A 71,835-nucleotide genomic window follows, 5' to 3' on the forward strand; every position below is an offset into this window, starting at 1 on the left:
TTGCATAATTCAGCTAACAAGATGCTAGGTTAGCTATGAAAAGCTGCTAAACTAGACTAAAAATAAATCTAGAAAAGGAAAAATGCACTGATATGTGTCCGCACAAGTTCCAAAGACAATTTTAGTGACTTTTCAACGATCTCCTGAAGTTTTATAATTTATTTAGTATTTTTGTGTCTACTGCATATTAATAAGCAGTAGACACTATGCCATCCAGTTTACCCAGATATACATCATATCCTATTTGACTAGAGAAAAATATAGTTAAATGACATACGATATAACTGACATAAAGTTCATCCCAGGTAAGGGTTGTAAAACTTCGGATTACTTTCGGATATCACGTGCACAGCTAGGCGCGCATGGCGAGGATAGCCGATGTTATCCGAAGACCCGCGTACTGGCTGGTCAACTTGGTTGCTCTGTTTGCGACTGCTTACGACTTTTTATCGACTGGGAAATGTTTGACCAACGTATCGAATCATGATTTGGTAGGATTCAGTGATTTCTACAAGGTAGACCTCCCCTTGAAGTCCCCCGAAAAAATAACTATCGCCCTAGGCAATCTCTCGTAGCTTTTTCTAAAAATTTTGCATCCCCCACAATTCTCTAAAAAAAATTTCAACCCCCCCCCCCCCCCCCCCACATTTTACTGGTAAAACATTTTGCGACCCCCCCCCCCCCCGCCCCCTACCCCCAAAATTTCAAAATGACTTTTACTTACCAAAATACGAATCGATCGATCTAAAGGAGATGAAGCAAAGACTTGATGTCATTGCATGATAAGAAATTATTATCTCTGAAATTATTATCTCTGAAATTATTATCTCTGAAATTATTATCTCTGAAATTATTATCTCTGAAATTATTATCTCTGAAATTATTATCTCTGAAATTATTATCTCTGAAATTATTATCTCTGAAATTATTATCTCTGAAATTATTATCTCTGAAATTATTATCTCTGAAATTATTATCTCTGAAATTATTATCTCTGAAATTATTATCTCTGAAATTATTATCTCTGAAATTGTTAATTCTGAAGTCTGAAGTCCCATCTCGGCTTTCGTAGGAAAAATTAGTGTTTTTAGTGTTCACAAGCTACTATCTTGGTTATGGACTGTATGAACTTCGTCTATTTTGCACTTCTATATGACAGAACAAAGTATGTCGTATTCGGAGAAAATTATCTCCCAAAAAATATAGTCAAAATATATTTTTTAATACTTAACTAACAGTTCTAAGGCACAAAAATAATCGTTCAAAGCTTGGTTACGAAAGACCTTTTGGTTTTTCTTGGAGCGAATTTTGAAGTTCATTAATTTCACCCTTTCGTGTACCGTTAAATTCTTAAATTCGTCTTTCACTTCCAAAAAAATTAAAAGTGATTTTCCCCCAATAATAAATAGTACCAGTGTACTAAGCGAATAGTAGGCTTTCTTCACGCAAAGTTTAGGGTAGGGCGATTTTTGGGATCATTTCCAGCTTTTTTCGATCCTTACGCTGCCTGCCTTCTTAACCTTGGGGGGTGGGGGTTAGGGGGGAGAGGAAGGAGTGTGTATTAGGGGTGGTTCAACGTGTTTTGCCAATTCTATCAGTATTTTACGCCTCCCTCTGGAAAAAGGTAAGAACCAAACCTTTAATGTATTATTTAATCTAACGTAGTCTATTGTGATTGGATCCCGATATAACATTGTCTAGTACTATATTGTTTTCGATAGTCTAGCGGGCGACATTCGGAACTTTCTCTCGTTAGTTCTACAACTTGTGATCACGAAGGAGAAAACAAAAGAAGTTAATCTCACGGTAAGTCTTTCTTTTACGAAATTCGCTAGTTCCTCTAAACTGTCCGGCCGGGAAGAGTTGAATCATTCAGTTGGATCTTCTAGTTTTGTTAATCATTACTCATCTTATAGTCTTATGTAACATATAATTATTTTAACGGATGAGTAACTTTTTTTAATTTGACCAATTTGTCATTGTTCTCTCTCCAAGAACTAACAAGCTTACCTAGGTGAAAAATAATAGTATTATTAGTTTAAAATAATTTTGGAGTTCAAATAAAGCAAAAAGAAAGATAAAAATAATAAGATAACTATTTACAAATAATTAATCATGAGTGATTTCCATCATGGGAAAGACAAATAAGATAGAAAAGATACGTTTGCGAGTGAGGACGACTCCATATATCCAGTTATATAGAATATAACTTTGTTTTATCATTGCTGAAACTAATTTACCTTTTCGCGAATTTTTCTTAACTTGTAGCGATTGCTTGACCTAACGCTAAGAAATTGGGGGGAAATCGTTCATAAATTCCAGTATAGGCTAAAATAGCAGCAGCAAGGCTATAATGCTCTTAAAGAAAGGCTGTTTCTCTTCTCGTTGCGTAAAATTTTCGTTTTAGGACTAAAATGGTTGGTTGTCTCTAGAGAAGCAGTTTCTTTCTCCTATTTGTATGTTCATGTTTATTCCAAGGAACGCCTGCTCTTTCATCTAGTCACCGCTACCTGCTCAAGCTGGAAATCGCAATCGGTGCTGTTTAAAAGACGTTTTGATATTAAAGCCCATAGATTTAGTATTTGAACACTAAAATCTAAAATAGTCGATTCTCCCTAAAGAAGCATTAATTCTTTCTTCTATTTCAGTGCTGCTCTTGTAAAAAAAGGACAATTGTTTAATGTTCATACATACCGTATTTACTTGTTTAAACGCTGCCCCCGACCAAAAAATTTAAATAAGAACCAAACCTTTAATATATTATTCAATCTAACGTAGTCTATTGTGAATGGATCCCGAGATAACATTGTCTGGTAAATTGTTTTCGATAGTCTAGCGGGCGATCAAACGCCACTCTCAAATAAGCGCCGCACCCAAGACCAAAAAATTTAAATATGAACGAAAACCTTAAGATATTATTTAAACTCACGTAGTCTATTGTGATTGGACACCGATGTAACATTGTCTAGTAAATTGTTTTCGATAGTCTAACGGGCGATCAAACGCCACTCTCAAATAAGCGCCGCACGCAAGACCAAAAAAATTTAAATATGAACGAAAACCTTAAGATATTATTTAACCTCACGTAGCCTACTGTGATTGTGAATCTTATATATTATATGATTATTTTAACGGATGAGTATCTTTTTTTTTAATTTGACCAATTTCTCATTTTTCTCTCTCCAAGAACTAACAAGCTCACCTAAGGCAAAAATAAAAGTATTATTAGTTTAAAATAATTTTGGAGTTTAAATGAAGCAAAAAGGAAGAGAATAGTAATACTATAAATAGTTACAAATGATTAATGTAATTCCCTTGAAAGAAATTTTGCCAATAACTTTGTCCTGAAACTTTGCATGGACAATAATTATGTTATAGAAATTTAAAAACTGTAATAAAAAGATTGGGTCATAATTCTCGTTTTGTCGCTAGATGCTCTCCAAATATGTCACTTTATGGGTTTTATAGTAAAATGCAGTAGCAACTGGTAGTCGTAATCAAGAACCTTTATTCGCCGTTAAAGTACTTTCATATAACAAAACGCACTTATAACTCGAAGTTTACTATATAATCTATGCTATTAAATACATCAAAGTCATTGGATGACTATGATCATTTCTTGAACTATTAGTGAAAAATGCAGGTATGTGCGCCTCTACGAACGTCCAAAAATTGCACATGTCAACTATTTCCATCAAAATATTTCAAAATCTATCCAATAAACTTTTATTCATATTCTGATATATAGTCAGGAGCATTGCATTTATCAAAAATCGTTTTTGATTTATCTTAAAAAACCATCTCAAAATAGTCGAAAACTGACACTTTTCCGAGTGGAGACTGGGGCGAGTCAGATAAAAATCGGAATTCTCTATTAAAAAAAGAGAAAAAAATGAAAATCGGTTTGGAACATGTTTTTTATTTGGTTTCCAAAATGAAAATGCCTAAACTTTGTTAGTTCCATGCGTTTAGTTGCATGCGCAAAAAAAATGCGCAGTGCAAAACAAGTGAATTACCTTAATCATGGGTGATTTCCATCATGGGAAAGACAAATAAGATAGAAAAGATACGTTTGCGAGTGAGGACGACTCCATGTATCCAGTTATATAGAATATAACTTTGTTTTATCATTGCTGAAACTAATTTACCTTTTCGCAGAAAAAAAAAATTTTTTTTAAATCTTACAGCGCTCGCTTGACCCTTCGCCGCGTGCTATAAGAAATTGGGGGGAAATTGCTCATAAATTCCAGTATAGGCCGAAATAGCAGCAACAAGGCTATATTGCTCTTAAAGAAATGATGTTTCGGCTGTTTTGCTTCTCGTTGCGTAAAGTTTTCGTTTTAGTACTGAAATGTTTGAAAGTCCCTAGAGAAGCATTTTCTTTCTCCTATTTGTGTTCATATTTCTTTCAAATAACGCTTGCTGCCAAAAAAATTAAATATATTATTTAATCTCACGTAGTCTATTGTGATTGGATCCCTATATAACATTGTCTAGTATATTGTTTTGGATAGTCTAACGGGCGATCAAACGCCACTCTCAAATAAGCGCCGCTCCCTAGACCAAAAAATTTAAATAAGAACAAAGCCTTAAGATATTATCTAAACTCACGTAGTCTATTGTGATTGGATCCCGATATAACATTGTCTAGTATATTGTTTTCGATAGTCTAACGGGCGATCAAACGCCCCTCTCAGATAAGCGCCGCACCCAAGACCAAAAAATTTAAATATATTATTGAATCTAACGTAGTCTATTGTGATTGGATCCCGATATAACATTGCCTAGTACTATATCGCTTTCGATAGTCTAGCGGACGACATTCAGAACTATCTCTCGTTAGTTCTACAACTTGTGATCACGAAGGAGAAAACAAAAGAAGTCAATCGCACGGTAAGTCTTTCTTTTACGAAAATCGCTACTTCCTCTACACTGTCCGGCCAGGAAGAGTTGAATCATTGAGTTGGATCTTCTAGTTTTGTTAATCATTAATCATCTCATAGTCTTATGTAACATATAATTGTATTAACGGATGAGTATCTTTTTTTTAATTTGACCAATTTGTCATTATTCTCTCTCCAAGAACTAACAAGCTCACCTAAGGAAAAAATAAAAGTATTATTAGTTTAAAATAAGTTTGGAGTGAAAAATTAAGCAAAAAGAAAGAGAATAGTAATAAGATAAATAGTTACAAATGATTAGTCATGAGTGATTTCCATCATGGGAAAGACAGATAAGATAAAAAAGATAAGTTTACGAGTGAGGACGACTTCATGTATCCTGTTATTTTAGATTATAACTTTGTTTTATTATTGCTGAAACTAATTCACCTCTTAGCAAAAAACAAACATTTTTTAGAATCTTGTAACGCTCGCTTGACCTAGCGCCGCGTGCTAAGAAATTGGTGGGAAATTGATCATAAATTCCAGTATAGGCCAAAATAGAAACAACAAGGCTATATTTCTCTTAAAGAAATGATGTCTCGGCTTTTTTACTTCTCGTTGCGTAAAATTTTTGGTTTTAGGACTAAAATGGTTGATTGTCTCTAGAGAAGCATTTTCTTTCTCCTATTTGTGCTTTATTTCTTTGAAAGAACGCCTGCTCTTTCATCTAGCCGCCGCCACCAAGAACACGACATCTTATACTCTTTTTGTTATGTTTGTTTTTATTTCAAAGTTATAGTATATACTAGAACTTGGAAATGACGGGGGTTTCAAACTACTGCACGTGGTACCAATTAGAAACCCTGATTGGTTGATGAGCTCATGAATAAAGTCCTTTTTTTTTTCTTTTTTCTTTTTTTTTCACGAGGGTAGCACTTAATAGCCAGTGGCTAACAAACCTGTGGCCCTAATTCCGTGATCGAATTGGAATTTAGGAGTTGATTTTTGGGAGGGAGGAAAACCAGAGAACAACCCGGCGGGACTCGAACTCGGGTCGCATTGATAAGAGGCGAGCGCTCACACCGCTACGCCACCCGTGCTTCCCGATAATAATTAGTGAGTATAAGGAACTATGAAATTAATAAGGCCATTAAACATGGGCGAAAAAAAGATACGTCTGAGGCAAATTGCAAATTTGGTTGCCTATAGAAGATTTATATCACACCTCTGTTTCACTACATTTTGATTTCTCGAGTCGCTTGTTTCTTTTGTAAATAGTTGGTCAAACAATACTTTATTATTTTTTATTATCATTATTAATATTATTTATTATTATTAATAAGTTTTTTAATGAATTTATAGAAAGCTAAAATATTTACACATTCATACAGGCACATCTAGTTTAGCAAGTCCTGGTAGAGTACAAACACTATAAGTGTGCAACATAAATACCACTAAATACTGCTAAATTATGCTAATCCATTGTTTTCTATTGTTTAATTAGCACTATTTACTACTAAATAGTGCAAGTGTTGCACAATTTTAGTGTTTGTACTCTATAACATAACAGTAAATTTACAGTAACATAAATATAATAGAAGTATTAGACATGGACTTGACATATAGTTATTACTTTTTTTTAATTTCTTATTGTTATTATTGTATATATATTATTTTATTATTACTATAATTATTATTTATTATTATTATTATTTATTATTATTATTATTTATTATTATTATTAATATTAATTAATAATAATAATAAATAACTTTATTGACAATAATAATTAACTAATAATTCATTATAATATGAGACGTGATAAGAATATTGCTATAATTATAAAACAAAAAAGAAAAGATTATGAATATAAAATAACAAATCTATATAATATATACTTATTTATCTATGAAAACATATTTGTAAAATAAATTAATAGCTCAAAACACGAGTCCAGCTCTTCACACTGATATAATACTATATTAAAACTATACAATTATTATTAAAATCTAAATATTTCTAAATTTCCGCTACATTGGCGTTAAGATTAAAGTCATTCAAGAATTCATTGTCCATAAAAAAAGGGGTTCTTGTCCCCCTGACACACATGTGTACTGACTTGATTATTTCAAAAGATAATCGAGTTCTAATCCATGTTATAGTACTTGCATATGTGTCCCCTGTCTTCTTGGTTATTAATATTAATATTTCTATTTTATTATTATTATTATTGATATTAATATTTCTATCTTCTTCTTCTTATTATTATTATTATTAATTTTTCTATTTTATTTTTATTTTATGGTTATTTATTATTACATATAATAGATTTTCACCAACGCTCGCTCTGATTGGTTGAAAAGCTATGTTCATAACAGTAAAGAAACATAGATATATATATATATATTTTTTTTTTACCAATTAGGTCATTCGCTCAATACTGAGCATTTTAGACCACGCTAAATAATTATTAAAATGATTAAATAATTAACATATTAATAAATAGAATAAATAATAATAAATAGTAATTGTCCAACAAGTTAATAAATATCTGCAACTGCATTCTTAAATGCTGCAAGTGAGGTTGCTAGTGCTGCTTCCTTTGGGAGTTGGTTCCATTCTGAAAGTGTTCTTGGGTAGAATGAGTACTTGTAATAATCCTTTGTGGCCATAGGCTGAGTATACACGTACTCCTTGTTGAAACGGGTAGAATAGGAATGACCAAGTGGCTTAATTCTAACATCATCTTGACAAACCAGCTTATTTCGTATCTTGTAAATCATAGATAGTCGTGCTATCCTTCGTCTGCTTTCTAGCGTCTTCCACTTCAGTACTGAAAGCATTTCAGTTACACTGTCCTTACGATCAAAGCGTTTCAGGACCCAGCGTGCAGCTCTCCTCTGAACCATTTCAACCATGCGAATATTTTTTACTGTATGCGGGTCCCAGACAGATGAGCAATATTCCAAAATAGGACGTACTAAAGCCTTGTATGCTGTTTCCTTGGTACTGGATGGACAATGTCTTAAGTTACGCTTAAGAAAGCCAAGTGTTTTATTGGCTTTTTTGAGATATTTCTGGTGTGTTCGTTCCAACGAAGATCCTCCGCCAGATGAACACCAAGATACTTAGCAGAACTTACAGAATCCAAGGCTTTCCCTCTAAGTTTATAATCAAATACGTCTGGATTCAGCCTTCTCGTAACTCTTATAACGTTACACTTTGAGGTATTAAACTCTATTTTCCAATCTGATTCCCATCTTTCCAAGTTTAGGAGATCTCGTTGTAACTGAATACAATCATCCTTGGACTTGATAACTAAATAAATCACGGTGTCGTCTGCAAAGAGGCGCACTTTAGACTTCACATACAGAGGAAGGTCATTAATAAAGGCCAAAAATAAGGTAGGACCGAGTACAGAGCCCTGTGGGACTCCCGACTCTACTGGAACTTGAGTTGACATCGTGCCTTCAAGGACCACACGTTGCTTTCTGTCTAACAAAAAGCTTTTTATCCACGTTAGAGTAACAGTGTCGACTCCATAATTTAAAAGTTTATAGAGCAGTTCCTGATGTGGCACTTTATCGAATGCCTTTGAGAAATCCATTACTATTACATCAGTTTGTCCACCATTTTGCATTTCTTTGGCCAAATCATCAATAAATGCTATCAAATGAGTTTCGCATGAGTGCCCCTCACGGAATCCGTGTTGTAAATTAGATAATATCTGTTGTTGTTCAAAGTGTTTTCTTATGTTAGATACTATTATATGTTCCATGATTTTACAGAAAATACAGGTTAACGATACAGGCCTGTAATTCTCAGCCATCTGTCGTGACCCTTTTTTAAAAATTGGCGTAACATTTGCTGACTTCCAATCCAATGGGATAACACCAGATTCTATTGAGGCCTTGAAGATTCTATATAAAATTGGAGCAATCGATGAACTCAGCTCTTTTAGAACTCGGGGATGTAAATTATCTGGTCCAGGAGCCTTGTGTGGGTTAAGCTTGGTTAGCAGTTGTCTAATCCCATTTTCAGTAAAATCTATAGGTGGCATAACCGAGTGGCTGACATGTAACCGGTGATGCTTTACGGCTGCATCAGCTGTATATTTGAGCTTCATAGGAGCAGCCTCTGAAAATGCATTCTTAAAGTGCGAATTCAGTATTTCTGCTTTGTCTCTTGGGTCACTTATTTTAGAATCTCCTGACTGAAGTACTGGGATACCCCTCTTGTCGGTACGTGAATGCTTAATGAAAGACCAGAAACGTTTGCCTAGTACAGGTTGGCTTACTCCATTATCATCAGCAAAGATACTGTTTACGTAAGACCAGTAGGATTGGCGAATCCTCTTTTGCACTTCAAGTCTAAGTGCCTTATGATGGCTGATGTCTCTGGATTTGTGTGTCTTGTTCTTGATTTTGAAGTATCGATCACGTTTTCGTATGAGCCTCTTCAAATCTGAGTCCACCCATGGCAAACTGTTCTTTTTCTTTGCTAACTTGGATGGGATAAATTTATTAATGCCTGTATTAATCTCCTGAACAAACGACTTCCAAAGTGTTTCAACATCAACATCAGCTTTAGAATCATTCACTAACAACTTAACGTTGGCATTGTTAAAGTTCTCCATATGTGTTCTAAGTCCATCCCAATCAGCTTTATTGAACAAGTAGATCTTCCTTGGCATCTGTTTATTGACAATTGGAGAGATATTACCCTCAACAAGAACAGCATCATGATCTGCTAGACCAGGTAGGATTTCAACATTCTGAATCAGAAGAATATTACAGAAGAATAAATCCAATGTGTTACTTTGTCTTGTTGGTTGTGTGACAAGTTGTGTGAGGCTATGATCATCCATCATGTCAATAAATTGCTCGTGCAAAGATAGAAAATTGTAATTTGGTATCATTGTACCTCTTAACCAATCAAAACCTGGAAAGTTAAAGTCACCAGCTAGCCAGAGATGACAACTTTTATGGCTTATCTTGTTTAAAGATTCATTCAAGCAGATTAAGCTTTCTTCATTGCTGACATGTGGGCGGTAATATGAACAAATATATAGATCTTTACAACCTGCAAGGCAGGGTTTAACCCATACCATTTCACAGTCAGTTTCCAGGTCACTTTGGCGCTCTGATAGAATACAGTCAGAAATAGCAATAAAAACTCCTCCTCCGACTGATGTATTCCTATCACGTCGATAGATGATATAATTGGATGGAAAAATTTCGGTGTCCTTAATGTCTGGTCGTAACCAAGATTCGGTTCCAACTACAATATCTGGTTTGATATTGTCAAGCATAACATGGAGTTGTTCCTTCTTATTTACGACAGATTGGCAATTAATGTTTAGTAAGCGCAGATTCTTTTTAACTGGTTTGCAGGTTGATTTAGCACATATTTTCGGTTTACTTGGCTTTGGCTGTCTGCAGTGAATTGGAGTAGAAGTACTTTGTGGTCTTTGGAATAAAGTATCTGTTATAATAGTTGGTGAGACCGGTGACAATGGATTGTACAAATTACTAACTGACACTTCAAAAGAGCTCAGAAACGAACCAGAAAAATTTGGTAAACCACATTTACAGCATATCCAAGTGCATGAACTGTTTGACAAAGCGTTATACGATTCAATACTAACTGAACAGCAACGAGTGTGGAACCAGATGTCACACGAGTCACACTGTAGACCACGTTGGTTATTTTTGACAGGTTTGTTGCAAATTCCACATGGAAACTTCCAGTTAGGTCCTGGGTTTATGGATACGTCTCCACTTAGTATAAGTAGACTGTATAGGTTGAATACAGGGTTCACTGGAGGCGATGAAATAAGCTTTGACAAGATGGCCGATCGTTTGACATGAACTCGTTGAAAGAAACTCGCTTCAGACACTCCAATTCGGATGAGTGACGCTGAAATAACATATCCAGGAGATGGAAGAACATGATAATTGTCAACATTTCTCTTAGAGAAATAGCAGTAGCGAGTATATAATGTATAAAACAGAATTATAACGAGAACACTGAATTTTGCCGCCATCTTAACCGCCACAGGAATCCCATGACGTCAAAACCATGTTTTCTATACAAAATTAAACATAAAAATGACGTCACAAGAATTTGGTTTTTCAATTGAAAGTATTTTCACATCTTAAACTTACAATATATATTTATTTTTATTAAGATTTATATTTTTCCTCTAAAAAAGGAAGATACGTCGTTTTGAAGCACATTTGATTGGTACTACATTTCGACGAGTAAAGCTTTCTTTCGTTTGTGCTGCGACTATTACAATGACCTTATTTCGCTAAACTAGAAGCTTTTTGCTAGACCTGTAATGGTGTTCGTTAGAGAAGTCAAAAAATAATTTTAAATATTTTTTATAGCCTAACTAACAAGAATGAAAAAATCTATTCTTGGTTTGCAATCAATCCCAAGAGAGCACGATAACAAAAGGGATGTCCGCCACGTTGGAAGATATAACAAAAGAATTGGTTGAAAAATCTTTTGTCAAATTCTTCCAACATGGCGGCTATGACGTCTATTGCAAACGAAGAATTGCAAGAAACTTAAGCTTACTAGCATCGTCAATTTAACGCTCATTATTATTATGAAGAATATTCAATAAAACTTTTAAAAATACGATTAATGATTTGAAATGACTCTATATGTTTCGGCATTCTCATGCTATTTTCAAGAGTAAATGAAAAGTTCGTTACAACTGTAAATATATATAGATTTAACAAATTTACGATGGTTTAGCGTGGTATGTCCTCTTATTTACCACGATATGACGCCAAACGTTGGTCAAAATTAGTTATGGACCCATTCGGCTTACGCCTCGTGAGTCCATAACATTTTGACCAACTTTTGACGTCATATCGTGGTAAATAAGAGGACATACCACGCTAAACCATCGTAAATTTGTTAAATCTATATATATTTACATATATATATTTAAACCATCGTAAATTTGTTTTTTACTACAAAACTCACAAAACTCTAGGAAATAGAATGCACGAAATCTTGCATGATGCCATTTGTTGGTATGGCCTCTTATTTGCGATGTTTTTTAACCAATCAGCGCGCGAGAAAGTTTACAATTGTGGTAAAAAAAATGATTGACAGTTAATTTTACAAACAATGATGAATAATCATTTTGCGACAAGAATTAAAGCCAACATATTTTGTGATAATCGTTTTTCTCTCCCGATATCTCTTCTTACATTTTCGAGTTTGTTATAGTCAAGATTCATTTTAGTACTTCATGCTTTAGTTCTTCATGCTTTCTATACCAGTTGTTTCTGCGACGTTCGTACCTTCCTCGCTTGTCCATCTCACGCTCGTACTCTCGTCTTCATCCCTTACCTCCTCAAGACCTCCTTCTTCCAAACCGGTGTCTTTGTCATTGTTATTCGCACTATTTTGTTCTGGCGTCTTTTTCATCACTTTCTTCTTTATTTCAAGGATCTCATTTTGTGATAATCGTTTTTCTCTCTCGATATCTCTTCTTACATTTGCGAGTTTGTTATAGTCAACATTCATTCTAGTACTTGGGTTCTTTTCTCTCCATTACTGATAAGCCTCCTTGGTGATTAACTGGTGGAATGGATTTAATGATGCCGTATAGTACGCTTCCACGACTCGTTTATAATCCTCTCTAGTCCACTTTGTCCTTATTTTTCTTTGCAATTCTCTGGTTTCTTGATCTGTGTCCAATGGTCCATTGTGAGACGTCTCGTTACGGTTACCATTTGAACATTGTTGAGTGGAGCTCGTTCCAGAAGCTGACTTTTCGTTCTTGACCTGGTTCCTCACCGAGGAACGCTCTCCTTGTTGATCCCCAAAATGAGCGGTTTGTTTTCTTTTCAGTTTTTTTCTTTTCAGGTTGGTTTTTTTTTTTTTTTTTTCTGAATTAATCGGAATTACTGAAACTTTTCAGTACACGCGCACCCCGCGTCGGTTATGTGCTTTAGCTCGCTCTAATTTAAATAAAACCACAACAACGAATAACGGAAAACAAACAAAATACGAAGCAAGATTTTAGGTTTGAAGAGATGATTATTATTGTTATTATTATTATTATTATTATTAATATTGTTATTATTATTATTATCATTATTGTTATTATTATTATTATTATTATTATTATTATTATTATTATTATTATTATTAGTTCATTCAATGCCAAACTGTAACAAGAAAAGCCTTAAAATCATCTAAAAGCAGCGACATACAATATCTTTGGAAGTCGTTCTGTAACAGCTCAGTGATTCAATATGATGTTTTTCAATCAACTAAAGCAGTACTCAAGAACTTTATATCTACACAAGAGGAAAAACTAACACATCATCTGCTATCACAAGGATCATTTTTCACAAACATCATGAAATACTCCCTGTCATCACTTCATTCAATCTGGTCTACCGCTCAAGCTAATCTACCTAAGAACATTTTTAACTTTGCCATTCAATATATCAACAACTCACTACCTACACGCACGAATCTAACAAAATGGGGTTTATCAGCTAGTTGTGAGTGCTCCTATTGCGTTTCTTCAGAATCTCTTTGTCATGTTGTTGATGGATGTCAATACTATCTACCACGTTTCACTTCGAGGCACGATTCCATCTTAAACTTCCTCGCTGCATCACTGCTATCTAAACTCGACAAATCTTCATTATATGCTGACATTGAAGGCTATACCAGCCCCTCGCTCATAACTGGAGATGCCCACCGTCCTGATCTTCTGATAAAAACACTAGACTGTCTTTATATTCTGGAACTAACAGTTGGTTTTGAATCAAATTTGAAAAATTATGTTGATCGAAAATACAAAACGTACAAAAATATTATAAGGAAATTAAGTAGTTATTTAAAATCTGTTAAATTTGTAAATCTCTCGATTAGTTCTGTTGGAGTTTTCTCTGCGGAAAGCTCAACGTTTTTAGAAATGTTCGACCAGCTAGGGTACGAGAACAAACATAAAATGTATATAATAAGAAAAATAATCAACATTGCCATTAGATCCAAATATTTCATTTTTTGTAAACAAAACAAAGACTGGGAAAATCCTGATTTAATGAGTTTTTAGTATCTTCATATCATTTCATTTCTTACTATTATTGTTTTCCTTTTTTTTTTTTTTTTTTTTTTTTCCCTCATTTTATTGTATGTATCCAAGTACATATCTTGAGCTATAAGCCTTTCATTTCATGTAAAACTGAATTTATCTTTAATTCCAGTAGCCGATTGCAAATTACCCAGTTACCAGCGAGATTTGCAATTGTAAAACATAAAGCATCAAAATAAAGTTTTCATTATTATTATTATTATCATCATCATCATCATTATTATTGTTATTATTATTATTATTATTGTTATTTTTATTATTATTATTATTGTTATATAAAACAATTTCATTTTACTATTTTGATTCATTTAGCATTTAGGAATTCAGAAATTAAAAAAAACAAAAAACAAAAAACAAAAAAAAACAAAAACAAAAACAAAAACAAAAACAAAAACAAAAACAAAAACAAAAACAAAAACAAAAACAAAAAAAAAAAAAAAAAAAAAAAAAAAACAAAAACAAAAACAAAAACAAAAACAAAAACAAAAACAAAAACAAAAACAAAACAAAAACAAAAACAAAAACAAAAACAAAAACAAAAACAAAAACAAAAACAAAAACAAAAACAAAAACAAAAACAAAAACAAAAACAAAAAACAAAAACAAAAACAAAAACAAAAACAAAAACAAAAACAAAAACAAAAACAAAAACAAAAACAAAAACAAAAACAAAAACAAAAACAAAAACAAAAACAAAAACAAAAACAAAACAAAACAAAAACAAAAACAAAAACAAAAACAAAAACAAAAACAAAAAACAAAAACAAAAACAAAACAAAACAAAAACAAAAACAAAAACAAAAACAAAAACAAAAACAAAAACAAAAACAAAAACAAAAACAAAAACAAAAACAAAAACAAAAACAAAAACAAAAACAAAAACAAAAACAAAAACAAAAACAAAAACAAAAACAAAAACAAAAACAAAAACAAAAAAAAAAAAAAAAAAAAACAAATAGCAAATAACAACGAAAACAGATGACGTAAGACGATTGATAAACGTGTAATTATCGATCTGCTAACATCTTAGTGAGTGAGTGAGTGAGCGAGTGACACATTGGCATATTCAGACCCCTCACAATAAAACGCCATCTCAAAAGGTCCATTTACTTATCCAATCTATCTCTACTGCCATTAAATTTTCTCTCATTGTTTATGTCAGCTTTAACTCAGTGCAATCATGAATCGTCTAATCATCGTGTTCATTGTCGTTACAATGATATGCGCAGCCACTGCCCTGTCGTCGAAGAAGAGTATCAATGAAGACGAAAAAGGTAGGTCCAGAATATCTTGAGTAATCGTGTATAAAGCGTAGGCTTACAGAAAGCACAGGTTGTGTGTGTTGTTAATGTATCACTTCTCACTGCTGTGCATGGTTGTGGGATTGATCACTGGACCCCGTCAGCATATGAGATAGTTCGTTTAATTGGTTCTCTGCTGTGCCTCCATCTTCATGTGTCTTCTTGTGTTAAGAAATGATACTCTAGGGAATGACACGAAGAAGAAGAAGAAGTGTAGTATATACCCGTGCGGCTAATCCAAAATAGCAGTTGCTTGAGCTAAAATGTGAAAACAAAACCCCACCGTAAAGTCAAACAGAGGTTTCGGTTAGATCTTAGCGTTTTCGCCTATATTGAATTATTTAACCTAAGTTAATTGAACTAAAGCAATGTTTATGGGGAAAACAACTAAATCAGTTACCGAAAATGGTACTCGTAGCTATGTGGATTTGAAAAAATACGCGAAGAATTTCATTAAAGATTGACCTATGCCATCTATACTATGACCTAGGGAAACACGGGTTGTGTAGCGGTGAGAGCGTTCACCTCTCACAGGACCCGCGACCCGGGTTCGATTGCCGGACTCGGTGTCGTATGTGAATTGTATGTGAGTGAGTTGTGTCGAATGTGAGTTTGTTGGTTCTTTACTGTGTTTTGAGGGTTTTTCTCCGGTTTTTCCCTATTCCCCGCTAAAATCAACCTAGCGGAAGAAGAGCCACTCTTTGGAACGACTGCAAATTCCCTATCTATTCATTGACGCATAAATATTATTGACACTATAACAGATGAGAAAAGATCCGTAGCCGTGGCTGGCGCCGTCATTGAAGGTGCAACCTTGACTTTCAACGTCCTGCAGACCGTGCTCAAAGCACTCGGTGATATCAGTCGAAAGATTGCCGTCGGTATCGACAACGAGTCGGGCATGACGTGGACCGCAATGAACACATACTTCCGTTCTGGTACCTCTGATGTCATCCTTCCCCATACAGTTCCACATGGTAAGGCACTGCTCTACAACGGTCAGAAAGATCGTGGTCCAGTTGCGACTGGCGTGGTTGGAGTACTTGCTTATGCCATGAGCGATGGAAACACCCTGGCCGTTTTGTTCAGCATTCCCTTTGACTATAACCTGTACAGCAACTGGTGGAATGTCAAGGTCTATAAAGGACATAGACGAGCAGACCAGAGGATGTACGAGGAACTCTACTACAATTTGTCTCCATTTCGAGGGGACAATGGCTGGCACAACAGGGACCTTGGATATGGGTTGACGAGCCGTGGATTCATGAACAGCTCTGGACAATCCATACTGGAAATTCACGTGACCAAAGCTTGAGATCTTGTTGAAAACAAATCGGTTGAAAAGCTGCCTCGAGAATACTGATGCAAAACTAGCAAATAGACTCTAATTTTACCCTGTAAGAACAAGAAAACTAGATCTTCCCATAACATAAAGACAAATAAAATGAAGCACCAAAAGATATTGTACTTTTATTTGTTGTTAAGTAATCGTAGTAAAGTGCACGCCATATACTTATTTCAATAAAGCTAGTTACCAAAAACCTAGACTGAAGCTGAGATCACGGAGGATCATGGGAAGCCATTCATTTCAAACAAGTAAAGCTTTTTTGATAAACTGCAGCTTGAGCATGCTCAGGAGAGGTGAGACTGTAACTGGTAAACATGTCCATAGATGACTTTCATAACTCAGTTTTTTCAGATAGAGAAAATGAAGCCTTTTTACCAGAAACTATTAATGCTATCTGAGAAAATACTTCACGAAAACTATTTCCAGAAAATTTTGTAGAATTTGACTGCATACCAAAGACGTTATGAAAGAACGAAAATAGAGTTTTCTATGTATATATCACTGGAAGCCTTGGTGGCCTTGTTTTGGTGCATTTTCAAAACTTCAAATGCTCACATCATGTAGTATTTAGTTCAGGTGACCTTCCAAAAATACCATTTGGTAAAGTAGGCATTGCATGCTTGATAGCATCGATTTTTGATAAATGTAATACAGTAGTCCCTTCACAGTTCCCAGCGCCATCTTGAAAGGTAGCTGTGCCTTTGCATCGAAGCAAGACGAACGGTGAGCTTGCGATGATAGAGACCTTTTTTAACACCTTGGAACATTATTCACATGTCTCTATCATTGCAAGCTCACTGTTTGTCTCGCTTCGATGCAGAGGCATGTTTTTCAAGATGGCGCAGTGAACTATGAAGGGGACTATTGAGATATTTTCGTCCTCTAACTCACCAAATCTTCAGTTCAATGCTGTACTCGTCATTAGTAGTCATATTGCTATTTTGAACCTCCAATACCGGTTTTTTGACGATGTTGGGAAAATATAACCCGTATTGGCTGTATTCGGGAAGCTCAAAATCGAAACAGGTTTAGCATCGCGATTTTCCTATTGCGAGGTAATTTTGAGCTGACAATACGAGTTTGTATTGCCGGCTCTCTCCCTATCAAACTTATAGGAGAATCACGATACTATCTGGAAGAGATTGACAATGCATATTAGATATAAGTAGAAATAGAGAGAGAAAGACAGACAGACAGACAGACAGACAAAGAGAGATACGATGGAAATACGATGTCACAAAATGCACACATCTCGAAACATTCCTTTTTAAAATCTGCATATTAATAGCGATCTTCAAAGACTTTGATATACTTGACATCAAACAGTCACGTACTGATATATCACTTTGCCACAAATCAATGGACGACCTCGACGATACGACGGCCAACTTCGGTGGCAAATCGTTTCGTGTGTTTATCTTTCTTTTATTAGTAAAGGTGATCGATGTGCCGTCTTAATTCATCTTTTGTTTTATTTTCTTGTGATGAGCTGTTAATATCTATCATTACTGTAACAAAGCTTTATTTGCCCCCTGGAAGCTCCATAATGTCTTGCGATCCAAGATGGCCGCCGTATCGTCGAAGTAGTTCATTCAGTCCAAGGTCCCTTGGGGAAGGCTGTGCTGCATGGCAAATAAATTTAAAATGCTTTGTATCTTGAAATTGGAAGTATCTTATAAAAGAAAAAAAGTGTTTTTGAAAAGGTTTCGGATATGACATTAGCAATCCAGTCATGTCATTATTGTCCTGTAAATGCCTATTGTATCTTCACATGTAATCAGTGGAGTATAAGTCTAGGAAGAATTTTCTACAAAAACCGATATATTTCTGTTCGGCTTGCTCGGCTCAGCTGCTAGTGAAGCCTCTTGTTAGTTGATAATTTATATCTATGAATCTAATAATTGTATTATATCTCTCCTGCTAAAGTACAAGTCGGATAAAAAGTGGTAATCCTGCAAGATTTCGGATCCACTTATAAAGGCTTTAACAGTAGTCTTTTAGAAGAAATAGAAAACGCACGTGCGTGCTGTGTGGAGTTATAAAGCACGCGATGGTTGGCAAATAACAAGAGAAGTGTTTGGGGAAGCACGACGCGTAGCCGAGTGCTTCTCGACACTTCTCGAGTGTCCTGCCAATCACCAAGTGCCTTATAACTCCATACAGCACAGCACGCAAGTTTTTTCATTTCTTTTACAAAGTAATATCAAATATTGAAATAACCTTTATCTTTAGATAGGAATGCATGACGCAACTGAAAGTGCGCTTGCTTGCGTTGTGCTCTCATAAAGCACCCGTTCCACCCGTTCGATTTATAACAGTTGTTTTATAGCTTTTTTTCTACAGGTATATCGTAGCCTTGTTTATTTTTGCATAGCATATCCTAGAATGTTTTCAGTTTCACTATAAAAAGAACTGGCAAATGAAGAGAACTCCTCGATCGTAATTAGTATTTTAATAGTGACGATGTCAAGTCCTATGAAATACTATAGGATATAATGCTAAATTACAAGTGAAAAGCGGTGATAAATGATAATCGATTAACATTACAGGCGACTTACTTAACAATGAAAAGAGTCCTGTTACTCACGAGTGAGCAAAGCACATAATCCAAGATGGCCGACCTAGCATTCACTGGTCAGCGGTAGCTGAGTCATGGCTGAGCCTAGTGACGGCCAGCGGTAATCTATTCAGGAAAAGCGAGTTTACAGCCGTCATTATAAAGTTAAATAAGTCCGACTGAAGATATTTTGAAACAAGTCTCGACTAGTCACTAGTCTTCATCGGACGAGTTGTTTGAGATGGGCTTGTTTCGAAATATTTCCAGTAAATAAATTATTTTTTTAAATTTGATTTTACAACTGGATGTGTAACTTGCGTAAATTTACAGTCGGCATATTTGTTTCAACTTTATTCTGCTCAAAAGGTGTCGACCAATAAGATCATGCGATCTTTGTAGGTTCATGTGTCGGTAAGATATACTGTTAACTCTGTTTACTTCCTATTCCACGGTAAAATACTTGAATAATTTTTCTTTCTTTTTGGATTTAAAAATGTATCAAGCTATAACTCAATGAAACTCAATGAATTAAAGCGTTTTTTCGAAAAACAAAAGTAAAAACTTTATTCCTAAATCAAAACGCATGATAGATCAATAAACTACACTTAAAAACGAAATTCACGTAGTACATCAAGTTTCTCTTTGAGCACAAACAATATTTTTTTATGGTGCAATTTTTTCTGAACATCTTTGGGAGTTTCGTCGGCATTTAGAGTTCATCGATTTTCATTACCGTGCTTTGTTAATAAACGTCCAGGGGTTCAATTCTTACGTGGAAACGATTCTTAGCAACGTAATGTTTTCGAATTCTGGTTGCGTAAGAAACAAGTTTTGAACACCAGAAACTTTGATACCCATAATCATTTTATGGACTACAGTCTCGTGTTAAATATCTAACCCGAGTTGGCAAATTCAACAACCAGATTATAACATACGAATGTCAAGCATCATGACCTTTGTAATGCTTATGCTGAACGTATGTTGGTGTTTGAGTCTGATAGAAGGTATGTGGAACGTTTATTACTTAAATTTCTTAAATCCTTTTGAGTAAGTTTGAAAATTATGTTCTTCGACAAGCCTTCGAGGGCGAAAGTTTTACGACAACACATTTTACTTTGAAAAATCTGACATTTTCCTCGCAATGCATACTTATCATAATTCTAGTTTACAAGAAAATTTACTGAAAAATTAAGAAGACTGTTGGGTTTTGTGTTCCTGCATTGTTTGAGATGAAACAAATGAAATCGCATTTTTAACATTCAGACAGGTGCACTTAAGGTTCTTCAGCGAAATAGTTTGAAAAGTTATAATTATCGCTTGAATTCGGCGGCGGTATTCCAAATATACCAGTGTTTCAATACAACAAGTGAATGAGAAGGAAACTTAAACGTAAACCGTGTAAAAAAAGTTGATATACGTAACTAAATACGGTGTTTTAAGTGAGGACATTCGAAAATTGAGTATTTTGTCACTTTTTAAAAATGTATATTATTGTAAATCATTTCTCGAGTCAATAGATTAAAAATAAGATTAATTTTGATCCCTAGGTATATTCGAACTCAATGTTTCATTTTATGAGGTTTGAAAAAGTAGAAAGTTCGGGAAATGATATCCTGAAAAACCCTTCGAAGTGTTCATGGTTGGAGTGTTTTCACAATTTTTTGTATTCAACGCAACAACTGACGCAGTCCAAACTAGTAGCCGCTAGTTGTTATCAGTGTCAATATATATTTTATTATGTATGTAAAGAAGTACTGTAAAGGGTCAACGATGACAAGCTGCATGTATGTCGTCTATACGCCAAATTAAGGTTAGCACCGGTGGCGTGCGCTGAAAACCTAGAAAAAACCTAGTTTGGGCCTAGCTATGTTGTGATTGTCCCACGCTTATATACAACAGCGAAAGCTTTGTAGATTTTTTTAAAGTTTACTTTCAAGGCTCATGTATTTTGCCAAAATAATTTTTTCGCCAATGAACTCTTTAACGGTAAACTTTCATATGATATAAACAAGAAAAAATTTTATTCTGAGCGAGATTTTTATTACTCATTGCTGCCAAATATCTAGCTACGCAGATGTGAATGTGAATCAATGTCTTAAAGTATAGGAAAGTAAAGCGAATGCAGATTTTCCTGAAATAAGATTTTAATCTTAAAAAACGTTTTGAAGTGTTTTTCAGATTCTTATTTTCTAGGTTTAACTCATGTTTTACAAGAATATATCTAAGTCATATTTTGAATTGCATGAGGCTTACCCAATGAGATTAGTAGTTAACTGACAACTGGCCAAACAATAGTAATTAACTGAAAAATAACCTAACTGATATTTCGATTATTTTGGTTAAAATGATGGCCAGCGCTCGTAAAATTTTTACAGTTAATTAACTGACATTCGGCCAAAAAAAATAGTATTCAACACGGCAATGGGGTGTCCCCATTGGTCACAAAGATCCTGCACACACTGAAAGTTTTATAGCTGAAACTTGTTGTAACAGCGTCGCGAGAAAAGTTTTATGGGGGTGGTACACCGTGCAATTTCGTCCTGGAACTTGTTCGCGAAACAAGTTTGGGTTGCAAGAGTAGAAAGCGGTTCTACTTTTGGTGAAACTTTCTCGGGACGAAAGTTTCACAAGCCTAAATTTCGCCGTGTAACACCTCCTTGAAACGTGTCTAGCAACACCGTTGAACACAAGTTTCAGCTAAAAGTTTTATCCTGTAACAGGACTCGAAAAGCCTCGAAATATTCAAATATTAAAAGTACTTCATAGTGTAAAGTACAGTCAAGTAAGATTAATATGATGCTGATCAACCGACGCGAAACTAAAAAATTGAATTTCAAGACAAAAAGTGATACTCAGTGAATAAAGGAATGACACTGTTATCGGCTTGAATGGAAAAACGTCTGTTTATTGGGTAAAATTCCAACACCGACTTGTTTTTTTTTTTTCTTTCTTTTTTTTCTTTTTTTTTTTCTTTTTGTTTGGGTTTTTTTGTTTTTTGTTTTTTGTTTTTTTGTTTGTTTTGGCTTTTGAATAACGCCAAACTCTGGTATGAAGGACCATCATTGTAGGTGAAAATGAAAATGTTTTCGCTGCTTGGATATTTATTAAAGATGTGATTATGTTTGAAGTAATTTTCATTCGGAATAAAAATTATTCGAAGAAACATAAGCAACTATTGACTTGTTGTTTCTGAAAAATCAAAACATCGATTTTCTTAATTTCTTGCAGCTAATCAATTCCCTTTTGAAGTTTTACTGAAAGAAAACACACAGGATTTAAAATGGGATGAAAACTACGCCAACGAGAAAAACGAGAAATTCCAAAACCTTGCTAATAAGGTACGTCTCATTGAATACAGGTGAAAAGGTTTATTGTGAGGCTTTATTAGTCCTATGGTACTTCATAATGGTAAAAACTTTTGAGGATCGCTAAATACACCTATTGGTAGGAATAGAATAACGTACGTATACGACGTTCCTTCCTTTCGGCAATTGTAAGAAAGTTGCGTGTACATCTAATAGAAAAAATGTCGGGTTCAAGAAGGTCATATCATCGAACCTAAGACCCAGGATTTTGGGTACTCCGAAATGTGTATTATATTTGCATATAGACATGTAAAAATGCAGAGTAGAGCAAATTCGGTCGACCTAGATTAACAACATGACAAAGCCATGATGCATAAAATGTGCACAGGAAGGGAAAACTGCTATACGCATGAAATTAGCATAATTGTTTGTCTTCCCATGCTCCCCTTCGATCTTAGCTTTGATGATATGACCTTTTTTTGAACCCGACAACGATTCTTTGATTAGGTGTATATACACTCAATTGAAGAATCGTTGTCGGGTTCATTTACAGAAACATAGAACATAAAAGCTGAGACCGAAACGGCACATGAGAAATAACATAATTATATTATAATTTATTCATTTGCGTAATCCATGCAGTCGGTTTAGAATGCCAAACGCGTATTAAAGAACAGTGGATGATGCCACGGATCGCTCGTCACAGCATGCATCCAATTAACGTACTTCCATGTGCCATTTCGGTCTCAGCTTCTATGTTCTATGTTTTTGAACCCGACAACGATTCTTCAATTGAGTGTATACACCGAAACAGCTCAAATATCTACTCTACGGATTGGGTTAACATCCAGACAAACGAAGCATTACATCATTACATTCACCGTCATTGATATTCTCTTCCTTATGCCGACTTAACAGGTTCGTTCAAAGTTGGGAATACTGTTCCGTAACGCTACAGACATCACAGAAATTCAAGTAAAGAAGTTCAGAGAGGGAAGCGTGTATGCAGAGTTTACAGTCTCTCTCACAAACAATACCAACATAACACAAAGCTATTTCACTACCGCCCTGAACAATACCAACAGCTCCCTGGATATCTACAGCTCCCAGCCCCCGAGGACTATCGCAGCAGACATAGAACTTACAAGTTTTGTCTGGAAAGAAAACTATGCTATTTCAAGCAGTTGCGACTTCTCGACAGTTACCAAAGAAATTAAGGAAAGTTTGTTTAATATCTACAAGTCGGTCCCAGGACTCATCGACCTGGAGATGTTGGATTTGAAGAAGGCTGGTGATGAGAAGGGCAATGTCGAATTCAAGATGCTATTAGACTCTGCTTCAGACGTTAAAGTTGAAGATTTGGAGCAAATGGTTAAGAGTAACAAAGGTGGACTATTGATAAGATATCATCACAACAGATCTAAATTAGAATTTGAGATACTTATGTCATGTAATTATATAGCAATGTTGATGCCACATAAGACGTCATGCGCCAACCAGACATATCAATCATTGAGAGTGTCGTATTTCCCTGTGTCTGTTGTCTGCGAGGCAGACCCACGAGTTAACATCGTCCCCGTATCCTTCCTCGATTTTCCAAAGTTTTTCTTTTTTTACTTGTCTTGTTTTCTTGTTTTTTGTTGGTTTTTTTTTTTTTTTTTTTCCTTTTTTTATTTTATTTTTTTTTATTTTTTTTAATTTTATTTCCTGCTTCAAAAATGTCCATGTCGAATTCAATGTAAAACGACAGCCTTTTTGTTTGCCACTTTTCTGCACAATCCAAATATGCAATTGATCATACCATATATATGGAGTGAGCTTTCTCTACTCCAACTTCGACACTAAGATATAGAGTAAAGCTTGATACGGATCGATTGTCTGGTCACACAAAGCAACTTCTGATGAGCTTTTGTAAAAATGCATGGTTGACATATCTTATATTCTATATTTTATTTCAAAAAATCATGTATATATTTTTAAAACAAATCATATGCTAAAACATAAATTGGTTTTGCTAGTAAACATGAAGTATCGCTATAGCTGGGTTACACTTGACGTCATTTTTGACCGAATAGTAGTCTCTTTCGGCCTCATGATAGGCTATAAGCCAGTTCACAGTTTAAGAATCGATTCCACTGCGCATGCGATTTTATCCCGAATTTCTCACCTTCTTTTGACAAAACCTTCTTTTGTTCTCAATTAAACAAAAGAAGGTGAGAAATTCGGGATAAAATCGCATGCGCAGTGGAATCGATTCTTAAAATATAAACTGGCTTATTGACTGCTGGACCTTTGGCGCTTCTGTTCTAATTGTTAAATTATAAGGTTGTGTAACGAAACGTGTTATTTCAAGAGCCATTTTTAGTTTACATCCTTCTTGGTGTTATTAGGCATTACTAGGATGAGGAAAAGATTGCATCGAGTTGTTATTGCAGTGCATTTTGAGGCTGTTTTAGTGCACATATTTCCAAGATGGCGTCTCTATTGCCTCTCTAAAACAGCCCCAAATTGCACTGCAATTCCAGCTCGTCCCAGTTTATCTCTCAATTTCGGAAAATAATATGCTACTTAAAGAAATTCATCTTGATAATCATATTTTCGTTTGATCAGCAGGAAAATCCTTAACTGGAAATATGCAGTTTGGCGAAGTATCTATGAAAGAAGTAACGATCGCTTCAGATACAGATGATGGAAGAAAACCGTCCTGGGTACTAATACTGGTCGCGTTTTCATGTCTTGCAATCTTTGCTCTCATCGTCTATTTTGTATACCGGGTAGGTATCTCACTTTTATATTCAGGGGTGAAGACAGGATTTTCCGAAGAGGGGGGTTAGGTAAATTTACAATTTCGCCATTTTGTTTCCCAAAACGCGGAAGCAAGGAAGGGGACCGACATTACGTTGTGCGTTTTATTTTTTCAAAAAACAAAAAAAATTTTGAAATTTGCGTATAAAATCTAAAAAGTCGCCATTTGGGGAAGGGGGGGAGGGGGAGTAACTGGCCCTTTCGAGGAGGAATGGGGTTGACTGGTCCTGTTGCCCCACTGGCTACGCCCTTGACATTGAGTTTCCTATACCATAAAGTAGAATCTCAATATCTCAATATACTCAATAGTGTTAACTTTTGACAAAACTGGTTTTTAAAGCCAGTTATGTGAGACTCCTGAAGGGGTAAAATGGCAACTGGGATTTGCCTAGTTTGTTCTGGGAAAAATAAAGTAGGATGTAGGTCATTGGGAATGGGGGAAAACAACAAAATGGTAACGAGAAAAGGTTTTGCAAGAAAAGTATTTGGGATGACGCTGGGAAGTGGAATTCGAACAACCAAATTGGATCGATTGGGAATAGGAATGTCACCCCCTTGAACATCCTATTAAATCGAAATTGAAGGCTGAACAAAAGAACTGTACTAGTCATGAATTCACATTCCTACGATCGTGATAATATCTTTTCAAAGAGTTTATTTGGCTTAATTGGTGGCGTGCATTCCTTCCCATGAGAATCAAAGGAGAAAAGACGTGGCCGCCATGTTGGATGACTTGAAACTAGACACAAATCTCTTGTCAAAGTCAACCAATATGGCGGCCATGACGTCATTAGAGACGTTTGCATGTAAAATTGCAGGGATGCCTTTTTTTACTTTGAGCTTGGACATTTTTGCATTTTTTCTTCTGAGAAAACTAATAGCTCGTGTTCGTTTTTGATTTTCTCATTTTATCCTTGTCAATACTGTGCTATTTGTTGATCATTCCAGGTGATTGCTCAAAGTTTTGCTCAGCCAAAGTTTAAGTTGGCTAACAATGACTGATCCAAACTGCATCCAAACTGCACATGGATGTAATACAGGAAAGTGTTGATAATGGAACATGTTTACCCAAGTGTTTGAAACTCGCAAAATATGCACGCAGCATGCAATAGGGGTTTTGCACCACCATGTGACGGCAGCCATGTTAGATGGCAGGAACAATACAATCGTTTTACATAAGAAAGAATTCAATTCCCGAGAGCAAAGGGATTTTATTGTTCTTCCATCTAACCACAGGCAGCCCAAGCTGTATTATGGGAGTAAGCACGTGATGGTGCAAAACCTCTATAGACCTTTACCAACCTTTTTTGGGGCATTTGATATTTTTCTCTTATTCTCTCTTCTTTTTTGAAATAGCTGTATTATGCTCAATGTAGATTTAAATATAAAAGAACTGGGGATTGAGAGAGGTAAGGAAGGCGGAATAACTTCAACACATGAAAAATAAAAATAAATAAATGAAAAATTGTCGGGGAAAAAAGAAACTGAGTAACAAAACCAAAAAAATAGACTTCAGACAGAATATTTGACCATCAGTCTTAAGTTGATTTGTGTTTATTCTACATAGAAACTCGATGAGCACTACATTAAATTATGTCAGATTTAAAATTGACAACAGTTTTCTCCAGTTATATGATTTGAACCTTGCCAGGGGCGGATTCGAAGTTTGGATTGAAGGTGTTGGTTTTCCCATACACACAGGGGCGTAGCGAGGACCTAGGAGCTGGGGGGGCACTGATCCAAAATAAGAAAAAATTTCAAATTCTCACGTGCAGATTCCAGGCTCTGACCGGGCTCGCAGTGCACAGGCAGCCCGTCCGGATAACTCCGTATAAATTCGCACTTTTGTAGGTTGTAATAATTTATTTTCCTCTTTCGTTTCGGTTTAATGTTTTTTTTGTTGTTATTCTTTTTTCAAAAAAATTTTTTTCAAAAATTTTGGGGGAGCACGTGCCCCCCCGTGCCTCCCCTCGCTACGCTACTGCATACACATGTCACCATGGATATCCCTTGTTAAAACTCTCTGAACTGCCTCTTATAGACCTTATGCAAAAATATCCGCCATTGTCTTCGAAAAATAAAAACTGATTTCTTGAAAAAAATAACCACCATCAGAAAATCAAACAGAAATATTTATTTATGGAATTCCAGTGAAATTATTTGGAATCATATTAGATTAGTGTGTGTTCGGTCAACTGAGGACTGACCACAGGAAGCCCATACAATCTTGCATGGGCTTCCTGTGGACTGACTAGCGTTTAAATTCCATAACTCTTAAAGAATGTAATATTTGTACCTCAAGCTTTCTAACTTTGTTAATATCATTCGAGTCAGTTGATTTCAATGTAGTGCTTAATTAATACGAATTTTGAAAAAAATGATAATGTAGTGGCGGTCATATTCACATTCTGATTTTTCTCTGTGAAAAACTCCTAAAAATAGCTCTTGGCACCAATGAGTCTGTAAGAAAAATAACGGTAGCTCTTGAGTAGATTATTTCTGAAAAAAGTTGCATTTTCTGGTTAAATATCTACGAGTTATTAGCCATTCCGAGATTGAGGAAAATACTTGGTCGATTTGGCATTTCGATGCATTGTGGGGACTGTATAAGATGACAAAATAAACGCCATCTTGGAAATATGTCCTGTAAAACATTCCCACAATGCACTGAAATGCCAACTCGACCCAGTTTCCTGTAAACTTTTGAATGTCTGAAAACTTAGGAGGCACAAAGCCTTTTGATTGAAATCAATGTACTAGGCTAAGATAACATTTATCCAAATGCATAGTACATATCAGTAGTGTAGCCAAGTTTCTCCAGATTTGGTATGCAAGCATAGTTAATCATGGGGGGTGGGCCACACATCAGGATTTGAGTGTCAGGTCCAGGGGGAGGAAGGTGCTCTTTGATCATGTCTGCATTGACAAAACCTGAACTGTAAGCCCAACCTGAAACATACAATTAAAGTATATATATATTCATCTGTAAAACGTTTTAAAAGAAAGATCAGATACAAAAAGATTGGATATTTTGACGATCTCATGTCGTTCTCCTTAACAAAATTTTCTTTTTGATTTTTAAATTTGGCTGAGAATGAGGACCTCGAAATGCCTAATATTTTTGCCCAATATTTGATTGATGGCAGTATACTGTCCAATTTCCATGTTGTGCCTGTCTTTTCTGACAGCACATAGCAATGAAAACAGTGGTAATGTGGCCATCTGGACCTTTTCGGCTTGGGTGTAATGTTTTCCCATTCCAGATCACATGTAATTCTCTGTAGATAGGATTCTTTGGTTGAGTTGAATCCATATTCGTGTGTTTTATCATGTACAACCGTTAAACAAAGAAATGATACTCTAGGGAATGACACGTGGTCTTCAGAATAACATCCTTTGTTTGAGTTGAATCCATATTCGTGTGTTTTATCATGTGCAACCATTAAACAAAGAAATGATACTCTAGGGAATGACACATGGTCTTGAGAATAACATCCTTTGTTTGAGTTGTATCCATATTCATGTGTCTTCTCATGTGCAACCATTAAACAAAGAAATGATACTCTAGGGAATGACGCATGGTCTTGAGAATAACATCCTTTGTTTGAGTTGTATCCATATTCATGTGTCTTCTCATGTGCAACCTTTAAACAAAGAAATGATATGCTAGGGAATGACATGTGGTCTGAAATGGGAAAACATTACCCCCAAGCCAAAAAGGTTCTCCTAGATGTTGGGTATGTAAATTAATGCATTTATTGTTGAGGTATAAGTTGAGGTACTGTAAAAAGTACTGAAAAGTTTCTTGTTCTTACCTTCAGATGGTCTATCCAGAGTGTACCACAGTTTAAACCTGCCATTAGGACCCTCTTCTTTCTCCAATGCCTCTAACTCCTCGCGAACAAGAATATCTCTTTCTGTCTATAAATTAAACGCATAGGATGTTAGTAGAGCACAATACAGTGTAGCCAAATTTCGAGATATGCTTCGCTTGTCACACACAAAGGTTTCAGTGTAAAGTTTTGTGCATAATGAGCAGTGCGTAAAAAGTTGAAAAGGCTGATATTATGCATATTGCAGTATTGCAGTTATCAAATATTGATTTAAGTTACTGAACGAAAATATTTTGTCACTCTTCACGCAGTGTCTGTATGAAAACACTCTTCAAATGCCCAGGATATTGACTACCCAGAATACAACTCGCTCTTAGCTTCATTGATCTAACCTTTTCAAACCGAAAATGATTTTTTCAATAATAGTGTACAGTAGTTGGAAATCTAATGCAAGCGTTTTTAAGAGTTCTTTTACAGTACCTGGTTAGCAAAAAGTAAAGAAACCTGAGTGGTGTCTCCTTGATCTTTGACTATAGCTGCTATGATCTGTAGCATAGGAGTGATGCCTTAATGAAATGAAATCAGTCAACATTAGATTTATCTGTTTCCCATTTTCCTGCACTTCTAGGGCATACGTTTTTGAGCGGGAATGGGACAGAAATAGCTAAATATATCTGCCCAACTTGTTAGGCCCATCCCTAGTTTACTGTAGCTTTGAAATTTTAAAATGAAGTTTTGAAATTTTCTTTTATATGTTATAAATTATATGTGTAAATCGATATTCATTATTAATAATACTTAATAATATCTATTAATTGTAAACAATTAGTATCTGTAATAGGACTCCATGCTGTCCAATTAAGAAATAATTGGACAAGGAAAATTCCGAGGACTGACTAAAATTGGATGAGGCTGTAGGCCGAGTCCAACTTAGCAGTCAGAGGAATTTATCGAGTCTAATTATTTCATGATTGGGGAGCATGAAATCCCATTACCTATTAATTATATAGCTGCCTAATTAATTCCATATCAACAAGACCCTGTTCAATTAAGAAAATAATTGGACAGTTACCTATAAGGGATTAATGAGACACTATATAATTCTCCTCTCTGTTTTTTATTTGCATCATAATATTGATATTATTGTAATAATAGATGTCTGTCTTTCCTTTTAACCTGCCTTGAATACCCTTAAGCTACTTGCAGGTGAAAGTGTAACTATAAGTCTATTAATTGAAAACAATAAAAAAATTTATTGTCAAATTTCAAATGGCAGCTCCAATACACCCCCAAAAAATGACAATAAACTAATGATAATTAGAAAAATAATCTTAATTGACCATCCCTTTTTCACTATGTAAATATTTGATGGCCTTCCCGTTAACTTCTTCGCACCTCCCCGCCCCCCTCTAAAAAAATAAATGCCCCTTAGGTGCACTTCATAGCAGTGACACAAAAATTAATGAGTAATTGCAATATTAATGCAGCAATAAGAAGGCATGATTTTATTTTAAGTTCACTGTTCTATGTTCTCCTTCATGAGAAAAATGGTGAGTCACATATTTACAAAAAAAACTTAACTGAACAGAAAAGATGAAAAAACAGAAACCACTTTATAACATTTGCCTGGATAACTTGATGGGAGACACTTTAATGTCTTAGATTATCAACAAAAAAAAAACAAAAAAAGAAAAGAAAAGAAAAAATAACATCATGTTTTGATGTTAACAATTACTTGCTGAAGGAGAAGTGAATATCAGGGAATATAAATATTTCTCCGATACTCACTGAGGCTGAGGCAAATAATATTGTATTAGTATAAACACACAGGTGATTCTTTCAAAAAAAGGGGGGGGGGGAAATGATAAAAGACATTTTTTCTGGTAACAGCAACAAAGTGGCTGGCCGCCATTTTGGATTATCGCTGGAGGCGATTATCATGTGATAGTATGAGTTTCTCAACCAGTCAGCGTGTGAGATTTTCAACAATCACCCGTGTATTTTTACTAACAGTTTATTCAATACCACAAAGAACTGTGAAAGAGACTATTTCAACAGCTTTCACAACACCTCAGTTTTGCAGTGCTGTTATTTCTACATATCACTATTTCAAAACAGCTGACTAGTACTGATATATTTATTCAATTTGTCATCGCCGAATTCCATTACCTGTTCCCCCAGAAATAAGACCAAGGTGTTTTGCTTTCCGAATGATTTCTGGTTTACGTTGGCTTTCTTTAATGGCAATAGTACCTAAGTAAAAGGACAAATGAAATTTGAATCATAATAACTACTCATCTCTAATAAGCTTTTTTAACACTATTACCCTGCATTTTGTTATATCATCCAACATGGTTATTCATTGTACAGGTATGTAAGCTACAGTATATAAGGGACTGTTCAATTTTTACTGGCATGGGAGATTTTTTGGTGGGATTTGGGGGGGAGGGGGGGTGGGAGGGGATATGGAATTTAAGGGGGGGCACCACAAAAGTATTTACAACTAAATAGAAAATGTATGGAAAAAAATTATCCTTTTCCAATAGGGGGCTACATTTTTTACTTACTTGTTCACAACATCCCACCAGCCTACCCATATTCATAACAAATGAATAGTCCCTAATAAAATGCTTAGTTCTTGAATCAGAGTATGCATGTAAGCTATATAATAAAATAAATCATACCTCTTCCTTTGTACACAAGTTTTCCTGCTGGTCCTCTGATGTCAACAGTATCACCCAACTTTAATGATTCAAGATACTGAGACATCTTACCACCTTCTGGAAACTTAGGATGGACATCCTTATAATATATCTAAACAGGATAAGAAAATGAAAGGTCATTTGATCGTTTTCAAGTTAGTCAAATACTGCTCAGGGCTTAAAATGATGAACAGTCATTGCAAATCTCCCACCAAAACTAGAACTATGCCTGGTCAAATATTTGACTTTGCTGGTAATTTTGACCAGTAACGTTTAGCCAGGAGGGGTAATGACTAAGCTTGTTAGATAAATTTACATAAGTTTTTTATGTGTCTGTCCTCTTATTGACAATAAAGTGCGTCATCACATTGTCTAAGAAGTGTGGATCCCAATACTACTTTGACAAATGTGATGACAAATTTATCGTCAATAAGAGGACAGACACATAAAAAACTAATGTCTATTTGTTTTTTACAGTATCAAAATCATTAAAAACAACTCATTTTTAGGAATCAAAACAACAAACGGAAAGAGCGCTCACTCATTGATGTCAGCCTTATCTGACTGTCCTCTTATTGATGATAAAAAATAACCAATCAGCACACAAGAAATTTGTAAGTTATTGAAAAATATAAATTTTACTGGTGATTGACTTGCCATCATTTCAAGCCCTGCCACTGTGTCCTTTGGTTACACCCCTGCAGTTATAAGTCCAACCACAAGTTCCTTACAAAATTGTATAAGCCAAGGACTTGTAACTGGGGTTTGATTCACCTACATTACCTTAAAGTATTTAAAAATATTTGAAATATACCATGCGCCCTGATTGGCTGGCTACCGTGTTTATATCAGAGGACAAAGACCTGCTCATGCAAAATCTTCCAAAAGTATTTTAAAAAGGCAATATAAACTGTCAGCTTATGTCTCTGTACTGTGATATAAACACTCTGGAAGCTGTGGAGCATTCAAGAAGGTACACCTTGTGTTTCTAAGCTTGCTTCTCTCTTGCCCTACAGCTTCCAGTGTGTTTATATCACAGTACAGAGACATGTGCATGTATTTTATATTTCTTAAAAATTCTCTGTATTCTCTACTTATAGATAGAGCTCTTAGTAAGCAAAAATATTTTTAAGGAACAGAGTAAATTAATATTCAATTTTGGTATTTTGGTGGTAGACTCGGCCCCTGACGCCCTCCCCCCCCCCCCCCCCCCCTCCCCCCGACATCCTAAAACTCCTAGGGTCCCTAAAAAGTTGTCCTCATGTATCGGTAAGTTTTTAAATGTAAATATTACCTTAATGACTAGTTCAAAGTATCCTTTGTTGTCATCAGACGTCACAGGTGTATATGGTCTGATAACAAGGTTACCATCAATCTTTGCAGAAATATACACATGATTACCTAAAATCATTCAATAAAAGCTTGTTATTCAAGAGTCTTGTCATTTTAGCACTTTCACACTACATGTACTATAATCAGGAACTCTCTTTCACTCACACACACTAGTCCCTTCATTCAATGTCCTATGAACAGGACACTCGACTCTTATTTTGAGTTTACGGTGGGAGGAGAACTGGAGAGCCCAGAGAAAAATCCCCGTAGCATAGGAGAGAGCAGCACATCAAACAAACTCATTAACTTGCATACTAGATTGGGCGAGGGGAACACAGGTCTCCTGCTACAAACCTAGCAATGGTGAGAGGATGGCATGAGTCACAACATACAGTAGACCACTTACTTTATAAATCTTTATAAAGCTTTGAGATAATAATAACTAAGATAATAACTTTGAGATAATACATTGGTCTAAATGATAATTACAATGATTTTTATTATACATTTTACTAAGTATCTCAATTCTGATTGGTCGAGAGCCCTCAGCCAATCCCTGATATCATGTGAACTCGACATGATAAATGTATTATCTGTATAGGTTTTCCTACAGATAATACATTTATCATGTCAAGTTCATTCAAGGTCACGCTGTGGTAGCTTTGTTTTTATTCATTATGTGTATTTATTTCCAGAATTATGCACAAAAACAATTATTTAAGCTATCCTTAACTTATTTTCATATATTTTATGAAGAATTCTTGAAATATTTCTGAATTAAGAATTTTGCATTTTTCACGCGGCATCATGGCATTCATAATTCTTGTCTCTATAATTTAAAGTTCATGTTAGGAATTTTTTCCAGTATACAGAATGTATAATAAAGCAATTATTGAATTTGGTATCGCATAATGTCGTAAATTATCAAGACCTCGGCCTTGATAATTTACGATATCATGCTCAACATCATCCAATAATTGCTTAATATTACCCTTTCTATATGATTGTATATAATCAAAGGCACTTTACATTGAGTTTTGAATTACTGTAAATCACTGTTCAGTTCAAGTTTCATTCATCAAAAACACTTTTAAACACTTACTGGAACATTGTCATTTTAGTAAACAACACTTAGCCAGTGTAACTCACCTACAGGAAGACCAAGAATGTGATCAGGTGATTGAAGAGCAAATTTGAACCTCCTTGTGTCATGGCTAACAATCTATTAATAATAATATTATAAACAATAAATCCTGTGTATCCTCCATACACACTCTTTACTAAATACAAACTCTCAACCCATCCTCACATTTTTTTTACAATGGGAAGAAAACCATACAACCCTAAGAACAACCCAAGTTGTAGCATAGGAGAGAACAACACACTAAACAAATTCAACTCACATACTACCTTGGACAGGACTCGGACCTGGACTGAGCCGGCCAGCCCCTTACCACAAGCCTTGAATTGATGAGTTTAAGACACAAATAGCTGAATAGACCACCAATGCTACCCATGCTATATGTTATATATATGTAATCTGATTATCAAACACCCTTGAAAATGGGAAGGTTATTACGCTTAAAATAGACCCCTTGCAGCAGACATCAAAGCAGCTCAATTTGGAGGACAAAACAAAAGAATTTCAATGTCCTGAGAATTGGAAACCTATTGTTTTGCTCTCCAAATTGCTGCATTCTGAAGTGCTGCAAGGGGACCATATAGGAGTGTATAACAGTAGGCTTAAGAGTGCGCCAAAATGCATGCAGTGCCAGTCAGGAGTAGGACAATAATAGGTCATGCCCCACTGCTCTCCCCAAAATGCTCCCTTTAGATTTTTTAATAAGTTTACCTCTTTAGCTATGAGTTCGAAAGGAATCTTTTTCTGAGAATCAAGTGCAATAAGCTTCTTTTTCTTTCCCAAGGTAAAGTAAGCAGCCAGTCCAACAACAGCAATGACCAAAGTCAAACCAGCAGCTAACACCACTGGCTTCTACAATAAAACAATAAACAATTAACCTAGGCTCTTCACATGCAGAGTAAACAGACACGAGTGAAAAACATCTGCGCATGCTCTGAATCCGTATGCACATTTGTCAAAACATATGTAAATTTGACTTTCAAACATGCCTGATAAATTGGACTTCACAAAATGGCAAAACTTAGTGTCCATGCTTGAAACTTAAGGCTAATTCTTTCATATTGTGTTAGTTAATACAGTATCTTGGTCTGACAAAAGTATACTAGTATACTTTTTGTATACTTGGAGAAAACAAACATTTATTTTCTCACTTAAACTCTTCAAAATTATTAGAAAACGTGCTGAAATGCACGCATGCGCAAAAGTTTTCCTCTAGCGTTGAGTAAACATAATGTAGACCCCTTGCAGTACTTTGGAATGCAGCTCAATTTGGAGGACAAAGCAATAGGTTTCCAATTCTCAGGAGGTTGAAATATTCTTTCGTTTTGTCCTCCAAATTGAGCTGCTTTGAAATCACACACAAGGGAGCTATACCATCCATATGATCCCAGTTATGAGGCTCCCCCTCCCCCCTCCGGGTTGTAATTCTCCAGATTATAAGCTCACTGTCTGCTAACCAAACATTTCTCCCACAAGGGTCTCCACTTCTAAGCCCCCTCCAATGATGGAGAACCGCCCCTAAAACACATTTACAATCAATCAATCAATCAATCCTTTATTTGTTAAAGCGCAGGTTAGGTTTACAAAATTCTAAAACAAATATTGCATCGACAGCCAACGGCTGATGTGGACCTGATCAAATCATAGTTTTCCTGAACACATTCTGATTTCAAAGCTTTTACAGCTATTGTTGCATGAAATAACCCAACCAAAATTCATTAATGCGAATTTTTAAGCTAAAAAGCTATGTGAGAAAATCTCGTTTTCATATTTTTAGCAAGACACCAAACATGATTTTTGCAAAATTATTCCATTTCTCTAGCATGTAGAATTTATTATTACGAAATCCAAGAATCACAACTTAAAGATTTAGGTTGTGGATGAAGATTAAACGATAATTGAACATAAAATCGTGTGAATAAAGTAGTAGACTCACCATAGACAACTCCATGTTTGCAAGCTTCATGTTCCAGAACACAGGGAACGCAAGGGATTATGGATCAAATAACACAGGACCCCCATTTGACAATTCGTTTGGTTTGGGGACCGTTCCTTTTTTTCGCCAATACGAAATCTTAATAACGTATTAAATAAATCTATTATTATAGTATTAGATAATAGATTAAATTGATATAATCAGTGTGATATTATTAACCGAAAGTTAGGGACTGGTCATAAAGTATAGGGGGGGTGGGGAGGGGGGCAAAATCAGGGTTTGGGTCACATAATTTTGAACTCCTTCAAAGGGATGGGCTGTTGATAAAATTTGACAACTAAAAAGGGTGGGCCATTACAAAATAGAGTAGTATTATAATTGTCATCATCAGAATTTCTCAAGGAAATTTGCAGTTGCAGAGGATCTGGTTAGGAAGTATGTAGAACATTTGTAGTACCTTCGAATGAAAAAAATGAAAAGGGCAAATGAAAAGGAAAAAAAATAAGGAAGCATGCAGGGAAACTTAAAGCATACGAAAACTATGACTGGAAAGACATACAAGAAAGCGGCATGCTTAAGAAGCAGAGGGTTGCAGTCTTGGACCTCTTTTTAAAAAAAGCACAACTTGCCCAAGCTCAAAATGTACAAAAGTGAGAAAGTCCAAGTAATACGTGCTTGGCTGTCTATGCAGCTTTTAAATACTACGACAAGTACAACAGAGGAAGAGCTAAAAGAAGATGGTACCTCACGCGAGGACACTGAAGATGATGATAATTCATGTGAGGACACTAATGAATGAGGATATTGAAGATTTGAATAGCGACGAAGAAACTGACATTGTTACTCATGAAATAGGAATTAATGATATGATAGTGATATGATAGTTATTGATATGATAGTGAGGAAAACGATGACAGAGAAAGAAGAAGTCGAAACATTCAATGTTACAATAAGTGGTAGGTGTGTGCAACCGAGAAAATTCTTTTGGGATTTAGATTTTTTTTCAGGGGTGGGTCATCTGTAATTTTGCCTCTAAACTGGGGTTGGGTCATCCCATTTTCAGCATCATTTTACGATTGGGCAAGATAAAAAAAACACTGATTATATTCTGATTCCCCCTCCTATACTTTATGACCAGTAGATTTGAGATTTAATATATTTATTTAATGATTGATGTTATGCAGTATATTTAATTTGGACTAAAGTTAACGTACAACATTGCAAAACTCCAAATAAATCAACAACAACAACACCATCAACAACAACAACAAACATAATAATATGAAGTACATGTACTTCATACTATAATTTGTGAGAACGTTGAATAATTTTATTCCATACCTTGTCTGCAAGACGAGAACGATGATGAAGTCTGCAACTACTAAACTTGCCACAAGAATATTTGCGGGTACCCAGAGCTGTCTGTAAGCAACCACCGTCACAATAAACGTCCTGGCCCGTTTGTTTTCACCAGGTGTCGAGTTGAACATACCATTTGCCTAAAAGGAAAGCAACACGGGGGGGCGTGCGCGTGATCACTGCGAAATCCTGCAATCTGATTGGTTAAAAATTATTTGATGTAATGTATTGACTTACGAAAAAATGTTTAAAATTTACCTTAAACGTCTTCAAGCTTCTATCTTTTTCTGTTTTTTACTTCTTCACTTTATCTTTGGATACCAATCAATGTATTTTCAACATTGTCTGATCATCCTTCAGCAAAATAAGTGGGGTTTTACCATCTGGTTACCCCCCAAAGATGCAAAGGATCATGGAGATGTGAACTTCTCCCATAATAAAACCATGCAGTGAAATCGAATAGAAATGCACTACATTGTTTGTTTTTGTTTTTTTTGTTTTTTGTTTTTTGTTTTTTGTTTTGTTTTGTTTGTTTGTTGTTGTTTTTTTTGTTTTTTGTTGTTGTTTTTTTTGTTGTTTTTTTTTTGTTTTTTTTTTGTTTTTTGTTGTTTTTTTTATTATTTTGTTTTGTTTTTTGCGCGATTATACTCTCCCACTTAGGAATTTTGTACACAGCTCACCACCATCCCCAGGTCAGAAAGAAAAATCAAAACAAACCTTACTTATCGAAGTCATCGAACAACTCAATCTGGAACTCCAAATTCCAGTTCCGGTCCAGATTTCGGCATATACGTAATTAGATTTCATGAACGTGCTCATTCGCACGAAAATTGTATAGCTCGCTTTAAAATCAAAATGCTTCCGTATAAAACGTATAAATACAGGCTAATATTTGCTCCATTGGAAAAAATTGCCCATACATTTGGAATATTTGATCTTTTCGGTCTTTTTTCTCTTCTTCCAAAGCAAAAGGTTGTTCTTAAAAGTAAAGTTATATAGCGGCAAGTAAACTGCGTGACACAACACCCTAAATGACCCTGTAAATCTTCTGTTCTTCGCAAACTACTGTACTAGCGTGTTTTCGAGGCTACGAAACCTAAGAAACCATAAGAGGCGAATGTATAGGCCTACAGATAGTATAAGCTTATAAAATCAGCAAAAATACGGTTCTAAATTTTGACAAATTCCTATGAATTATATACCAAAATGTTCTGGAAAGCCCGGGGTTTTCAAATCCACTTCTGTTTTTTTGACAGGTTCTGTTTTATTTCAAGGAGAGACGATTTTCTAGCTTGACCCCGGTTATGTCATGCATTTTCTCTTGTAAAGTACATCCAATGGCGTACATTCAACTCAAAAAGTACGGTGGTTTTTTCAATATAATTCAATCTAAACCATATAATACAGTCCGTGAATAGTTGAATTAACTGAATCCCCTTCTGTTTTTTGCCCAGATAGTCATTATTTTGAGAAAAGATCCAAAAACCGTGTTTTTGAGACATAATTTGTATGGGCTCACATGAGGGGGCGAGAGCTTGAAATCGCAGCTGACCAAATGTTAACAGATTTTGAAATTGATAAATTAATATTTCTAGTTCGGCTGTCTTGTATTACGGCGGTCAACGAAATAGAGCATGCGTAGACACATGACAGATGGGAACCCTATAGCAGATACCCGCAAAGGTCTCTTGGGTAAGTTCCTAAAGACCCCTGGGTACTATTGCGCAACTTGTTCAATTTGTGGAGCAGGAATCAGAAAAAAAAACAAAGGCATTTTATAGCTGGTATACCACAGGTATCCCAGCAATAAACTTGACAAGAACATCTGAGGAAAATAGAAAATAATGCAAAATACAAAACTGATGACGAATTTCTTGTCAGTAAATTGGCGTTTGTAAATGTTTTTGAATTTTTTAGGTTTTTAAAGTGTCTCAACAACACAAATTTAAGCTTATTTTCATCAGATCATACTTGCTCGAACAGCTTAATAAACAGTTGAACATTTGGTGTAAATTTATATTTCATTCAAAAATTAAATGAACTATCTGTAGAAAGATATAAAATTATTGAATGAAAGTTTTCTTTGTTCTGCCGATAGGACCCCGCGATAGGAGGCGAACAAAGCTGCATTTTTCTTGAACGAAAAACATACGATAGCTGATTAAAAACAACCGAATAGACCTATCCCGAATTCGCTTGACTGACCACGAAACAATGGTTTGAAGTTGAGACTGGACTTGATTCTTTTATTCATCAAGTTCAACCTCGACTTGAAACCATTCTTTCGTGACCAGTCAAGCGAATTCGGGATAGGTCTATTGTTAAAGATTTACAAAGTTAAAGAAAGGACGAATACTTGTTGTCGTAATATGCTCTCCGTGTTATATTTCCTCCAGCATTAAAATAAATTAAGTTTATCTATAGAAATATAAAAAGTTTTGAGAAAAAGTCTTTGATTTGTCGATTCGTCGAGAACAATGCTTGTCAAAAAAAAGAATAATAAACGATTATTTGCTAACACACAGCTGAATTCTTGAAGAACACTTCTTGATCCATCTTTGACTACATGAAAGTTTTTTTAAAATTGGTTTTGGTCTATAATTTGTCTTAAAGCTATTTTTTCTGTGCATTTGAGAGTCGCATTTGCGAGTAGTTTAGCAGCAGTAAGGGGGACTCGCGATTTCCCCAGGAACCTATCACCTTTTTACGGGGAATTCCCGCGTTAGCGTCTATATGAAACTTTTTGACGGCATGGGAATTACCCGTTTGAAGCTGGTGCGTTACACTGTTAGCTCGCGATGTGTCCTTACTGTGTCGAAATATTTGTCTTATATATGCATGAATGTAAAAAGTTCACCAATGACTTCTGTATAATTTGCCTAAGATCCAAAGTTAACATACCCAAGCCCAAGGGTTTCTGGTGTTGTGGTAAGAAAATGCAGATAGAAGACGACACGTCAGCGCAGTGTTACGAGTGTGGTAAGAATATTCGTAATGCCGTACCAAATGCTACCAGAGAGCAGTATTACGCTAATGGAGGTCGTAAGAAAACACCTTATAAGAGAATAAAATACTTTAGAAGAGTGTATGGATTGTCAGTGCCTCGACAACCATGTTTCAACTACCTTTTTTTCGTGCCCCAAAAGTTGTGCAACCGCGTCTAGAAGAGTGTATGGATCGTCACTGCCTTTTTTTGTGTCCCAAAAGATGTAGATTCGTGTTCCAAAAGATGTGCAGCCGTGTCCCAAAAGAGTGTATGCGTGTTCCAAAAGATGTAGATCCGTGTCCCAAAAGAGTGTATGCGTTTCCCGAAAGATGGGAGAGGAACGATTCGTTCCCCTATCGACGCCGCGGTAGCTGCAACAAAGTCGCCACGTGGCCCGGTATGCGAACTTCCCGTATTGTCTTTTGCGCGCGGTAGAGGCCTTCCAAGATTTCCAAAAGTATTTGTATTGTCCGTTGCTTTCCCAGCACGTATGCAGCTATACCAGTGGCTATGTACAAATACATGCTATATCTGTGGACAAACAGGTATCTACCATATGGTACCCTATGGATCCATAGGCGTCTAGACACAAAAAACATGTGTCCACAGATATATATGGCCACACCCAAGATACTATCCGAAGAGGAAATTGCAGATCTTTTGGAAGACCGAAAGAATGGTATGGGGCTGCAGAAGGTAGCCCGCAAATACGGGATAGGAATACCCAAAATACGTAGAATAGAAAAGGAAAATGGTGTAGAGGTTGCAATACCCGAAAAGCCGCCTACGACCGATCTACAGAAACATTTCCTAGAGGTGCAGGATTCTTTTGCTATTGTCCTCGACGACCTACAGAAAACGAAAGAAGAATTGCTAGGCGATCTAGGGAAACTTCGCCAAGAGTTGCAAGCCGCTATGGATGCGGTGGGCTGCGACGAATACAACAGCGAGGTGGAAGAAATAGAGAAGGAAGTGGACGAAGTATCCACAAAGATAGACTGGCAGATAGCTGGGAATGTGCTGTTCGCCGTTTTGGGTATTGGAGCGCTTGTTTGGGCCGCCAGACAAGAACCCAAAGTCGTGTACAAATATATTCCAGAGCCGCCAAAGCCTAGGGAGCCACCAAAAAAACCAAGCTCTCGAATTCCGGAGATGGAGTAGTGCAAAGAGTTCCAAAATACATTCCTATCTTTGCAAAGAGTCCAACAAAAAAGGTTTTCATATTTCTTGTTGCTTGTTAGCAATCCCACAACAAAGCAACACAAAATACGAAGACCTACTTTGGAAGGCCGCTGTGGTCCAAAAAGATCTATGCAATGTCCTAGGTGGACACGTGCACCAATCTATCCTTTCTTTTGTTGGCGGTGGTCTTTTCCCTGCCTATCTTGCAGTACAAAGGCGGCGAAATATGCGCCCAGTCTATTTTTTGCGCCTCCAAGAAGTGTCCCCAGACGGGCGTGGTTGCATGTTCCACCGTGCAGCCCTCCAGTACGCACTCGGAGCATCGGCTGGACAGGAACAGAATGGTCCTTTCTTTGCCCCTGTAGGTGGTTTTTGCATAGCGCCAGCATTGGTATTCGCCCTCCTGCATGTGTAGCGCCTGCACGCATTCTTTGTTTGGCGGCGCTGGAACTTCCAGTAGTCTGGATGGATTTTTGGGTATTGCATAGTCTATCTTTGCCGCCAATTCGTGGTAGGTGTCCAAACCGGGGCCTTCCGGTACGAAGATCGTAGCTGCGTTGTTTTGCCACTCCAACAGTACTTCTTCCCCAGGTATGGCGGTGTGCACGTAGCCGCTGCTTTCGAACTTTCCCGCCACAAATGCATCCAGCATTGCAGCTGTAGCCCAAGCCACCGACGCTTCCTTGCCGCTGCGTAGGACTACGCGGTGCCCTTTGGCGTGCCAATCGGGGTCTTTGTTCCTTGGTTCTGCATATCCTAGTATTTTGTAGTCGCCCGGGGGTATTTCTTGCATGCGGTGTACCTTCGTATGTGTTTCGAACAGCAGCTCGCACAGCTTGCCGCTACGCCGGCGAGTCCTATCCAACAGCTTTTTGTGCTTTTCCAACTCTTCTTCTATCTTTCGCCTGTCTGCTTCTTTTTGCCGCAGGATGTTCTGCTTTTGTTCCGACAGTTCTGCGTGGTATCTTTTCGTGGCTTCTACCCCCTCGTCGCCTTCCAAATCGTCCCGTATGTCTTCCAAGCGCTGCTGTCGTCTTCTTTTGGATAGGAAGGAGATCCTGCGGTCCGTAGGCACTTCCAAGATGCCGAATGGGCTCTTTTCTACTCCCAAGCGCTGCGCCTTCTTCGTACGCCATATCCACTCCACGTGTTCCGTAGTTGGGAGAAAGTCTGCGATGGTAGGAGCATTCGCATGCACGCGGGTGGGGAACTTGGATTCTGCCAGCACCGTCGGGGAGTCCTTCGTGTAGCATCGCAGCGGGGCTATTTCCACTGGATCCAATTCTTGCACGTCTATGCGAAATATGGGGCATCTGCGCAGGCCAAACTCTGCTATGGTCCAAAGTACGCACTGCTCCCACTTTTCGTTGCCCCGCACGCGCACACCGGCTATTCTTCCTGTTCCCACATGGCAGTACCAAGCTAGGAAGATTTCTTTTGTCTCTTCGCAGCAAATACACAAACATCTGTCCAAATGTTCGGCAAGCGCCAACCACATGTTTTTGGGTGGCTGCCCCACAAATATGTCTTCTAGCGGTGCTATGGTTTCCGCAATGGCATTGGTGTGTTCTTTGGAGAAGTCTCTGCTGTAGATGGATATTTCCACGCGGGTACAACCTCTTTTCTGCACGTCGGGATGCAGGAATGTTCTACGCAGGTGGTCGTTCGGACAATCCACGTACTCTGCCAACTTTGCGCCTACTGGATTCTGCACTTCTCCGGCTTCGAAGTTGGATACTATTTTGTTGTATATTTTTGTCCGTTTGCCCTTTTCCAGCCAGGTGCAAACGTGTTCGCCCACCGAGTGCGTGTTGTCCAGTATGGTACCTTCGCGCCAACCAGCTTCTCCTTGTTCTTTGTAGCCCATTTGCCGCAGGCGGCGCACCAATGCAACTCTATCCAAAGTACCAGAGAAATCCTGCGTGTAGTCGACGGAATAGATGCCATATCCGTGTGCTTGTAGCAAGGTGGAGAACTTGGCAATGCCTTTCTCTACGGCTTCTATGGGCAACTCGGAGGTGTCTACTTTGGCTACGAATGTGGCTGCATGTTCGCCGTGCAGGCTATTCCACTTGTTGGACAAATGGGCTACGCGGTCTACTATGTTTCCTTTTCTACACGTGTGCGCCATGTTGGTCGGTAGGAACATTCCAAAGGCTTCCGTGGCCGCAATGGATATCTTGGAGACTATTGCCTTTGCATTTCTGCAAACCCGCCCATACAAGTCTTGCTCGGCGACGAAGCCATACACGAATACGTCGTCTACGAATGGCGGCAATCCTCCTAGCGGCTACAAACTGGTAGTACCTTCGTTTCCACGCAAGTAGTCGCATTTGGATATGTCCGGTAGTAGGTTTCCGTCGTGGGCATTGTCCAGCAGCAAATTGTGCTAGCAGCCTACTTTTCGCTCGTATGCCCATCTCTTGCAATGTCGTTGAAATAGTCTTTTGGAAGTCCATCTCTATATATAGAGGGAGAAGCAAATACTACGAATGGGGCCTTTGTTGGACAACGCACATCTTTTGGGACGCGGATTGGCATCTTTTGGGACACGGTTGCACATCTTTTGGGAAAACAATCCATACACTCTTCTAGGGAAGCGTCCCCGATATCTTTTGGAACACGGCTGCACATCTTTTGGGACACGAAAAAAAGGTAGTCGAAACATGGTTGTCGAGGCACTGACAATCCATACACTCTTCTAAACTTACCACCGCGGGAGGAATCTTCGAAGAACTCCCTAACCAGCTTCCCCACGCAGTTACCAGGATGACGCATCGGTTTGAGCTTCTTAACATCCGGCTTCTTGATCTCATAAGCAGCGTAGATAACTACGGTAACCGGGTAAGCAACTTCGTAGAACAGCATGTCAATGCCCACCAGTGCTCCAGGACGCGTGTCCTTGTTTAAAACAAACAAGCTTTGCCTACCAGACGCCCGTATTGGATTACGGCCCTTTTCTATCACCCATTCGCCGTCCAAATACTTTATAAAAGTCAACTCCAAACGGTAGTCGCCTTCCGGCATCAAATCGATTATCCTTTCTGCTCTTTCCTCGTCCATCGTCTCGTCTGTATCTCCCTCCATATACGTTGTGAAGGCAAAATCCGCATCTAGGCGATCCAACACCTGAGTCCTGAGCTTGCGCACGGTTTTGTTTCGAATGCTTTTGATGGTGTCCATCTATATCTAAGAAATATTTTAACCCTCATTTACGACCTTGCCCATCGTTTCGACTACCTTTTTTTTTCAACCCCCCAAACACAGCAGCAGTAAGGACACATCGCGAGCTAACAGTGTAACGCACCAACTTCACACGGGTAATTCCCATGCCGTCAAAAAGTTTCATATAGACGCTAACGCGGGAATTCCCCGTAAAAAGGTGATAGGTTCCTGGGGAAATCGCGAGTCCCCCTTACTGCTGCTAGTTTTGCTTTGACATCAATCGGGATTCCTGTGTTGTGTACACGGACGGACGGACGGAAGTGACGTCAGCCAAGCCATGAAAAATCAACTCGATGCTTTACCATTTTTTCTTAAGTATGGTGCTCCGCTATAATATAGTAAGTCACGTAATTAATTAACAATTACGTAATAATCAATATCCATAATAAAATTTCCAGCAATCATAATGAATTTATAGTACTTTCCTCTCTTGTATGATTATTTGTACAAATAACTACATTAGATACAGAATTGGGAAACCAAAATATTTTTGTTAAACTGCCGCTATTCATTTTACATCCGTCTTCCAATCAAAATAATAGGAGTTTAGTTCCAAAAAAAATTAGCTTGAAGTTAGCCTTGTTTTGTTCTTGTTTTCTTTTGGAAGAATGAAAACTCAACAGTCTCAAATATACTTATCATATTGTTTCATCAGAGGCTGTTTTTCTTCCCACATAAATAAGGTAAATTATTTTTTCCCGTTTTTCCCTTTTTGATATAAAAGTAAGTAAACCGAAAAGTTATGTTTCGTGTTTTTCGAAAAAATTCTTTGATAAATTTAAACAAATGTATTGACGTAGGACAGCAGGTTTCATTCAAAGTGTTTCCCATAGTCAAAATAAAACTGAAGTTTCTTTCCGATATCTTGGCTTTTGTGGTTTTAATGGCCGGATAGCAACGTTGTTGTTCTTCCATCATTGTTGGAGCCATAAAAACCTAAAAAGCCCTGAATTAATCCTATTTATACGCTTGTCAGTGTACAGCTATAAGGTGAAGGCTGGGTCTTTGAGTTTCTCCTTCTCGCAAGTCATGGACTTCAACGTCACTAATTCCACCCTCAACACCTCGACTATTTCTCCTGATCCTCAACAAACCCGGTTCGTGGAAAGCATCACGAATGTCGCTTAGTACAGCTCCAGCTTAGTAGCTTCCTTGTTGGTAATGAACACCGCCACGGAAATTCTAACTTTATTGGGAAACCTGACTGTCATTGTGACTGTAGTTGCATACAGGCAACTTTGGGTACCCACGAATATTCTGGTTGCAAGTTTGGCAGTTGCAGACTTCATCATCGGCCTCATCTTGCAGACAAGTAATGTAATGAGTATATTCAGCGCTTTCACAAATAGCAAGAGAGCGGTCCGCTGCACAGGGAATCGTGATTCATATTGTGCTATAATGTTAGAATCGATTGGTGTCGTAACCATGACAGTTACTTTGGCTCACCTATCGCTCATAACACTTGATAGATACGCTGCCATCGTTTATCCCCTACGATATGTAACCATCATGACGATATCCCGTACCAAAAAGGCTGTGATGTGCGCCTGGACGACCAGCTTTGTCTTTGGGTTCTTGGCGACGATTCCTTCGCCTTTTACAAACGGAATGAGAGCGCTATGGAACCTATTCATGTTGCTATCCTGTTTGTTCATGATTACTCTTTATGGAAAGCTTTACTTTATCTCGAGAAAACATACCAAACAAATCCGTGATGAAATCCAATCTGTCAATCCTGGAGCTGAAACTAAGGAAGAAAGACGAGGCCTGATGACTATTGCGATAGTAACCGTAGCCATGGTAACCAGCTATTCAACGGTCGTTGCTCTAGATATTGATAGCAAAATAGCTTCAGGAGAAAGAGGAGAAACTGCCAAGCTCGTTCATGATATCTTGACACAGTTCGCAATCATATTGATTCTCTTCAACTCTGCTCTCAACCCCCTGGCGTACTTCTTCAGGAGTCAAAAACTCAGGACTTACAGCCTTAAACTATTCAAGTCCATTCCCACAAGAATACAGGAATACTTTTGAAACTGACTTTTTGCAACAGAAGGTAGAAGGTTGAGGGCTCGAACGTAAATCATTACAAGGCAGATTAAGGAATAAGAGGCGTGAAGTCCAGCAACTTCGGGAGATTTTACTTTTTTTAGAAAAGAAAGCTTTAAAAGTTTAACAGCTTTAAAACTTCAGCCTTAAAACTTCAGCAATGAGAAAAAGTAATGATAAAAGGATAAATCATACACCGTGAAACTATTTCGCGTTGGAACTGCATATTCATTGCATAGTTTATTCCATTTTGTGCGATTGTTTGCTCGATGCAAAATTCAGTGGGCGTGCGGAAACGTCTGAGCATATAATTATAAATAAGAACAAATCATTTTAAAATTCCTGTCGTATATCCTTTTCTCACCTGTTTTAGTTCAAAAAGCAACACTTTTCTTGTCAAGTTTATTCTTCGTTTGCACGTTACCTCATCGCGGCCATGTTGGTACCATTTAACAAAAGATTTCTCATTAGCAATCATTGTTAACGGTACGACAATGGCCGCCATGTTTTTGTCTTTTAACTCTCTTGGAAATGCTTGCAACCCATCAATACTTCGTGTTGGTTAACTTAACAACCGTTACCACGTTTCCTTAGAGTCCATAAATAGCAACTTTCAATTACTTGATCACATAACATCGGCTTGGAACTAATATTCGTAGTCACTGAACGGAAATGTAAAAAGGAGTATTAGTATTCTTTGCACCAGATTTATATATATATATTGACATACCTGGGTTTTTACTGTATTTCAATTTGTTAATTAGTAAAATATATTGATGTACTTTAAATAGAAAACATTATATGTAATATAAACAATATGAGTGGCCGTGTTGTATCAGATATACAACCACAACCATGTAAGGGAATCCGGAATCCCGAATCCACGAAATTTTAGGCTTTGGAATCCGGAATCCGGAATCCAGTTTATAATGGAATCCGGAATGCACCCTTTTGGAACCCGGAATCCGCTACTTTGAAATTCAAAGTCTACCCTCAAATGCTATCGCCTCGACCTAGACTGAACCGATGTAGCCCCTCCTGCACTATGTAATATCTCCACCAACAATATCTGTCGTCAGATGCAAATTAACGATATGGAATCCGGAATCCCCAATACAAAAGTTTTGAAAACCAGAATCCAGACCCTTGGAATCCGGAATCCAGCGCTTGGAATTCGAAATGCACCATAGGTCCGGATTCCCTTACATGGGGCGACCGCTACCAAAGCATTTACTTGTTTAACTTTCATTGCGGAAAGAACACGTTTCATATAAAGAAATAAAACTCTTCATATGGAAAACCAAACATCGTACAAGTAAAAGTGAGCTTATATTTTGCTAAACGTTTTTTAACCATTCCCGTATCGAGTGTTGATTTGTCCTTAAAAAGTTCGGGAATCTCCAAAATTTGGACTTTTATGAAATACAACTAAGGTAAATATTCTCTAAACTTTTATATTTTATTGAACTGTCTGTACTGTAGTTATTTTTAGTTTTTCAAGTGAAAATAGCCAGGAATTCAAAGCGTAAAAAATGTCGGCCATGGAAAACTTTATCAAAGAACTTTTCAAGAACAAAACTAGACCCTGGGGTGGAAATTCCTAAAGCCTGGTTTTCTATTTAATCGAAAACGATCGAAAAAATATTTTTCGATCGTCCGTGATCATATGGAACCACTTTTTTCGATCGTACAATCGAAATGTATACCATAATATATCATTTTTCCAAAGATGCAATGCTTCCTAAACTGTAATGCCATAGCAACGGTTTGCTTGTTGTCAAACTATCAGCTGGTGTTTGAAGTAACAACCAGTAAATTAATAGCGGAACTCCCAGTTGATCTTTCATGGCTTGGCTGACGTCACTTCCGTCCGTACGTCCGTTCGTACGTCCGTCCGTACGTCCGTCCGTGTACGCAGGAATCCGGATTGGCTGGTTAGATTATCTTTTTTTTTTTTTTTTGGCGGGAATGTCGACGCGTTGCAACATCTTGGTACACATAAAGGTAAATCCGGCTATTAAACTTTCGTAAAAAACGTTTTTACACCTGCTAATACGAATAGAAATACCGAAGGATAACAACACAATTTTTTATTCAAGCTTATATTTATATTCATCTTTACTCTATTTACGATGGAACCCCTTTCCGAAATCGATATGTCGAAAGAAAGGTCAGAGGAGAATGAACCAGAAGAAAGGCCAGAAGTAAAAGTGTTTTTTCGGAAGAGGAAAAACTCTGGAGGCGTGAAAAAGAAAGGCAAAGACGAAGGACTCTCACCAAAGAAAAGCGGCAAGCAGAGAGAGAGAGAAAAAACGCAAATCCAGGCGGGACTTCGATTATGAACAAGGAGAACATGATCGTGAAAGAAAAAGAAATATGAGGCAAAACTTGACGGATGAACAAAGAGAAAATGAACGTGAAAGACAAAGGAATTTGAGTCAAAACTTCACGGATGAACAAAGAGAAAATGAGCGTGATAGACAAAGGAATTTGAAGCAAAACTACTAGCTAAGGCGACTCTCACATGCACAGAAAAAATCGCTTTAGAGCAAGTTATAGACCAAAGACAATTTAAAAAAACTTTCATGTATTCAAAGATGGATTAAGAAGTGTTCTCCAAGAATTCAGGTGTGTGTTGTTTAGCAAACAATCGTATATTATTATTTTTTTACAAGCATTTTTTCTCCACGAATCGACAAATCTAAGACTTTCCCTCAAAACTTTTAATATTTCTGTAGATAAGCTTAATTTATTTTAATACTGGAGGAAATATAACATGAAGAGCATATTACAACAAATATTCGTCCTTTGTCTAGCTTTGTAAATCATTAACAATTCAGTTGTTTTTAACCAACTATCATATGTTTTTCGTTCAAGAAAAATTCAGCTATATTGAATGAAATGTAAAATTACACCAAACATTCAACTGTTTATTAAGTTGTTCGAGCTAGCCATGATTATACGAATGAGCTTTAAATTTGTGTTTTTGAGAGATGATATCGTATAAAGACCTTGTTTTTCACTTTATAACCAATCTAAAAAATGTTCAAAAACATTTACAGATGCCAATTTACTGACAAAGAAATTAGTCATTTTGTATTTTGCATTATTTTCTATTTTGTCTCAGTTGTTCGTGTCAAGTTTAATACTGAATGTAAACTTTGCTTTTCGAAAACTTTTGTCGTTCGTGATTTTCGTATCTTTCTCACACATGAAAACAGACATGAAAACTGGTAAAATCGAATCTCAAAATTTAGTAAGCTTAGTTTTCAAGCTTCTCGAAAAGTAGTTAATTCTCATATGAAAGGAATACAATTATTTCAATGAAGTAATTAAGAAAACTTTTTCCTTTTAACTGATGACACATTTGGTTTTAAATGTTCAGGGCCTTCATTTCTCAAGTTTAGTTAGTTGATGATCTCCAGGCAATTTTCTCTCTGATGCTACCAAAGCATTTGTTTTGTTTTTTTTGTTTTTTTTTTTTCATTGCGGTAAAAATACATTTAATATAAAAACATCAAAATTCTTATGTTTTTCCAAACATCGTTATGTGAAAGACGCAAGTAAGCTTTAGTTTTTTCTCACCTTAACCAGTTTTCAAGTCTGTTTTATATTCCTGATTTGTGCTAAAAGAATAGGGAATCTCCAAAATTTCGATTTCAATGAAAGACATCCAAGGTAAATTTCACTAAACAAGATATTTTGTTGGATTGTCTGTAGTTATCTTTCGTTTTTTTAAAGTAAAATTACACAGGAATTCAAAGCTTAAAAATGTACGCCATGGAAAACTTTGTCGAAGAATCTTCAAAGAACAAAAATAGCCCGTGGGGTGGCTGGTGGTGAGTTGTGTTCAAAATTCCTAAGTGGGATGGTATAATCGCGCATAAAAAACAATGTAGTGCATTTTGATTCGATTTCAATGCATGGTTTTTGTTATGGGATACGTTATCTTCATCTCGAATGAAAATAATTGAAAATCTTTTTTCCCGATGTTTTTTTACCTTTCAGATTCATTCAAATTGGGCTCCCTGGCTCCCTAATTTCGTATCGGGAGCTCCGCTTTTTCATGGCTTGGCTGACGTCACTTCCGTCCGTCCTTCCGGGCGTGTACACAACACAGGAATCCCGCTTGATATCAAAGCAAAACTACTCACAAATGCGGCTCTCAAATGCACAGAAAAAATCGCTTTAGGACAAGTTATAGACCAAAAACAATTTTAAAAAACACTTTCATGTAGTCAAAGAAGGATCAAGAAGCGTTCTTCAAGAATTCAGGTGTGTGTTTTTTAGCAAACAATCGTATATATATATTTTTTATTTTTTTATTTTATTTTATTTTTTTTTTGACAAAAATTTTTCTCGACGAATCGAGATCTCAAAGACTTTCTCTCAAAACTTTTTATATTTCTATCGATAAGATTAATTTATTTTAATGCTGGAGCACAAATATTCGTTCTTTATTTAGCTTTGTAAATCTTTAACAATTCGGTTGTTTTTAACCAGCTATCGTATGTTTTTCGTACAAGAAAAAGCTTTGTTCCACTCCTATCGCGGGGTCCAGTCGGCAAAACAAAGAAGACTTTTAGATATTTTTCTACACGAATAATTTAAATTTTATTTAATCATTAAATGATATATAAATTTTTACCAAATATTCAACTGTTTATTAAGCTGTTCGAGCAAGTATGATTATAAAAATGAGCTTAAATTTGTGTTGTTGAAAGATGTTATTGTATAAAGACCTACTAGACTTTCACTCTAAAAAGCTAAAAAATATTCAAAAACATTTACAAACGCCAATTTACTGCCAAAGGAATGAGTCATTTTGTATTTTGCATTGCCTTTTGCATTATTTTTTATTTTGTCTCAGTTGTTCTTGTCAACTGTTTAAATGAATGTAAGCTATGTTGTTTTTTTAAAGTAAACCTCATTTTTTGCTCACCTTAACCAGTTTTCAAGTCTGTTTTTTGTTCTTGATTTGTCCTAAATCTCCAGATTTTCGATCTCAATGAAAGACATTCGAGGTAAATTTCACTAAACTTGATATTGTATTATGATCTGTACTTAGCTTTCGTTTTTCTTTAAGTAAAAGAGATTCAAAGCCTAAAACTGTAGGCCTTGGAAAACTTTTTGTCGAAGAATCTTCCAAGAACAAAACTAGCCCCTGGGGGTGGTAGTAAGTTGTGTACAAAATTCCTAAGTGGGAGAGTATACTCGATCAAAAAAAAAACAAAAAACAAAAAACGATGTAGTGCATTTTGATTCGATTTCACTGCATGGTTTTTATTATGGGAGAAATTATCATCATTTCGAATAAAAAATAATTGAAGATTTTTTCCCCGATCTTATTTTTACCTTTCAGTTTCATTCAAATTGTTCTCCCTGTGACTTCCGTATCGGGAGCTCCGCTTTTAGCCAGTGTCTAAATATATATATTATTCTCTTGCTAGTAACTATAATCCATGATGAAGAAAGATCCGAAAGATGTTGATACCTATTTTTGTATGCAAGAAGTGGCCAAATACGACTGCCTTTATAATCCCTGCAGCAAAGACTTCATAGACAAACAAAAAAATTGAACGCCTGGAAAAAAGTAGCTGAAGTTTTCGGTATTCTGCCAACTCAAGCTGAAACAAATACCCGCAGACTCGCCTTGCATGACCTTTTTCGATCATATGGAATCGGTCGTTTTTCGATCGTTTGCGATCGTACGCTCCAGTGAGCTCCACGATCCTGCGATCGTTCTCGATCGTTTACGATAGTTTTCGATTATATGGGAAACAGGCTTAAGTGGGAGAGTAGTAAGGTCGAAAACAAAGACTCGTGCAATGAAAACGATGAAGTGCATTTCAATTTGATGCATGGTTGTTTTCACTATGGGGACATTGTCTTCATCTCTAATTTTAAAAAATAATTGAAGTTTTATTTCCCCGATTTTATTTCCACTTGTAAGTTTTATCTAAATTGGGTTTCCTCTGCCTTTTTGGAAGCTTTACTTTTAGGCAGTTCAAATTTATAAATTAAATTTACATATTACCCCCGATCCCGATTTCACGAAGAAAACCTGGCGACACTCTTAGCCTTGTCCTGACTCAATCAACCCAAATGTTCTTTCAGGGTTTCATCTGTGAGTTAGCCGTGCACTGACTTTGGTCAGGTCAGATTTGTTTCAGAATTCTATTTGGAGTTAGCCGTGCACTAACTTAGATCAGATGAGACGTTGTTCAGGATTCTATCTGTGAGTTCGCGGTGCCCTGACTTGGATCAGCCCAGAGGTTGTTTCAGGATTCTATCTGTGAGTTAGCCATGCCCTAACTTAGATCAGCCCAGAGGTTGTTTCAGGGTTCAATCTGTGAGTTAGCCATGCCCTAACTTAGATCAGCCCAGAGGTTGTTTCAGTGTTCAATCTGTGAGTTATCCGTGCCCTGACTTAGATCAGCCAAAAGGTTGTAATCATTATAAGCGTTAAAATAGTTTTTTCTAAATTCTCATGTTTCATGTTTCATGTAGATACTCTCCCGATGAGCCAGGACTTCTGGCTGACTCGGCTTTAATGGGGATTTCAGCACGTTTTTTGCGACAAGTCCAGATTTCTGGAGGGCAGTCGTCAGAAGTGTACTCAAAATCATCACTTTTAGCAGGATGTGCCAGAATGGTTTGCGTGACCATTGTCACTAACAGTACAGCTAGAAGTGGTATTGCAGAGTTCATCTTGATTTTCTACGAAAGGTAAGGAAGTGATTAGAAAAAAAACATTCATAACATAATAGTTATTTGCAGACTATATGTTTGCACGAATGAAGGCTAGTCAATCATGCTACAATAATACGTGGATATTTTCGACAAAGAGACAAAGAGATACATTGATTTGTCATATTTTGTAGTTTCGGTGCTCTTAACAAATCTCATAAAGTCTAACACAAATCCCTACAAAAATCTATTTTTTTATGTGTTAGAAAAATTTGCTTCTCTCTTGCTCTACAAGCTCCTAGCGTATTCATATTGCAGTACAGAAACATGCGCATGCGTTTTATATTCCTTAAATATATTGATGGAAAGAGAGAATAATAGGAAAGGGAGGAATTAAGAAAGAAGGCAAAATTACCTTGAACAGTAGTAGCTCTCTCGTAGTAGCTCAGTGATCTTGGTAGCAAAATCGATAAAATTATGTTCAAGAGCAACGCTTTAAATATCTGAATTTTCAACATAGATGTCTTCTTTCCACACCGTATATTGTTCGTCGGTGTGCAGACTACAAAGACTATAAAGCGGTGTTTACTGAATGAGAAAAAGGTCCTATATCGGCTTTCTTTTCACCCTGCGATGAAAAGAAACAAGTTCTTTCTCGATCCATTCGTGATTTATTTCCAAGCAACGCGTCCATATAAGCGAAATTTGAAGAAGGTACTTGAAGCTACTCGAGAAGACCACTCACAAAAACTCGTGTCATCTCTTCGTGACTAAAACACTGAAACAGTCATATTCCAAATCTTAGGCTTTTCCTGAAGAGTTATTACCCCGATTCCGATTTCACGAAAAAACCTCTCGCACTCTTAGCCGTGCTACTGATGAGTTTGATCAGCTAGCCGTGCCCCGACTTAGTTTAGTAGATTAGCCCCGAAGTTGTTTCAGGGTTCTAGCTGTAAGTTAGCCGTAGCCTAGGCCTGACTTAGTTCAGCCCAGAAGTTGTTTCAGGGTTTGATCCGTCAAATAGCCATGCCCTGACTTAGATCATCCCAGAGGTTGGTTCAGGGTTTGATCCGTGAGTTATCCTTGCCCTGACTTAGATCAGCTCAAAGATTGTTTCAGGGTTCAATCTGTGAATTAGCTGTGCCCTGATCAGCGCAGAGTTTGTTTCATGGTATGGATAAATATTTTTGAAGCATTTCAATTTAAAATTTGAAAAAGCTATAGTTTGTAAAAATGCATTGAGTTATTGGTTGCCGAGAGGGCAAACACGCAGAAAATTTAGAAAGTATAGAGTGCATGATGAGATTACGTTTTCAAAATATAATTATAAGTTTTAAAGTTTCGCATATTGTTCAAACTATCATCAAATTCAGTTGATTTTTAGATGTGCTTCATTTAAAAGCGTAAAGTTATATAAAAAGTCCCCTGACAGCTGTGCAGTCTATAAATTTTCCAATATTTGCCCTTCAGCATTCCATTGTATCTTACCTAAAACAATAGAATTAAAGATGGCCGCCGTATCGGTACACTAAAGTTGGTTTCATAATACATAATTCATTTTTATCTATACTTGGAGAACATTGAAGTCACACTTGACGTTTAACGAAAATTTTCCTGTTTAAACTGAAAAAAATGAAGAAAAAATACCGAGTTGATGAGTTTTTTAACATGGTTTTTTTCTATTGCCGTATTGGCCTTTTTCCAGGTAAAGTGTTCTTGGTTGACGTTCCCGTCAAGTTCAAGTTTAGATAAATAAAGTAAATTGCATTTGAAAATATACAACACTGACCTGCAAATAGTAAAAACTAATCCATGCCGGCAGGTCAGTGGTTTATAACATGTTTAGCTATACACTATTTTCATGCATATGTAATAGTAACAATACGAAAATGAAAGAAAATAACTAAATGTTATAAATGTGGAATAAACGGAGAATTGTATTGATTCAATCATTCGAGAAGTTCAAGACTTGAAGACAAGCCTTGAATATACACAGGGCCAAATCGATCAATTTAATGGCTCCAAGATAAACGAAAGTAGTATAGGGAATGAGGGTTCCAGCACAATCTCAACACGGGCAAACCCCGTGTCAAAAATTCACCTACGGAAACAACCCATCCCAAGTGTGGTTGAGGGCAACAGCGCAACCACTTAAATATGTTAGTCTATATATGGAGTGCGAAGAATGTAAAGAGTTTGTTTATGACTTTTGTGTAAAGTGCTTGAAACCCAAGTTTGTGCCCCAACCACCAAGAAAGCTTGTTTGTTGTGGTAAGAAAATGCAAATAGAAGAAGATACTTCAGCACAGTGTTACGAGTGTGGTAAGAACATTCGCAATGCCGTACCAAATGCTACCAGAGAGCAGTATTACGCCAATGGAGGTCGTAAGAAAACACCTTATAAGAGAATAAAATACTTTAGGGACTGGATGAGTCATATCCAAGGTCTTCGACCGGTATATTTAGACAACAAAGTAAAGAAGAAAATCATAGACCACTTAGAAGAGCCAACCTCGCAAAGTTTAAGGAAGACATTGAAAAAATTGAAGCTAGGGAAATATTACAAAGCTATTCCCTATCTTTTGTCTGAAATTACCGGTAAGTCTATTCCCGAGGTTTCTGATATGACAAAAGCCGAGTGGATTTTTTGTCGGTTGGATAAGGATATTCCTTATTACCCTGACGTAATTTACGAAATATTCCATGAAATTGACCCCAACCACCCCCTGTTAGAATGGATTCCAAGAAGATAGTGGAATTAGCATAAATCTTATGCCATAAGACGTTGATTACGCGTAATTTCCAGACTGACGTTCGATATGTAAACAAAATCCTGTCTCACTTTTTTCAAACCAGATGTTTACTGAGCGAGTTTTCTTTGAAGCTCTTCTTTTGCCTCCTGGTAGATCTTTTTGCGAGATTCCTCGGAAAGATCTTTTACGACTGTTTTTTTGTTTCTTACGTCCGACTTTAATTTCTCGTATTTGTCTTCTTCGGCTAAGATAAGCGAGAATTCTACGTCGTCTATCTTTCTGTCACGCAAAGCCTTTGAGACAAGATCGGTAATTGTATTTACTTTAGCCCTTGACAGAGCTATTGTCGTGTCATGCTTGGATATTTTGCTTGACAACTGTTTCATAATGCCCCTAGCAACAGCAGAAACGATACCACAGGCTGCCCCAACGCCGGCCAAAGGAACTCCAACAATTATTCCCGGTCCAGTAAGCGAAGTAGCAACGCCGGAGCCCGTTAACACAACAGATATGGATCCTGAAGTTATTGAAATCTTATGTAGCGTACTCCGGGCTCTAACGTATTTCTTCCTAACTTTTTCGTAGTGATTTGTCTGTCCTTCCAAGTAAGCCAGGATTAAGTTTGCTTTATTGAGCCTGAAGTTTTCAGCGTTTAGTTCGTTAGGTTCCGTAATTGGTGCCGTAGTGTGATAATTGGGAACATCTGGGTACAACTGAGGTGCTGATGGTATAACATCCATTATATATACTAATGTACGACGCTTTTGGGAATGATATTGAGGAGCAGCCACATCATGACAACCGGGATTACTGGAATTGGAGGGCCTTTAGGAAGATGTTTCCGCATGCATACCCTAGTAAGTTCGAACGCAGACCTGATGGTATTTATTATCAAGGCTCCAAAATGTACAGCAACGCGGATCTAAGACCGAAGCCTGAAAAGAAAGTGCATTTTGAGCCCAATTTCCCAAGAAATCTATTACCGACAACAGAGGATTACCCATTTTACGACAACAAAGGCGGGGCGGATGACTTTGCTAAGATGGTTACCTCCTTAGAAATCCCCGTGGGTCCTGCGACATTTAAGACAAAAGTCAGAGATATCTTTAGAGAAACCAGGTTAAAGCATAAAACAGGGAAAGAGTCCAGGAGATGGTTATTAGGACCCAGCATGCGGTATTGGCCACAGCAGTTAAACTTTGCCGTCTGGGCTGCTACTAAAGGATGTGGCATAGCAGTGGATATGTTTCATATTTCCTTCTTGCGTTTTCATGTTGCATTTACCATGAGCAGAATACTAAAGGAGTTAGGTGCGCCTTTACCGGGAGACACTATTTTCAATGCAAAGGATAACAAGTACGATAAAGTAGCGTGGGAACGTCTAAAAAACGAGTTTCACCTACTGAACCCCGACTTTGGTAATAGGGAAGGCGCTGCGAATGGTCTTGGGGAAACTTACACCTATTATGATGGTCCCGACATTGAGACACCTGGTATGGGATACCCTAGCGCCTGGGAGTTTTTAGACATGGGTGGTAGTGCAGGAAAAGGAAATCTAATATATTTCATAGAAAGCCTGGAGAAATACTCATGGGCGCCGTTCTTTGCCGCAAAGGGTATTGGTTTAAAGAACCTTGATAGAATTAACCGCAGCATAGAGGCATTCGTCTACTGCATCTTAGGAGCGCAGGTAAATACCCGCAGTCCAATGATTGGTGCCCAAGGTGCTTCACAGGAAACGCAACAGGAATTCCTAACTTTATTTGAGTCCGCAATAATAGAAAATGATATATCCAAATCGGTGCAGAGATATCAATTAGCGGTGCAGCAATCTAAAGTGCGGTAAGATTACGCCTTGAGTCCCGGTTGTTGGTTAATGCCAAGTAATTTGGTTATCAACACCAATTCCGTTGTGGGTTATAACAACAAACTTCAACGAGCTACTAAGGATATGAAGTTTGGGGTGAATGACGTGAACTCTGACATGACCAAGGGCATTCCTCACTTCGTAGAGGAGCCAAAAAAGTCACACGAAGCGAAGCTATACCCGTAGTTAAGAAACCATCAAAGAAGGCCCATGTTATGCCTACGATACCCGAGGAATATGACCATAACTTACTAAAAGCTGGCCTAGCAGCTGCAAGCATTGGACTGAGTTATTATATATGGCGATGAACAACCCCTACGTAGCTGGGGTAGATTGTGTCTATACGACTTACACAGGTGAGAAAAAATACACCCAGGCGGCTTGGGTGGACGTTACTGGAATGTCCGTGGATTTGAACTACTCAGGGAAGAAGTTAATCCTTTGTAGTATTTGCATTGGCACGAGTAGTCACGCCAACTTGGGCTTTAGGTTCTTAGATGAGAATGGCATACTGCAGCCTATGTGTACGAAAACGAACAACAGGGAGCCTGCGCATTTTTCCGTAGAGCCCAACCCCAGCAGCCTTGAAAATCATTCCGTTTGGACTTTCCACATGGTTGCCGATTGCCACGGAAAGGTAAAGCTGCAAATGCGCGTAGACGATACGGGAAAGGTCACGGTAAATAGCATAGAGGATCAAAGAGATTACGTTTATAATCACAAGAGCATCAGCACTCTTACGGTGCTTAGTCTCTAGAAGCAAACTATGTTTGCTGAAATATATGAATCCACATGCGAAGGAAGATTGGTTCCTTTATTACTTGGAGGAGAAGGACTACGTGAATGATAAATGGTTTGATACCGGGCTGTGGGTAAAGGTTGGAGGCCTGGGATTAATCATGTGTACTATTAGTATTTCAACGGGGTGGTCATGTAATGTTGGGTTTAGGATCGTTGATGAGAGTAACCGACCATTACAGCCTTACAGAAAAAAAGACAACAATAGGAACCCAGTTCATTTCTCATTTGAAGCCAACGGAAGTACCCCAGAAGATTTAACGCACGTAACTTTTCACATGATAGCTAATTGTCAATATGCGAAGTTACAGATTCGCCCCAGTGATAAGATTACGTCGGGCGCCGATGCCGGTAAGCTGGGCCGCGTTCAAATAAATGCCGCCCCGTCAAAAAATCCCCCGACTGATGCTATTTGGAATCATAAGCCCATTAGCGCCATGACTGCTATACCCCTAATACCAAATTATCAAGGCGGCGCGAATACTATCTTTACTTATCCCCGGTCGAGGACGCCTCGGATGCCTGACGACGATAAGCCCAATGTAATACACGAGGATAAGATCAACCCTTTATCTTCTTCAGGAGTATCACCCCAACAGCTACTACCAGGATCCAGATGTTATTCCCCACGAACTTCAACAGTTCGCCGCCGGTCTTAAGTGCCAGGCCAAGGACACTACCAAGCATCCCAGGCAAGCCGGCTGCCATCTTTTTTCCCAAGTCCGTCAGCCCACTGCCTAATTTCTTTACGCCTGCGCCCGTAGCCTTAAGCGCGGATAAGATTACTCCTACTACGCTCGAAATAGCGACCGCAAATGCCAGCGGAATACCATACTTCACCAAAGCTCTTTTTACCTTTTCCTTGGTGGTAAGCCCCAACTCCTTTTCCAGGTTTTCCTTTTGCGCCCGTAATTCCGCAAGGCGTACCTGAAGGGTTTCTACTTCCTTTAGGGCGGCCTCCCTTTCCTCTTTGGGACTATCCTGGTCATTAATTATTTCCTGTTTTTCGGATATGTTTTTTTCCAGGTCTTCGATAGCCTGAGCCATTGTCTGAATCTGACCTTCTTTGGCGTTGATTTCGGCAACCAACTGCCGCCGTTCCTCTAAAGAGTTAACTAAGTTACCCTTTAAGTTCTTAGCTTCTTCCTTGCTCATGTCTAACTCTGCTAAGGTGCGTCCGAGGTTTTCCTCGATTTGGTTCTTTTGACGCCTAATGTGACTTAATTCATTTCCTAATTCTACTATTTGATCGTCTTTATCCTCAAGTTCTATTTCGTGTATGTCGGCGAGTACTTGGGCTTTCCTATCGTATTCTGCTTTCGTTTCTTCCAACGTTTCTTGCAGCCCCTCGGCGCGTTTTTCTAACGCGACCCTTTCGTTTAACGCCTCCAGCCTACCCAACATGCTCCTGGTAGCCTGCTGAAAACCTTTTCATCTTGAGACGTCACCCCTAACTTCGCCATTTTCATCGAAAAGGGGTTGCGGTTTCGTCCAGCGGTTTTTGTCAGGAAATCTTAGGTCTTGGACGCTTATAAGGACTCTGCCGTCACGCTCGGTAAGCCTTACTTCGTCTGAGTCAAAGTTGGAATACGTATCTTTTAGCCGCTGCATGGCCGAGTTTACGGTGTCTAAGTCCTCTAGCTCTATGTGCTCGCGCGTAAGTACGTACTCGCGTGCTTTGGGATGTCTTAGGGCCTTTGCAATTCTATTCCTTAGGGAATCATCGGGTTGTTGGGTGGGAAGCAGCGGTTCTTCGTCACCGTCGTTAATGTCAGCCTGGCCTTCCTCAGTGGTGGGGTCGAAGTCAGTAGTTTCGTCTACCTCCATTATATATGATAAGCTCAAAGTTAAACCCCAACGTATTACCTAAGCAGGTTGGCGGACTAAAGGCAGAAAGAACCTTTCACCGGGTCACATTCACGCCTTCTAGCGCAAAACCAGGGGAGACGCTGTACGTAGGCGTATCCCGTTTAACGGATAACCTAGTATTGGTTCCTGGCACCTTGGCTTTAAGGTTTGACCTAGCGGTGCAGCCCAGCACCAAGGACAAGCGCTATACCGTCAATAACGTGGGCAGGAACCTCGTCTCTAAGATGAAAATCGAGTTCGCCGGGGAATCCCTCTTGGACTTAAATAGGTACGACCTGTACACCACGTATAAGGATCTGTGGCTAACAGCCTTCGACCGTGCACAAAAGATAGAGCAGGGAATTGGAAGCGTCATTCTTCGTCAGCTTCGCAGTGAAACCAACCCAGCGCCTACCGACTCCAGTGGAGCAACCGCAGTAGCAGACGCGACGAGGGTAAAGACCGCCTATGGTAGCAAGTACGTTATCCCTTTGGACTTTGAAGTGATTACGAACCACGGTGCGTATTACCCCAGACAGTTATCCGAGTTACAGTTTGAAGTAACCTTGGCGGACACTACGAACGTTCTAGGAGGAATGGACACCGCAATTAGCGGGGCTGTTGATCCCTATTCTATCACAAACTTAGAGCTGCAGTACGAGACCGTGTACAGCGAAGAGCTGGCCCGCAGCGCTGGCATGGAATATAGCGCCGGAAAGGCATTCCTTTACGACCACGTTGTGATGTACAAGACATTTAGCTTCCTGGATAAGACGGACGAGGTTATCAACCAAAGCATTAACCTCCCCCGAAGGAATCTCACGGGGTTAATGCTGGTGTTTGCCAAACCCTACGAGGCTGGTAAGCGCAACTCCGAGGCCTTTCACAACCCCAACATTACTAACGTGGGGGTAAACGTAAACGGGGTCCCAAACAAGGTTTACTCCCAGGGGATAAAGCCCGCGGATATCTACAGGGAGGAAATGCGTAAGTTTGGCGACCAAATTAGTCCTGAGGAATTCTTTAATGATAAGTATGCGTTATGGATTGACATGCGCACTACCAACGATGAATCTATGCACGGCCAGGGTCTGCGGCTGGTAAACACCCAAGACGGTATCACTTTGGAGATCAAGCGCACAAAGAATGCCTCCGCGGGCGACAGTGACAAGATAAACTGCTACGTCTTCGTGGTGTCTGACGCGCAACTGAGCGTAGAAATGAATCAGCTAAAGAGCGTTGCATATTAGGCTTGCGAAAGGAAAGTTAAAATATTCGACCAATATACCATGTTACGCGTCTTTGAAAACAACAACACCAAACTGCAATGCATAGTGCAAGGCGAAACTTTGTACTTTAAGGCGAAGGAAGTGGCGTTGGCGTTGGGCTATGAGCGCCCCAGAGATGCAATTAGAGCACACGTATCTGAAAAATACCAGAAAAGATGGGTCGATCTGCAAGGGGCTCCAAATCACCGCTCCCCTACTACGCAACCACATTCCGTGTTTATCTCCGAGCCTGGGTTGTATGAACTGATATTCAGCTCCAAACTGCCCAGGGCCGTAGAGTTTCGCGATTGGGTCTTTGAAGAGGTTTTACCAGCATTAAGAAAGACTGGTAAGTATGAAATTGAACGGCGCTTTAACACCGCGAACAAGTTAGTCTTTAAAATAGAAAATGAATTTGACCTGCATAAAAAGGTGGTGGATTACATCCGTAAATATTACCCCCAAATGCTCGTAACCCCTGGTCTAGGCGAACTGCAGGATTCGGACGGTAAGCGCATAAAGTGCTGGCAGAAAGGATATCAACGCGGTCAACCCGACCTGCTCATCTTGAATGCACACGTGCGATACCGTGGTTTCTGCGTCGAGCTGAAGACTCCTAAAGGCAACGGGGTATTATCTGAGGATCAACGCCTGCTGCTGCAGCGGTATGAGCAGAATGGTCATAAAGTAATGATCAGCAACGACTACGACGACATCTGCAGAGCCATCGCAGAGTATGCACAAGGAATGCGTTTACCATGTAGGTGGTGCTGCAAGCGCTTTAAAAGCGCGCAGACTCTGGGAACGTATTTAAAGATATTCCATAGAATATATGATCAAACAAGTGCATTGGCGTGATTTGTTAGAAGGTGTTGCATACGAAATAAAAAATTACGTCGTCTTTGAGGATATCAACCGCCTGCGGCTGGTATTAAAAGACGACGACGGCGTGGAGTATACCCTGTGGGCGGCTGACAGAGTTAGGTATGTCATCCAGGGTGAAGAATTTACCCACCTGCGGTCATATGGCAAGCAGGACGGCAAATGGGTCTTTGACATAGAAAGGAGGGTTACCCCTTCTCCAATCTGTGGTTGATTACTTCGCTGCGCTCAGAAATCGTATAGAAAAGAGCGTCCGCGACAGTGCTGCGCGGCACCAAAGGTCTGTAAAGTCGTCGCCTAAGTAGGTGTGACGGCAGTAGAGACAGTCGTACCTCTCGCTTGGGGAGAGGGTTGCTTTTTTTCGATCTTCTTGGGTTGGTCTGCGCGCTCTTTGATAACTTCAACGGGGGCTATTATGCAGTCATTTGACGCTTCGCACGTAATACAGTCCATATATTGAAAGGGCGATTAGGAATCCTCCCAGGAATGCGGCTGCGTAGGCTAACATATATTATTAAGTTTTTATTAAGTGGGTTGGAAACCCTCTCAGGAATGGGGCCATTCTTATTAAATATTTATTACCATGGGACATTTTAAGAAAACCCCACCCTACCATGGTACATAGGTACAAGCAAATGACGAACGTGGTCGAGGGTCCCCTTATTATTTATTTATTATTTATTAAATTAATAAGATAATAATAAAATAATAAGCCTCCTTGAAATAATATCTGACTATTTAATAAAATAATAATAAAATAATAAGCCTCCTTGAAAGGGTTTCCGGGGCATTTAATAAATATTTAATAAGCCTCCTTGAAAGGGTTTCCAATTCAATGAGCCATAGCCTCGTCGTGCCATTTCTTAACCCCCTTTACGTGATCTTCGAAGGTAATTGGGTTAGCGCGTACGTATAAGCATTGCCATAAGTGCTGGCCATCTCTCTTACATCCACACCGTTCGCAGTCGCCCTCCCAATATTCCCTGTCTTCCCACCGCACTCCTTCCACGCGGTCAAACATAGCAAAGAGGTCGTCTATCTTCTTCTTCCTACGTACCAACCTTATTTTCGTCTCCTTTGGACAACAACGCGTCGCAATGTCGCCGTGGTTCTCACATGCTACGCCGTCTAAGTCATACCGGGCCAGACAACGCAGGCGGTGCCAATTCCCCTCCTTTTCCTCCCCACAGCGCTCGCAGGCATTCTTTGAGCAAACCCTGTTGCTTACGTGGTATTGCAGCATCTGTTTGCTGCTGAACTTTTTACCACACTCCTCACAGTGTCTTTGCCGCGTTTTTCTGCAAACCTTCTTTTCAATATGGTATTTCAACATTTGCATAGAGCTAAGCTCCTTGTTGCACTGTGCGCACTCCATATATAATAAATATTTAATAAGGATCGAATCATCCTTAAAATGGTTTCCAAACCATTTAATAAATATTTAATAATTACATGGGATATCTTACGAAGTCTTTGACGGAATCTTTCACCCAACCGGCCAGCGTTATCCGCGCGCCAAACCGCTCCGCGCGCTTCAGGCCGCACATTTCCTCATATAGCTCCTTTATGCGTTCATTCAGCCGGTCTATTTCCTCCCTTTGCATTTCGACCGTCCTCTCCAGGTCTGACTTTTCTTTGACGACGTTAACCATTGCTTTGACTGCGTCCACTGGTGTGTAGGTACCCTCCATATATTTCAGGTAATAAATTACCTTCGAGAAAAGGCAACTAGTGAAAATCCCTGTGATTTTCTAAAATATATGGATGGGTTCCATTAAACATAATGGAACCAAATCACATGCCTTGTAACGCTCTGATAGTAGGACCCACCGGCTCCGGAAAGACCCAGTTCGTGGTAGAGCAGCTATTAGGGCCCTTTAGATACCGCTTCAACTATATCGTGCTGCTTTGCCCCACCTACGTGAATAGCCGCACCTGGACGGGCATAGGAGTGAAAGATGACGACTTCTTTGTGGATATTTTAGACCCTAACGAGTTATCTGGGCATCTTAAGTTCTGGCACAAACAATTCCCTAAAGATACTCAGACACTCCTCATACTGGATGACATTGCCTGCGGGGACGACGTAAAAAGACGCACGTCGGAGCTCGTTAAACTCGCCTTTAGCGGCAGACACGACAATATTAGCGTTTGGTTGCTCTCGTTGGTTGCAGCTTACCAGTGTCTCTAAGCCCTTCAGGGAAAACATAGGCTCCCTCGTGGTATTTTATACTCTAAGTAAGTCAGACCTGGAAACCATTTTAAGCGACTACGGCGGTGAGATATCCAAGGAACAGTTACACGAATACATGCGGCATCTAAAGACGCATCAACATTCTAAAATGATCTTCTCTTTGAGGTTTCCGTATTCCATTAACATATATGGAGATTGAGCAGCTCTTAGATGAAGTCCCCACACAGTTAGATGAAAGTAACCTTAAGGAACAACTTAACGTCCTTGTGTCTTCGGGGAAGTGCAAAGAAATGATAGGCAAGGAACTTACCCATGAGCAGGTTAATAAGTTGTCGGAAGAGGAAGTTAAGAAGTTCCATAAGAGGTACGAGGCCGCCCTTGCGAGTAAGACCACGGACGCCGTAGCAGACTCCGCTATCCGACTTGCGACTAAATTGCTTGGACTTGCGCTGCCCATAGACGACATGGAGCAACTGCGGAAGGACATAAGCGAGGACTATGTCATCGCCCAAGAACTTAAGATAACCTGCGGGTGGTTGTCTTTGAAGTGCGGTAAGTTAATGGCAGTTGCCTCTGCGGCACTTCACGTAGCTCAGCACGTCGACTTGAAGGAACTTACGACGTCTTGGAAGGACTTCAAGAAGGAAAGGGAACGTTGAAAAGGTCTTCCAGGTGGCACTTACCGAGGTTGACAAAGAACCTAGTCAAGTACCTACTTAAGTCATCCTCAGGAATTACCCAGGTCGCCTCAAGTACTTGCTCAGATCATTCTTAAGTACTTGCTCAAGTCCTTCAAGTCCTTAGATATAAATGAGTGAAGCTGAATCGAAGGTGGAGGAAAGCCCAGAGCAAAAGATTACCAAGGCTAAATCTCCAGGCAGAGTCGCTGCCGGAAAGAAGCTCGCGGAGATGAACAGAAAGAACAAAGCCAAAAAAGAAGAAAAAGAAGAGGAATCCTTTATCAATCCTGGGGACGTCATCGGCGCGTTGGGAGTTGCTATAGCAGCAGGCAGCCTCTACTTACAATGGCGGGCTACGAAGCCAAAAGTAGAACCCGTACATGTGACGCAGGAGCCCCGAAGCAGAATACCCGTAATGGAGTAATAACCTTCTCGCTCTGTAATATAATGTCAACCGCGTTATTGAAAACTGTTGAAGAAGCAGCTATCATTACTTCCATTGTTGCGGGTATTGGTTGGGTAGGTAAGAAAGTGCTCAAAGAAAACTTTACTGAAGACCCGAGCAAGAGCTTCGCTAATTTTGCTAAAATGACCGCTGCCGTGGGTGGGGCTATCATGGTAAAGGATTACCTACGGAAGGAAAAGTACATCCCTAATGTATAAATGGCTGCTATGATAGGAGGTTCACTAATTGCTGCTTTAGCATTCACTGGCGCCAGTTACGCAGGTAAGTACATAGAAAAGGCGGCAACTGGCGGAAGTAGTCTCGAAGCTGAAAGAAAGAGACACGACTTGGCGCTGGAGAAATATCAGCGAGACGTGGCAGCTTGGAAGGAAAAAAGACAAGCTTACAGGGATTGGTTAGATAAGAATTACCAAGACAAAATGCAGGCAGACAAGAACTTCGAAAACACAGACTACGCCTTTAAACTTTATGCGCAAGCACACCCCGACTTTAGAATGAGAAAGCCTCAGTTCAAGAATTACTACCAGCCTTCTAAGAAACAAAAAGACAATGAGTTGGTATTCGTAGGAGTTGCAGGGCTGGCGGGAGGCGTAGCTTTGGCGTATTTAGTCTAAGGTAACTTTGTTGCCTGCCCCTTCTAACGAAAGGGACTTGTCCCCTGTAATATATGATCGTCTTTTTGGAAATCGACAAGAATGACTTTACCACTTACTTAAATCCCCCCATCAAAGCCCGTAAGGTTCGGCTGGTTAGTTGCTCTTTGTAAAATTCTTGGTATAATTTAGTCAATGGCCTGGTTACCGTACTTAAGACGCCTGGCAATTATCAAGGTGAAATGCTACCCGATGGACATTACACGCCAATCACCCTTGCTAAGAAGCTCGCCAAGCGCGGTTATACTCTCACCACAGGATTGCCGCACGAAATGACCCTCAAACATAATATGCCAAATTATTCAGTAACTTTTGGAAAGTTTGACCCATTGGGATCTTTACTATGTGCCTCGGGCAAGACAATTACCGACACAGCCATACCTGTGAAATGGAAAGTTGCATCCTCTTATGAAGTCTATTGCGACTTGGTCAATAGTTACAGCAATGGAGAAAAGTCTTCTCTTAAGTCCAAGTTTCTGCCCAAAGGTAATCCATTTGACCTGGTAGAATACACTCCCATTTCTTTGAGCTATGACTTGTCTAATTTGGTAGAAAGAAAGACGGTGGATTTCAACGGACGCAAGATCAATCTTGTTTTGGAATTCATATAATGGGTCGAACTGAGGACAAGCTCAAGAGGAGTTACTATGGGCCCGAAGGCTATTGGAGAGGAGCGTCAGCTATCAAGAAACTTGCAGCCGCGGCCAGGATATCAGAAGAAACGGCTAAGAACTGGTTAAAAAAACAAACCCTCTGGCAGGTTTATCTTCCCGTGCCCAAGTACATTCCCAGGCCCAGCTTTACCGTAAATGCCCCCAATGAAGTTCATCAGGCGGATTTGCTCTTCTTACCGCACGACAAGGTGAAAAGAAAGACCTATAGGTACGCTTTGACCGTAGTTGATATCGCAAGCAGATACAAGGACGCCGAACCCATAACCAGCAAGGATTCTGGGAAAGTCGCAGAAGCCCTAGGTAGGATTTATAAGCGCGTCTTGAAATGGCCCAAGCTGCTGCAAGTGGATTCGGGAACAGAGTTCATGGGCGTGGTTACTAAGATCCTGAAAGACCACGACACTAAGATTAGGAGAGCCGAAGCAGAGTACCACAGGGGTCAGAGCATCGTCGAAAGATTCAATAAGACCCTGGCCGAGCGCCTCTTTGGATACCAGTATTGGAAAGAGCTGGAAGATCCCTCCAAACGCAACAGGGAATGGACTCAGAGGCTCCCCCAGGTCGTCGCGGCCTTGAACAACGAGGCGGCCAGGGCTACGGGGATGAAACCCAAGGATGCTATAAAAAAGAAACACGTGGAACACAAGTCCTACGTCAGAAGTTTGAGGGCGGTCTTCCCCCAGGAAAAAAGATTAGGCGATGTCACGGTTCGATATCTCTATGAGCCGGGCAAATTAGAAGGAGGATCCAAAAGAGCTACGGATCCTAATTGGTCTTTGGAAACTTACCAGATCCAAAGTGCAATAGCTAAGAAGGGCCAGCCCATCTTGTATTATCTTCATGATGGTCCCACACGTGAGTTCGTCAAAGAAGAACTGCTTATCGTGTGATGTCCGAATGCTATCGTATGGATACCATCATCACACATCCACCTCTTGCCGTCAAATGCGGACAGTGACACCTTCTCCTGCGTAACGTTGTGTATTTGATGTCCGTAGCTGCGCAGGCTGTTCATCTTGTGGCTCTGCTCCTTGCGCGTACGTAATACGTTCAAGTAGGACTCGTGGGTAATGTCCTTCTTAACGACGTACTTTTTTACGCCTTTGGCTTTCTTTTCCGCGCCGTATAACTTCAGTACGCTGTACATCTTTGGCTTTAGGCACACGTACTCCACTATGGGCCTCCCGGACATTTCGTCCTTCATTTTCCCTATTACCTTCTTATTTTTCGCGGATTAAAGGAAGTGTTCCTTTGGGTAGGCGCTGGTGTCGTACTCATCGAGGTCCTCAAGGCAGTCCTGGTAGACGTCTTCCGTCTGCACTTCGAGGATTAAGGAGTCGGTGTCCGTGTACAGAAGGTGGCAGCGGTCTCCGTACTTTGGCCTTAGCTTATCGTAGTAAAACTCGTACATAAGCAGCTTTGATAGGTCCAGCACCGTAAAGCCTGTGTAAACAGGCTTGTGTAGTAAGAGGTTTGCCCTTTTCATGTGAATTACGTAGAAGTTCAGCATTTCTACGTAGCGTACAAATCCAGGTTGCGACACGTATGCTTCTGCCTCCTCTCTGGTGCTGGCTATTTTTATGCTTACCCGCTTGCGGATGTTCTCCATCGTCTTCCCAAAGACGGAGTTGTTCATTAGTTTAAACAGATTCTTTTCAAAGTCGTTTTTCGCTGCGGTGCGTTTCTGGGTATTAAAGTCAATGTAGGGCTGCATCCACGGCTCCTGCGTAAACTTCAGCACGCGGTGGATTTCCTTCACGCGCATGCCGTGGCGCACGTAAAACTGTAGGTTGCGGTAATGCACCACGTACTTTCGCTTGTCCATCAGGTTCATCGTTAGCTTCCTGTAGAGCTTGTAATTGGGACACATCTGCTGCTGCAGCGGAGACAGCTGCGCAAATGGTATCTCCACGGCCTCTGGTGCTAAGGGAAACTCGTTGTGGGTGTCATGCAGGTGCTCGGGGTATTCCAGATCCATTGAATCCTTTGCGGCTGTCCGGCCTCACACGCAGGTAGTAGTCTATCTCCCGTGGCTCCACCCATTCGAAGTCCCTTACCGGTAAATGCTGCGACATTGCCCAGCCGTAGAGGTTGTTGGCGTCCAGGTAAAAGATGTAGGTGGTTGACTTTTCGGGGTCGTGCTCTACCAGGGGGTTATTTGCTTTTGCGTGTCGCCTACTAGGTCCGCAGACGCCTCCGCGGATACCGTCTTCCATAAACCGGTACATGTCGTATTCCGTTAGTAGATCCAGTTGTGCGTTCGTCTTTTTCAACAGGGCGCTCCAAGAGAGTCCGGGTGCTGTGTAGAAGTTTGCAGGGTCTAGGCTGTAGTACTACATTGCCATCTTCCGAAAGCTCTGAAAAACGTCCGCTAATAAAACAACGTCAGACCTTAAGTAAATGTCGTGATAGTCGCCCATGGTTTGGCAGTCGTGCTTCTGCCACACGTCTAACGCGTGCTGGTACTCCTCGTCCTTTATTCCGGACTCGTTTAAGGTGCTGTAGAAGCGCTCTTTTGGTGGTAGGGGCTCTTCAAATCGCTCCCAGGAATCCATGTATTCGTATGTGTAGACTCCTTTCCTTTCCGCGCCGTATTGACTGGAAATGGGGAAGTTGGTGTTGTATTTCACAAGGTTCGCTAAGGAGTCCGCCATGAATTGCTGTGAATCTAAGAACTTCAGCTTGCCTATGGTTACAGACATGTAGCGCTCCTTGTTGTTGGGTATGCACTTAACGTCTGAGCCGTCCGTGCCCTGAAGAAGGAGATGAGAATCGTATCCGCGAAGGTTGTGAAAGAATACGGGAATCTCCATGTCTGGATCCACATGCGTTCGACATCTCCAGTGCGCGGCTCCTATATATTCACCCGTTGCTTGGTTGTAATCCAGCACCTTATCCACGTAGAAGTCTTCCATAAATCTTTTATGACAGTGGATACAGTGCGTCGATGGCTTACCCGCTTTCTCACCCTTCTTGTAGTACGTCCCACACTTAAAGTGCGCTTCTCCTAGGTATTTTCCCTCCTTATCCCAAGCTTTCTTGGCTTGCCTATCGTATTGTAGAAGCCTCTGCTCGCATACGTGACATTTCTTAGCCTTGGCATATGCATCCTGACATTCTTTGTTAAATACAACATTCTTCTTACGCCTTAGCAGCCTTCTTATTTCCTCTTCCTCTTCCTGTAGGGCTTCTAAGAACTTGTTTGCTGCGTTCTTACCTCTGTAAATGACTGGTCCATCTGTTTTCCCATCTGAGCGCGCTACAATGTACCCGTATGAGCAAATCTCGTGCAGTCCTAACCTTCTTGTGGCACCATTCCTTTTGTCTTCCTTGGTAATAATTGCTTCAAAGTCGGCGTAAATCACGTATGGCATCTTGTGGTCTGCAAACTCTAACTCCTTTTGCGTGGGCATTTGTATCCTTTGCGCAACTTCTTCTACTCCTCGACATATTTCGTCGTGTTCCTTCAGGGACTTCAAGGAGGTAAACGATAATAAGCAGCAATCGCAGAAGTATTTCTTGCCTTTGTGTTTGGTGTGTCCGTAAAACAGTCTGCTATTATGTTTAACCCATAAGTAGTGCCCACCGTGGTAGAAAAGGTGTATTCGTTCTCCTTTACTCTTTGACAGCACTAGTGGCACTATCGTTTGATCTCGAACCCCGTAAACGTTAATGGCTAGGTCATTTTCCTCCTCGAATATGGGAATATCTATCAGCTGCATTGGGAACTCCACGCCATCCCACTCCAAATCCTCTGTTGGGTACTTGCTTGGTCTACATGGATCCTTATCTACTGGATACAGTGCGGATCGTATTGCCCACATGAAGCATCTGTTGTCGTCGTTCTTCACGTTAACTATGGCTTTCTTCCTTTCTATCCACGTTGGTAGTGGTACATAACTTCCTCCTCGTATTGGTACGTACCTGGCCATGCTAACCTCCATGCCTTCTACCTCCTCCACTGCCCAACCTGATCCTT

General features: G+C 38.7%; 4 protein-coding genes and 1 long non-coding RNA gene across 7 annotated transcripts; 3 read left to right on the plus strand and 2 right to left on the minus strand.

Annotated features, from left to right (window-relative positions):
- The first annotated feature begins 1,683 nt into the window (after positions 1-1,683).
- LOC148912874 (DELTA-actitoxin-Aeq1b-like) lies at positions 1,684-16,781 on the plus strand. 2 transcript variants are annotated; one of them, XM_089026650.1, is made up of 3 exons: positions 1,684-1,806; positions 15,185-15,296; positions 16,088-16,781. In XM_089026650.1, the coding sequence occupies exons 2-3, from the start codon at positions 15,203-15,205 to the stop codon at positions 16,636-16,638; spliced, it is 645 nt and encodes a 214-aa protein (XP_088882776.1). In that variant the 5' UTR covers positions 1,684-1,806; positions 15,185-15,202; the 3' UTR covers positions 16,639-16,781. The 2 variants fall into 2 exon arrangements, with proteins under 2 accessions (XP_088882776.1, XP_088882775.1); XM_089026649.1 differs by lacking the exon at positions 1,684-1,806 and adding an exon at positions 4,734-4,893.
- A 3,298-nt stretch (positions 16,782-20,079) lies between these two features.
- On the plus strand, positions 20,080-30,434 carry LOC116299376 (uncharacterized). 2 transcript variants are annotated; one of them, XM_031708026.2, is made up of 5 exons: positions 20,080-20,232; positions 22,457-22,566; positions 23,452-23,920; positions 25,144-25,307; positions 26,287-30,434. In XM_031708026.2, exons 1-5 carry the CDS (start codon positions 20,166-20,168, stop codon positions 26,338-26,340), a joined length of 864 nt encoding a protein of 287 aa, XP_031563886.1. In that variant the 5' UTR covers positions 20,080-20,165; the 3' UTR covers positions 26,341-30,434. The 2 variants fall into 2 exon arrangements, with proteins under 2 accessions (XP_031563886.1, XP_031563887.1); XM_031708027.2 differs by having other exon boundaries at positions 25,147-25,307.
- LOC116299375 (NADH-cytochrome b5 reductase 3) lies at positions 26,877-36,346 on the minus strand. Its single transcript, XM_031708025.1, has 9 exons — positions 36,283-36,346; positions 35,058-35,198; positions 34,355-34,427; positions 33,168-33,274; positions 31,856-31,985; positions 31,341-31,424; positions 29,652-29,737; positions 29,154-29,259; positions 26,877-28,287 (listed from the first exon to the last, which is right to left on the minus strand). Exons 1-9 carry the CDS (start codon positions 36,310-36,312, stop codon positions 28,112-28,114), a joined length of 933 nt encoding a protein of 310 aa, XP_031563885.1. The 5' UTR covers positions 36,313-36,346; the 3' UTR covers positions 26,877-28,111.
- Positions 36,347-46,195: 9,849 nt separating this feature from the next.
- Positions 46,196-47,068, plus strand: LOC116299368 (trace amine-associated receptor 7d-like). Its single transcript, XM_031708021.2, has one exon. The coding sequence runs from the start codon at positions 46,196-46,198 to the stop codon at positions 47,066-47,068; it is 873 nt and encodes a 290-aa protein (XP_031563881.2).
- Positions 47,069-53,554: 6,486 nt separating this feature from the next.
- On the minus strand, positions 53,555-54,305 carry LOC148912875 (uncharacterized). The gene is made up of 2 exons (XR_016119104.1): positions 54,189-54,305; positions 53,555-53,803 (listed from the first exon to the last, which is right to left on the minus strand). It is a non-coding gene; the product is annotated as an uncharacterized LOC148912875 (long non-coding RNA).
- Between the last annotated feature and the right edge of the window lie 17,530 nt (positions 54,306-71,835).

The sequence above is a fragment of the Actinia tenebrosa genome, unplaced genomic scaffold, assembly GCF_029948245.1.
Source record: "Actinia tenebrosa isolate PJP-AT-01 unplaced genomic scaffold, QUT_ActTen_1.0 PGA_scaffold10__47_contigs__length_13832649, whole genome shotgun sequence".
Classification (NCBI taxonomy): Eukaryota; Metazoa; Cnidaria; class Anthozoa; order Actiniaria; family Actiniidae; genus Actinia; species Actinia tenebrosa.

What these genes read in the sequence shown, in the direction of transcription:
- LOC148912874 (XM_089026650.1), top strand. Translation starts at nt 15,203, where the DNA reads ATGAATCGTCTAATCATCGTGTTCATTGTCGTTACAATGATATGCGCA. An exon ending in TATCAATGAAGACGAAAAAG is followed by an intron (nt 15,297 to 16,087) that starts GTAGGTCCAGAA and finishes ACACTATAACAG; the next exon opens with ATGAGAAAAGATCCGTAGCC.
- LOC116299376 (XM_031708026.2), top strand. Translation starts at nt 20,166, where the DNA reads ATGTCAAGCATCATGACCTTTGTAATGCTTATGCTGAACGTATGTTGG. An exon ending in AATGGTTAAGAGTAACAAAG is followed by an intron (nt 23,921 to 25,143) that starts GTGGACTATTGA and finishes TCGTTTGATCAG; the next exon opens with CAGGAAAATCCTTAACTGGA. An exon ending in TCGTCTATTTTGTATACCGG is followed by an intron (nt 25,308 to 26,286) that starts GTAGGTATCTCA and finishes TGATCATTCCAG; the next exon opens with GTGATTGCTCAAAGTTTTGC.
- LOC116299375 (XM_031708025.1), bottom strand. Translation starts at nt 36,312, where the DNA reads ATGAAGCTTGCAAACATGGAGTTGTCTATG. An exon ending in ACTTTGAACTAGTCATTAAG is followed by an intron (nt 31,986 to 33,167) that starts GTAATATTTACA and finishes TATCCTGTTTAG; the next exon opens with ATATATTATAAGGATGTCCA. An exon ending in CTTTACTTTTTGCTAACCAG is followed by an intron (nt 29,260 to 29,651) that starts GTACTGTAAAAG and finishes TTTAATTTATAG; the next exon opens with ACAGAAAGAGATATTCTTGT.
- LOC116299368 (XM_031708021.2), top strand. Translation starts at nt 46,196, where the DNA reads ATGAACACCGCCACGGAAATTCTAACTTTATTGGGAAACCTGACTGTC.